At 41.6% G+C, this 72089-nt stretch overlaps 2 protein-coding genes across 4 annotated transcripts; one reads left to right on the top strand and one right to left on the bottom strand.

The window, feature by feature from the left end:
- Positions 1 to 15637: 15637 nt before the first annotated feature.
- LOC147636927 (COP9 signalosome complex subunit 7-like) lies at positions 15638 to 51613 on the top strand. 3 transcript variants are annotated; one of them, XR_015266301.1, is made up of 9 exons: positions 15638 to 15919; positions 16973 to 17048; positions 17178 to 17266; positions 17370 to 17459; positions 40531 to 40575; positions 45923 to 45993; positions 50843 to 50975; positions 51085 to 51204; positions 51295 to 51311. XR_015266301.1 is itself a non-coding variant. In XM_086800511.1 (9 exons), the coding sequence occupies exons 1-9, from the start codon at positions 15761 to 15763 to the stop codon at positions 51342 to 51344; spliced, it is 813 nt and encodes a 270-aa protein (XP_086656637.1). In that variant the 5' UTR covers positions 15638 to 15760; the 3' UTR covers positions 51345 to 51613. The 3 variants fall into 3 exon arrangements, 2 of the variants coding, with proteins under 2 accessions (XP_086656637.1, XP_086656638.1); XM_086800511.1 differs by having other exon boundaries at positions 51110 to 51209; positions 51295 to 51613; XM_086800512.1 differs by having other exon boundaries at positions 51110 to 51204; positions 51295 to 51613.
- LOC147636928 (uncharacterized) lies at positions 22538 to 23802 on the bottom strand. Its single transcript, XM_086799873.1, has one exon. It carries the CDS (start codon positions 23790 to 23792, stop codon positions 22917 to 22919), a length of 876 nt encoding a protein of 291 aa, XP_086655999.1. The 5' UTR covers positions 23793 to 23802; the 3' UTR covers positions 22538 to 22916.
- Positions 51614 to 72089: the final 20476 nt, after the last annotated feature.

The raw sequence follows: 72089 nt of genomic DNA on the forward strand, positions 1-72089 counted from the left end.
CGACTTCACGTGTCTCGAGTCACCAAGAAATTGGAACTCAGAGCAAGCAAGTCGGAAACTTGACTATGGACGAGCTCAGTAACGCTATACTAGAGAAATTGAAGGTAAATGAGGGTAGGTACACATCTGGGCATGGGCATAATCATCTTTACCATGGGCATAAGAAGTAGGGCTCATGTGGGGAAACTGCTGCCCACTACGTGTTCTGCTATCACTCCGCAAGTTGCGTTGCAGTTGGGAATTAATGTGGTGCTCTATGTGCAGATTGAATCACACTACCACTGAATGTCCATAATCAAGAGCAAGGCCATTACTCTATTGTGCCCACTGTGTAAAATTAGGGAATCATAATACTTCAATGTTGTGTAGATATCCAAGATTCCAAAATGTTGCACAGCTACCAGCACTTAGAGCTCCATTGGCTTTACCTGCGCCACCTACTAACCTAGGGGGATGTTCCGAGTACAAGACGCTTCACCTTTGCCACACCACCAGTTCTACTACCACAACCACCACATGCTAAAATCAATCAAGTATTGATTGAAGAGCCATCAGCAGATGTTGATGTGGTACATGAAGTATAACTTAGAGGAGATTACTATGAGAAAATTGCGGAGGTCACCCCTGAATTCTACGTCCTACAAAATAACACGCCAGTACATGTGTTTCAAACCATGGTATAATGGAAGGGCAAGGACATAAACTCATCTTTTGGCTATAGAGGGTCGCATCGAGTTGCCGAGTGCCCAAATAAGAATATGGTTCATACGCACCAACCCCAACAAGTGACTGCTACGCCCAATAACATACCAGTACTCACTTGTACTAAATGTGGGATTGATCATTTGATCAAGGATTGTCCATACCGTGCAATTGGCTTGACTTCTACTACCAATCAACCCACCATTCGAACCATTAGTGTGCAACCTAGAAATATCACACCACTCAATGTCCTGATAAGAGCCTAAGCTCAATTAGGAGACAAGGGAAAGAACTGAGCAGATGTGACTATTTCGAGAACTTGCCCCGCAGGAGAAGAGTGAAAAAAGTGGGTAAGGGTGACACAAGGGTCACAATCCAAGATGGATCCAAAGAAGATACAATCGACACCAGATCCACCCAATCGAGAGAAGAGGGAGATCAAAGGGTCAACCACAAAAAGGGCCAAACCTAGAGGAGCAAAGGGAGCAACCAACAACTCCTAAAGGAGTCAGTGAGTACCGCAATGCTGATGAGGAAATAAGAAAGCTCGAAGACACCAAGGCCTTAGTCGAAGAATGCCAACGGCTTCATGAAGCCAAGGTAAGGGTTAACCGAGTCAGGGATACAATGTATCCACGAAACAAGCCAACCAGGGAAAGGGAATTGGACGTACCTACTCCAATTCTAGAAGAAACAGAAGAGGGATCCCAAGCAAACACAATGTTCAAAATGTTTGAGGAAAATGTGTTGGGTGAGTCCATCCATTCCTTCCCTATGGATGAATGCGAGTCACACACCTGGGGAGAACCCTCAATCTCCAAAGAACGCATAGACATAGGAAGTCTCACGGCTGTACTGTCCATGCCTATACAAAATGCCATTAGGGTAATTGTTACGCAATTCACCAACCCTATGGATAGACATAAAAGAATGGGTAGAAGGTGCCAGCCGATACTATAGATGAGATTCTGTCACCTCTGGCAAAAAGAACCTTAGACACACAAGGAAAACCTGAGTCATTAAGATACCAGTTAATCAACAGGGGTGTTATTACGAAAGCAACGATACAAATGCTACAATCCCAATTCATCATAATGGGTACCAGGCGCACTGGTTATCCTAGATGGTAGGGCAAGGGTTAGCATCATCACAAAATGTTACTGGGAGAACTAGGAAAACCCGATCTAAAAAATGTAGATCTAATCGTTAAAATGGCTGACAGAACATCTTCAAGGCCCATTGGACTTCTAGAGAGAATGTGAAACTCAAACTCTACGTTTCGCTACCATCATACATTTGTGGTCATAGACTTCCTTCGCCAACTTGATTCATATGACATAATATTGGGGAGACCCTTCATGAGGGAATCCAAATTGGTGCATGATTGGGCATTGGATCACATGTATGTACGTAGGGATTCACAAATTTTAAAGGTAGATCTGAGAACTTAGAAAGCACACCCCATGGAAGGGAAAATGTTTGGTAATGATTTGGTCTCACAACGGAACGGAACGGAACGGAACGGACCACATCTGTACAAATATGCCAGCCCTCGGTGGGAAATTCCAAGGAAGAAGAGGAAACAGAAATGCATGTGTCACTTCCTCCTCCGGACTTCAGTGAAAACTGCATGCATGTGTTAACTACCATGGATGTGATACAACCCAAGGAGACCCAGTATGTGGAATCTGGAACTGTCCCTCCACGACCTCTATCTATATGATTAATCGGCAAACCATTAATGAAGCATCAGAAGAGGAGACCTCTAGTATAGAAGGGACCAAAACTCCCATATAGAACTCAAAATGACTCCATCAACAAATACCCAAAAGTGCCCAGGTGTCACCTTGGTTCTCGTGGCAGTAAAACAGGAAGGTATCCAATGGTTACACAATGGGTACAAGGTAGTCAGGGTATCATTCACTCATTATGTGCATGTTTGACTGCTTGAGCATGAAGAAAAAAAAGAGGAGAAGGTATTGATCTTGTGCATTCATGATCCAAAAATGTTCATGCCATGAACCAATTCAAAAATGTTCATGTCGTGAACTGGTTCACAAAGGTTCACGTTATCGTCAACCAATTCAAAAATTTTCACGTCACCGTGAACCAATTCAAAAAGGTTCATGTCGTGAACTGGTTCACAAAGGTTCACGCTACCGTGAACCAATTCAAAAACGTTCACGTCGTGAACTAGTTCACACAAAGGTTCATGCCATGAAACGGTCATTTCTCTCACGGGCCAATCAAACAATGCCACATGGTTTTCTTCATTAAGTCAGACGCCCTATCCAACGGCTACGTTATAAAATTAAATTTCTTTCCTTTTTCGTCATTTTGCATTGTGTGACCTTTGCTTTTCGATTGCGCTTCCATTGTGCTGATTGTTGTACACCTTCCACCTCGGATTTTGGACTATAATCGACTATCTTCTATTGAGGCGGGAGCTTGATCCATTCCCTTTTTATTTTATTTTTCCTTTTTATTTTTTGATCTTCATGATTGATCAATATCTTCTCGGCAATGCTTATGGTACATAAATTACCGAATCATAAATATTCTAAGATTTCCTCACGGTATCCTCACATGCATTAAGCACAATTGGCACCTTAATAACAAAAGAAAAAAAATAGAAAACTAATAACATAACAAACGGCACCTTCACTAAAGTTTCACGATATTATAACCTTGAAGTTTCACGGAACCTTAGGTTCGTAAAACTGTAGTTTCACGGAACCTCACTGGTTCATGAAACCTAACTATTTTACGAAACCTCACTGGTTCACAAAACCTGATTGTTTCACGAAACCTCACTGTTTCACGAAACCTAAATGTTTCACGGAACCTCACTGGTTCACGGAACCTCACTGTTTCACGGAACCTCACCGGTTCACGAAACCTAACTGTTTCATGGAACCTCACCGTTTCACGAAACCTCACTGTTTCACAGAACCTCACTATTTCACAGAACCTCACCGGTTCACGAAACCTAACTTCACGAAACCACTCAAACCCTGCACCTTCACGCCACAACTTTCACCTGTCTATTAACACAGCTTTCACCTATCTATTAACACACCCTGTGATTGCTCCTACACTAATACACTTCTCATTTCAACTAACCAGTTACCCACCATTAACCCACAAAAAAAAAGAGGGAAAAAAAAAAGAAAAAAGAATAAGAAAAAAGAAGAAGAGGAAATGGTATCAACCCCACCAGTCTGATGTCCTGTTCATGTACAGATGTCGACCTCGGAGTCGGAAGCTATCGAGACCCTAGCTGCCACTCAAGCCAGCACCACTAAATCCCCAACAAGTCAGAAAAAGAAGCCAGTGCGGGTCCAGAAGTTAAATTTTTTGGGCCGGGGGGGCTATCATCAGCAAAGAAGCCCTCACGGCCCATGGAAAGGTAGCTCTACAAAAACCCCAAGTTAGCTGACCTACTGGAAATAAGGAGTGTCACCTTCATGATCAGCTATACTGCTTTTGCAAGTGGAGGAAGGCACATCCTATACACACAAGAGGGGGCTATGCCACCATTATCACCGATGAGGTGCAACCCAAATTGGAAGATTTTGGAATACAACCAGCCTGGCAGAAGGAGTACTTGACAATTCCGAAGTACAGCCAGGTCTATATGTGTACGCCACCAACACAGTGGATTAACCCATTATACATGCCAGTTAAGAGAAGATGGACACCGCTGGAGTTTCAAGAAGCCAAAAGGCGCGACTCCCATGTTTGCTACAACTTTCCAATCTTCATTCCAGTGACATTTGTAGACATACGAGAGCAAAGAAAGCAAATGCTTACATGGATACAAGCATGGCGAAGAATTCCAGACCCAGCAATTGTGGCAGCGTCAGATTTTTGAAACTGCTGGTGGTGCTAAATTGATCAACCAAAGGAGCCCTATGATGGCTATGAAGCTAAACAATTGAAGTTTAACATGAATCAAGGGCCATCCCGATAGGGGCATGATGCTCTACTACCACCGTCTAAGATGTCTTCTGGGCTACATGCATGTAACGCTCGAAGACATGGTGGACACAGGATTTTGGCGCTCCCACTCAGCGTTCAGATGCACACTTAGAAAGCTCCAGTCACACGAAGAAATTTCTACCGACATGAGTTCGGTGACCAAGTCTTTAGACCTCGGTAAAACAGGTTCTGCGCGGATAGAACCTACATTAGGAAGACAGGGGGATGTTAATCCCATTTTGGATTAACAAACATGATCCTCCAATTGAGGACATTAATAAGTGTCATTAAACGGCACTATAAAAGTTGTACATTATGAGATATTGGCCACCCAAGGCCTAGTTAAGTAAGTTTTGGGTGCAAGTGTGAATAAGGGCCAAATGTATATAAGGCATTTTCTCATAATAAAAAGATACAATCCCCTTTTGTGCTATAGAGAGCTCTTCCTTATGTCTTCAAAGAGATTGAGAGAGAGAGCATTCTAGCATTGTTCCTCTTCTATGCTTGTATGATTCATGCATGTGTGGGAGAGTGTGAGAGAGAGAGATTGCCTTAGGCAACGGTGCGAGCGACTCTACGGTGACAACATGGAGGTTTGGAGCTTAACAAGTGAGCTTAGAGGCCTCAAGGACTCAAGTTCGAAGCATTGGTAAATGCCCTACGACAGTTGTGATCTATTGCTCATCTTTTAAGTGAATTTATTGAGTTCCCTCTTGGAGGTGTAGTAGCCCATAACATTTTTTATGTTAATCCCGTTTTGGATTAACAAACATAATTCTCCAATTGAGGACATTAATAAGTGTCATAAAACGGTACTATAAAAGTTATACATTATGAGATATTGGCCACCCAAGGCCTAGTTAAGTAAGTTTTGGGCGCCCAAGTGTGAATAAGGGCCAAATGTATATAAGGCATTTTCTCATAATGAAAAGACACAATCCCCTTTTGTGCTATAGAGAGCTCTTCCTTGTGTCTTGAGAGAGATTGAGAGAGAGAGCATTCTAGCATTGTTCCTCTTCTATGCTTGTATGATTCATGCGTGTGTGGGAGAGTGAGAGAGAGAGATTGCCTTATGCGACGGTGCGAGCGACTCTACGGTGACATCGTGGAGGTGGAGCTTGGAGGTTTAGAGCTTAACAAGTGAGCTTGGAGGCCTCGAGAGGGACTCAAGTTTGAAGCATTGGTAAGTGCCCTATGACAATTTTGATCTATTGCTCATCCTTTAGGTGAATTCATTGAGTTCCCTCTTGGAGGTGTGGTAGCCCATAACATTTATGTGTGTACTTCATTATGAGTGTAGTCGTGGTACTTTGGTTGAGTGCGTCTATCCACTCTATTTTGCAAGCATAAAGATCTTCGTCATCTTTTGTGTTTTTAAGCTCCTTGAGCTTGGATTTTGATCTCACTATTGGCTTTTCTTTTTCCTTATTTAACCTTCTTCTCACTAATCTACAGCCATCATGTTCCTAGCCTTTGATGAATGATTGGTATCCTAATCATGTACTAGTCATTCCTATGTTGCATGTAAGGATGGCCAAGGATCACGTTGTAAGATCTTAGTCTTTCAAAGCTCATAACCACAAAGGTGTGGTTAAAGCTTACTCCCACTGTTTTGATCTTGATGTCCATTAAAGTTGCCTTGGAAGTCTTAAGGTATTGCCGTCTATAAATGTTACTAACAAGCTATGTCATCTACAATTCCTAGCAGTTTTCTTAGTGTTGATATGCTAACACCAGTGCCACCATCGAGAATTGTGGTTGCTTGTTTGCCCTTATACACTTTAGTGTTGATACGTTGACACTAGCACCACCATCTACAATTGGTCACTTATTTGCCCTTATACACTATTGCATAATATTGTGTTCATCTCCTCAAAGCAATGCCCTAACTTGTTCATTGGAACCTTAGCAGAACCAAGATTTACCTTTAGCTTAAATGGTGCATTAGATCTTAATATATCACATGGGCCGATTTCAGTACGTGAGATGCAACACATCTTTCATCGTAGATTCACTCATTGAAAGAATCACATGTTTGATAATTAGGGGGTATTTTCGCTTGATTTTTGGCATCTATAAGATTTTAAAAAAAACCCCATTCCACTTTGGCTTATAGTTTTCTCTTCATCCAATATTTTAGGTCTTCTCATTGATGTGTATTACCTTACAATAGAGATCATTCAATGCTGACTTATGAAGATAGGAAAGATGTTAGTCTTACAACACCTTGGGGTGTACGGAATTCTAATAGGCTCTTTATTTGGTGGTAATTTCTTTATGTGCTGATAGGCCTAAAAATTCATTAAAAAATCATCCCCCATATGCAAAAAGACTTTTTTTTTCATTTCATTAACCATAGCCTCTTGAAAAGTGTTGGGAGGCTCCATTGGCATCCCATTTGGTGCACTTGCCACTTCCCTTTCAAAATTTAGAGTCTAATGAACAATCTCTTGCATAAGCTCTAGAGCTTGCATGAGCCAGCTCATATTTGGCCACCTATGCAAGCACTAGTTCCGTATCTTCTTGAACTTGTTTGACTAGTTAATGGGCTTGCCTAATGGGCTCCTTTTTTCATTAAAGGATTTGGGCAATAATTTAATTCTTTAGGAGCTTTATTGCTTCATCATGCATCTTACCTAGAAGCCAAGAGTGCTCTAACCTCTCCTTCATAAGTAATGGATGCCTTATCTAAGTCATCTGAACCACTTTGGATGGTCAGTATGCCTTTTCCCTTTCCACTAGTTTTAGCAACGTGTTGCTTTTCACTTTTAACCAATCTTAGTTTTGGAATTTAAAGAGCAAAATGCTATGTAGAACTTGGAATCAGCATAGCATGGTCTTGATTAGGTGTTATTCAGAATTACTTTACAATAGGATTTTAAGCCCTTATGCACATAGGCTTATGCATAAGCCCTTATGCCTAAGTCTATTGCATAAACTCTAAAACCATAAGGGTTTATGCATAAGGGCTTATCCATAAGCCTATGCATAAGGGCTTATGCATAAGCCCTTGTGCATAAGCCTTATGCATAGGCTTATGGATAAGCCCTTATGCATTAGCCCTTATACATAAACCCTTATGGTTTAGAGTTTATGCAATAGACTTAGGGTTTAGACTATGCAATAGGTTTATGCATAATTCCTTTTGCATAAGCCTTATGCATAGGCTTATGGATAGGCTTATGGATAAGCCCTTATGCATAAGCCCTTGTGCATAGGCTTATGGATAAGCCCTTATGCATAAGCCCTTGTGCATAAGCCTTATGCATAGGCTTATGGATAAGCCCTTATGCATTAGCCCTTATACATAAACCCTTATGGTTTAGAGTTTATGCAATAGACTTAGGGTTTAGACTATGCAATAGGTTTATGCATAATTCCTTTTGCATAGCCTTTATGCAATAGACTTATGGTTTAGAGTTTATGCAATAGGTTTATGCATAATTCCTTTTGCATAGCCTTTATGCACATAGGCTTATGCGTGAGCCCTTATGCAATAGGCTTATACATAAGCCTTATGCATAGGCTTATGAATAAGCCCTTATGGTTTAGGCTTTATGCCAATAGGCTTAGGATTTAGACTTATACAATAGGCTTATGCATAAGCCCTTATGGATTCGGCTTATGCATAGGCTTATGCAATAGAATTATGCATAAGCCCTTATGCAATAGGCTTATGCATAAGCCTTATACATAGGCTTATGGATAAGCCCTTATGCATAGGCTTAGGGTTTAGGGTTTATGCATAAGCCCTTATGCAATAGGCTTATGCATAAGCCTTATACATAGGCTTATGGGGATAAGCCCTTATGCATAGGCTTAGGGTTTAGGGTTTATGCAATAGGCTTATGCAACTAATTGCTTTTTCTCATGTTATGTTTTGTAGGTCTTGCATGGTTGTCCTCTCCTTTGGCTTGACATTGTCGAGGTAAGCTCTCTTATTCATGCAACCTCATGTTTTTTGCAACCTTATGCCGAGTTTAGGGTTTAGGCTTATGCATAGAGATATGGGACATTATTGTAGGCCGTGTAGAATGCTATTTAAGTCAAGTTAGGAGTTGTTATCTCGTGTGAGTAGGTGGTTATAGTGGGGAGGGGGAGTCCTCAATCTTTTCACTATCCTTCTCTTGTAAAATAGAAATTGCCTAGTGGGGAGCGTATGGAAAGTCCTCATAAGCTATTATCCAAAAGGACCACTATCTACTTTGCTTGTCTAAGCAGTATTGTAGAAGGTCTCAATAATGTTCTAATATCACATGTTGCCTTTTTTGTTTAAGCTTTAATGCTTTTGATTCATAGAGCTTCAATAATAGCTAATATTCTTTAATTTGTTTGTGTAGACCATGGACTGTACACCCGACAACACACCTGCATATAGCCCCAATCTCTTTGCCTTGCCTACACCACAAGCAATGTCTCCATAGCAATTTTACCATGTCATGTCGTAGATGAGCCATGAGAAAAGGGCTACGGCGCAAACCTACTTTGGGGGAGGTGCTAGCACTTCTGCACGGCCATCACAGCCCCACCACTACACATGCCACGTGCTCGAACACTCCATGGCACGTCACACAAACCCCACCCGTGGCTTGCACGACGACTTCTAATCATCGTAGGCGAGATCGTGCGATGGGTTTAGCTGGCAGCTAAGGCCTTTTCCACCCATTGCCAGTTCTGAGGGGACACCACACTCGTGCTCATCCCGTCGCTTTGACACAAATCCCTCTACCCCCTATCTTGCTCATTCTTGCTATCAGTAATGGATGGAAATGTGGTCTTAGATGATGCTGGCAATGAGCTGAAGTCTTGAATCCACGAGTTATGCCATGTAGCATTTGCTCACCTGCATTATTACATGGCATAAACTTGATAAGGCCAAGAAGGAACGAGTCGTGAATCAAATCAAAAGTGAGTTTATGCCAACACCAGGTAGTGAAGATCACATGATGAACGTGATGAAGCACTGGCGCAACGACATCACACGTAAGGTAAAGTCAAGGGGATAAAAGCCTTGGAATTGTTGAAATATACAAGTGAATATAGGGTGTGTGCGGGAACAAGCCCTTGGTTAGAGGCTGTAAAAGAGAATCTATAAATGTGAGAGAACCTGTGAAAAGGTGAGAAGAATCTACTGGGAGAGAATAAAGGGTAGCATGAGAAGATTTAGGAAGTGTGGAGATATTCTGGGAAAAGTGAAGAGGTGGAGAGAATCAAGCAAAAGAGGTGGAGTGAATCAAGGAGAAATCAGTGGGATTAGATGCTTGGATGTAAACACTATAAATTGAGGCATTGGCCTAATGAGAATTTGCTGGTTTTTGATTATCCATGCCTACATTAAGCTATTTGTTAATTACTCACTAATCACATCTTATCTTCTAATCCCTTTGTTAATGATGTTGATTCTAGTATTTGATCCACCATAGCTCATCACATTTATGTAATTTCAACATGGTATCAAAGCCAAGCCTAGAATTCATCAAGTATATGAGCCCATTATCTAGTTAATTAGGATTAGTAGATAATTAGAAAATAATCAAAATTTTAGTTATTTTTCAACTAGCCTCTGTACCCCCAGCTAGCGGAGGAGCTCTAGCTCCTTGCACACATCAAATTAGACCCATTGCTTCTAGCCATAGATAGCCAACACCCTTGTGCTCTAGCTAGTCAAATCAGAAGCACAAACCGCCGCCGGACGCAGGAGAAATCGCGATTTTAGCAGGTGCCTTTTTTTGGAGGAAATCTGCATTTTCTACTTCATGAAATCAAATTGCTCTAATTCCTCATAGCTCCATGGGTTTTCAAGCATGCTCTAGAAGCTGGTGAAGTCAGAATTCAATTTGATCAAGTCTACAGTGAGATCCAAGCTCTTCATCAAATCTGCAGGTGACTTTGGTAAAACAGAGATTAAGCATTCAATGTTTGGTCAAATCTTATGTTTCTTGGCTTAATCCTCTACTAGACTCATTGCTATTGATGGCCTTGAAAGCATTTGAGCTCATTTGAAGTCTAAGGCCCCAGATTTGGACTCCCCGCATACTCTGTTTTCAGCACACAAAATAGAGGATTAATTTGCTAATCAATGATTAATCAGTACTAATCACTGTATTTTGATGCAATTGAGGGTTCAAATTAACCATTAGGTATCTGATACAGATCCCTATAACTTCAAATTGCAATTCAGAGTTGGTTTGATACTCTAACCATTCCGTACAAATTGGTTACCCTTGATTTAATGTAATTTCTGGTAAAATTATGCTGATAAATTTGTGATAATCATCATTTTGCATTCAACCCTTGGTTAATGCCTGTAAATCTCACTCAAATTCAAGATTATTCACAGCCAGAGTTGCATTTGGAATGTGCATAAGAATGAATGCTATATGCATTATGTATTGGGCACATTACATTAGTGTAAAAATGGGATCAGACACTGCCCTTGTCCAGAATAAGGCAAGAGGTAAGACCTCCCGCATAAATTTGGGTTTGCATTGCATAATGACACAAGATAAACATCAAAAGCCCAAAAGAACTGTCAACAAAACATTGAAACATGTTGCTCACATGGAGCAAGAAGACCTCACACGGACAAGCTCATGGCCCCAGCCATGAAAGAAGAAGAACATCTCTTTCCAAGAAGAAGATCCACACCAAGAAGATCTAGAGGAAGCATTGAAGGAAGAGATGGACGCCTGAAGAGAAGCTGCCACACGACAAGAAGACTGAAGACAAGAGAAGATGTGAGGCTCCAAAGAGTGAGGAGCCATGTGAAAATCTCTGAGAGAGAGAGAGAGAGAGAGAGAAACCCCACAACCCAATGTAACCTGCTCCAACAAAGTAAAACCATCTCTGAGCCACCGATGATGTAGGCCACGTGGTAGATGTATGTGTGAGCACTTTAGTCAAGGTCACGGGCACTTGTAGTAGCCTTGGACACATAGAGAGAGAGAGTGTCAAGGACTATGAGTTTAGGGACTTGAGGCACTGGTCGCGGGCTATCAAGTAAGAGAGAAACTTGGTATAGGGTCCAGGTGTGCTAGGAGTATTCACTTGAGGGGAGGTGTTGAAATATACAAGTGAATAGGGTGTGTGCGGGAACAAGCCCTTGGTTAGAGGCTGTAAAAGAGAATCTGTAAATGTGAGAGAACCTGTGAAAAGGTGAGAAGAATCTATTGGTAGAGAATAAAGGGTAGCATGAGAAGATTTAGGAAGTGTGGAGATATTTTGGGGAAAGTGGAGAGATGGAGAGAATCAAGCAACAGAGGTGGAGTGAATCATGGAGAAATCAGTGGGATTAGATGCTTGGATGTAAACACTATAAATTGAGGCATTGGCCTAATGAGAATTTGCTGGTTTTTTATTATCCATGCCTACATTAAGCTATTTGTTAATTACTCACTAATCACATCTTAATTATCATCTAATCACTTTGTTAATGATGTTGATTCTAGTATTTGATCCACCATAGCTCATCACATTGCTGTAATTTCAACATGAATTGCTTACAAGAGATTTGGGAAGAGAAGTGTAGAAAGCACCATGCAAATCCCCAAAGGTATAAGCAACAGGAGGAGGCCGCAACGAAGTAAATGGAGAGCATAGGGAGCTCTCATCTTAGAAGCGGTGGCTGGGATGCTTTCCACACCTACTTTGTAAGTGTTAATACATATATCACACTTTTTTGGAATGATGGGCATTTTATTTTTTTAAATAAGTACTCATGCTTCATGCTTCTAGCTGTGCGAATGGTCGGTTGTGCTGCTGCGAGTGATGCGAAGGAAAGGTACACCTTATTGCACGAGACGTATGCTCTCCTCAAGCAACTTGAGCGAGAGGGCCAGAACGTGAATTGGACAGATGTGGTGAATATGGTAAACCTCTACATTTTTCACCCCCATCAATTAGTTTTTTCCTTACTTGTTATTTCTAAGTTTTTGCCCCTTGAATACTCTTTTGCAAGGACCAGTGCCAAACCCAGAGGATAACGCTGATGATTAGGAGCTATGTACAAGAGTCGGGCCTCAGTGGCGTACTTCTTTTTGTCGGCTCTATGCCTCTTTTTGTGTACTTTTTGTCGGCTCCATTATGAGCAATGTAAATTTTGTTACTTAATAGAAATTGCCATTTGATGACTTTTCAGTAGAGAACATGGATGTAATTTGTAAAGAGTGGTATATAGGTACACCCAGCTACTACAAGACTACACCTCGGTGTACCATTATATATATAAAAATTAAACCTGCATTTGTTGATATATCATTAGCCTCAAAACCGGAGTCTAAATAAGCGTCAAAATATTGGTCGAAAAATATGTTTGCTTTCGATGGTTATTTCGACGTTTACATCGACAAACATTTTAACATTTATATCGACGGATTTATCGACGCTTTTGGGGATTTTGTATATGTTCAAAACCATTGGAAAAAACGTTGAAAATCAACCCACCTGTAATAGCGGGTCTTATGGGAGTGAAGCCCTTGTGGTTTTCTTCTTCCAAATGACCAAGTTCACCTAGTTATTACATGCACATTCCCCCACTTAGGAAATAATAGGACTCAATCAGGATTAGCCGAATTGTTAATCACATTCCTTCTTTGTAGGTGGATTAGGCACTCTAATTATTCTTCTCCAATTAGTGGCTTCTTTCAGGATTAGCTGAATTGTTAATCACACTTCTTCTTTGTAGGTGGATTAGGCACTCTAATTATTCTTCTCCAATTAGTGGTTTATTTGATTTCACAATCTAAACCTCCGCCCAATTTCTAACCAAATTGTCCCCTCGCCCAAAATGGTTGATTTACATTAAAAACGAAGTAAAATTTCACATAATCCATCAATTCCTTGTGTAATTTGCAAAAATTGATCATTCTAATGATTAAAATTGGATTACAACAACCTAAATACCCATTAACATCACTCCAATTGATGCACAATGCAAGATTAAGCTTTTTTGTGGGGGAATTTTAAATTCTTGCTTCTTAATAAAAATCTAGTAGTTTAAGACTAATTGGCAAAAATCAAGATATTTTCTCATGTTTTTAGTGATTATTAAATGGGTTAGGGTACCTTAATTACATGCTAAGACTCTAATCTTTGCAATGCATTAAAAAACATAAAAAACTTTTCAACTTTCTTAGCCTATGGAAACCTTCTTTATACAAAAAATAATACAAACTTCTGCCTCAATGCATCAATTTCTTTGTGATTTTCTTCATGCAAATCCTACTCCAATGCACTCTAATTGCTTTAATACTTATAGAATGCAATGAAAGCAATTAAAATCCCAAATCTTCAACAAATTAAATCCTTTTTTCTCTCTTTCCCTCTTTTTCTCCAAGTGGATTAAGCCACTTACATTGATTTTTTGGGCATAATCACCAATGGGGTGTAGAGAGCCACTCCTTGAGCTGCTTCTTCCATTGTGAAGTAGACTTTGGAATGCCCTCCTTACACTCTCTTCTCCTCTCACACTTACTCTCACACAAGATGAATGTATTAGCATGAGGGTTTAGTGAAGCAAGAGATAACACAAGAGCTCAAAGTTCACCAATGGTGGGAACTCTTCATTATTATGAGCCAAAAAATCACTTATATACCATGTTGTGTGACCACACTTCATAAAAGTGTGTCCACTCTAGAGTGCTCTACCTTCTTGAGACAAGCATCATGTGATGCACCACTCTAGGTTATCTTCTACTTGAACATGAAGCACATATATGGGATGCCTTATAGTTTTGACATCGCTTGAATGGATGTAAATTTTACAATGTATGCCATAAGGTGCCTGACCCATAGGTTGAAGAAAATAGGGCTAAAATAGAAGCACAAGTGAGAACCACTGCTATAATAGAATGTAGGGAATGGTTGAGAGTGGATTATGTGGATCATGTTAACCACTTTGGTTAGCATTGTCCAACTAAACCTAGAAGAATAACGTAAAGGGAAGGATCCATTCTCAATTACTTTTTCCTATTTAGAGCCTCTCACTTGATTGAATGTGTGGGACTTCTACCATCTTCAAACACACCTATTATAAAATCAAATTTGAATCTCATACCTTTGTAATATCTTTACCTCCAAGAATGTATTTTTAGTTGAAAAAAGGCATTTCCTCACTAATTGCAGTACTAGTTTCTAGCCTAATCAAATTTTGTTATCTACTTTAATAATTCAATTTTTAATAAAAGGGAGTAGCCTAGTGTCTAGTCTCATTTTTCAAGAAGGCTTCAAGGCGAGAGAGAGAGAGAGAGAGAGAGAGAGAGAGAGAGAGAGAGAGAGAGAGAGAGAGAGAGAGAGAGAGAGAGAGAGAGAGAGAGAGAGAGAGAGAGGGCTTCTTTGCAAAGGGAGGCAAGGGTCACTATCACATTGTGCTGTGTGATTTTGCACATATGATTCTAAATATTCTCTTCCTTTCAGTTGTTTATAGATTTTAGTTTGGCTACCTCTTGAGTAGGGTGAAGGGCTACTTGGATCTTGTGAAATAATTAATCACGTATCCTCATATTTCACATCATGCGGTTGAGGGACTCATGATTAGCGTTGCCTCTATGTGAGGGAGAGCAAGGGTGAGCATGACCTAGGGATATCATTGTTGAAAATGACATCCTCATTTCTCAGATCAGGTGGCTGAGGGACTCGTGGTTAGCCTGGCCTCTATGTGAGTGAGAGCAACGCAAGGGGTGGTTACCAATGTGGTGAGATCAAGGTTGCTTCCATTTACACTTCCGTAGAGAAAAAGGCATCATGTTGTTTCCTCAATGGGAAAAAAAAACTAATCCTCACATGTGGGGAATAATATTAAACATGGTGGTCACAGTTGCACAAGAAGCTAAACCTATAATCAGCATAACAATGGTCACCAAGCTCACGTGCGCTTTACATGACACTCGACAGCCACTCGAGTGACTCCACGGATACCTGGTTTTGAAATTACTGGAAATTAGCGCTAAAACAAACATTAGTTCTTTATATATATGCATCAATGTCAATACATATCGATGTATATATGTGCCTGCAGTAACTAATGCAAACCGTGCGTGCCAAAACCCTAGCGACAGTCAGTGATTAATGTGGCATCGCCATGGAGATCGAGCAGAAACAGTCGGAGCTTGTGGAACAGTTCGTGACGCTCGCCAAGACGGCGCGGGGCCGAGCAGCAGCGGAGCTCATAGTGCACGCCACTTCGCACCGTTCTCTCTTCGCCTTCGCAGAGATCCTCTCCATGCCCCATGTCCTTGAGGTCAGTACAGCGTCCTCCCTCCTTTAACCCTCTTCTTTCAAAAGCTACAGTTTTCATCTTGTGTTTTCTCTGTTTTCTGTGCTTTATTGTCGAAACCAGATAGTTTTGTACATGTGTAGGTTATTTGTGTTTTTTTTTTGAAGGGGGAAGGGTCTGTTCTCCCCTATAAAACACACCTAGGGCAGCATTTTCGCAGGCCATAGAGCAGCCCTATCCGAGGTGTATCTTAAAGCTCATGCCTATCTCACGTACCCTATCTGAGATGTATCTTAAAGCTCATGCCCATCTCACATATTTGGCTTGCCTAAGTGACGAAAATATATCAATGCACCTTCGTCACATGATCTATGTCACATAGGGCAAACAACATTTGGCTTGGTTAAGTGACAGACATATCTACAAATCTATGCAACATTCTGGCAAGCTTATTATAAAGTGCATGGCCATACATGTCACATCAGACAACATTTGGCTTGCATCATAAAGCAAAAGCCCATTCATATTATGCAGGGCAGACAGTATTTGCCTTGCATGAGTGACGAAGACATATCAACGCACCTATGCTGCACTTGGGCCACTTTAGAGCCACATCTGGCTTGTTAGCGATGAAAGAATGCCATTGGAGCTGCCTTAGGGAAACATCTGGCTCCCAACACATATCTTATGTGGGAGATTTAGCTTTTGTGTGATAAGGCGTGTAAGGCATGCCTATGCTGCCAGGAATGTCTGAACTCAATAACAGTGCTCTGTGATGAAGTTTTGGGAACACAATGCCTTCAACAGTCTCTGTTTTCTCACATATTTGCTTTCATGATGCAATTTATAGCTTTACCTTTGTTGCTTGTTACCAAACAGTGAATTCTTTTTTTTGTACATTCATCGGATTTTGGATCAATTTTTACAGTTGTTTTATTCACTTGTTCTTGGCTCTTTGTCGTGCAACATGTGATGATTGCTTGTGTCAATATGTGTGCTAACGGGGGAGGGTGAAGTAGGCTATGGCTGTGTTAAGCAAAGGAGCTTATTTTTTGTTATATTACTTGGCTTGTGCAGCTTCAGGGAACAGAGCACTCCAATTTTCTTGATTTGTTACGGCTGTTTGCTCATGGCACTTGGGCTGATTATAAGAGTGAGATTCCCCCAAAGTGTCATCAATTTGCTTTATGATCATATTATCTTATCAAGTGTTTTTGGTATGTTAAATAAGATCAACAATTCAAGATGGGATTACATTTTTGTCTCCTATTTATTATGCCAGACAATGCTTCTCAGCTTCCCCGTCTAGGAAGCGAGCAAGAGTTGAAACTGAAGCAGCTAACTGTGCTTACTCTGGCAGAAACAACGAAGGTTTTTGTCTTGAATGCTTTACCCATGCACATTCGAAGTTGGTAAAACTTTGATATAGGCTATACTTGGATGCCCTTTGAAGATGGTATTGATGTTGCTACAGGTTTTACCTTACGATCTCTTGATGAAGCAACTCGACATTTCAAACGTTCGTGAACTTGAAGACATGTTAATCAATGATTGCATGTATGCTGTAAGTTATCTACTGTCATACCAACAATGCAATTACATTTAAAATACCTTGTTAACGGGAGGATGGGTTGAATTCTAATTTTAAAATGCGATCTTTACTCTGCATGTTTCTAGAACTTTCAAAGGCTTAAGCGTAGGGGAAAGAGTGTCAATCTTTGTGTAGCCTAAGCATGCTGCACAACATCTGCTGCCTTCTCTTGTTGTGACGCGAATGATTTTTTTCCCATGGCAGATTGGTTTACTGTGCGTAACATTTAAGAATCAAGGAAGGCACCAATTCAGTGATAGCTCAAGTGGTAAAGGTGTTTGACTAACCAGGGGGTCTTGGATTCAAAACCCCACAAGGTGCTTCCTTGATGGCATCACCTACGGGTGGTAAAAAAAAGATGCCTACGGGCAGTGAAAAATGATAACTACCGGAGGATCTTGGCCTAAGGCTAGTTGATTTTTTTTATAAAAAGAAATCAAGGAAGGCCAACCATATGGTGATGTCAATTTGAGTTTCTGCATGTCAAAAGTAACATGTGGAAGCTTAAAGGAATTGTTAATTGTTATTTTGAAGGAGAACCAGGGTGTTAACCTGAGAGTGAGAAAGAAAGTTCTATTAACATCTATAAAGACCAAAGAGTCTATGAGAGCAAACGTGTTACATTGTGTCCATGAAGTGACAAACTCATGGGAAAAAAACATGTTTAGACAACCAGAGCTGAGAGAAGAAAAAAACATGATTAAACAGCTACAACTGAGAGAAGAAACAACCACCTTCTAAGTGCCTGTGGTACAATGGTACAATGGTACAATGGTACAATGGTACAATGTGGGGATCCAAGTGGGTCCTCGATATCTATGATTGTATAGATGCTCTCCAAATTCATTGCATGTGAAGGGGCACTCTTATATCTGTGGAGGAGACGACGTGCTTGAGGTACAGTATCAAAGGCCTTGTGGAAGTCCATGAAGCAGCAATAGATTTCCGTCCCTTCGATCGGGCCTCATCAATGACAACTCTCAATGAAAATATATAATCCAAGGTGGAATAGGTCTTCCAAAAACGTGCTTGTTCCCTAGTGCTATGCGCATGTCCCTCTATAGAGGCACTGGCCTCAGACTTGAACATTGACTTGTAAAGTTTGGCCAATGCGTAGCCAATCATGATGGTGCGGTATTAGGGTAGAGTGTAAAATATACTAAAGATTTTAGATAAGTAGATCTATTTACCCTAACCCTTGGGTTTAGGATTATTGTTGGAAAGTAAAGACTATGGAATTCGTGGTGGATCTCATCCCCGACGGATGGACTGTCGTGTCCAAATCCCAGTGATTTACTTGCCACAATTGTTGATATTTTGCTTGATGCATTTTGTCCGAGCATGAAAGATTGTATTCCACATTGATTGTGATATGGTACCGTGTGGTATAGTGATCTTGTGAAGGCAATTCTTTGGGAAGATCATTTGTAAAGCAATGAGAGAATTGATTAAGAAAGTGTTCCATTTCCTTGGTAAGTTGATTGAAATAAGATTTTTTACCCTAAAAGAGTTATGGCATGAAGACTTGTTGCAAGGAAAATCAATACTCAGAGAGGTAGATGCTTCATGATGCGTGGTATTTCGTCCTATTCATGAAGGTCATTTTACTTTTTAAAGTACGAGATATTGTATTTGAATAATTTGGCTTTTTGTATAAAAAAAGACTCTTATACCTTATACTTGGAAATACTTCTACAATAATGAAATATATCAAGGGGAGGTCGAGTCCATTTTGGCCCCACTGTCATGTGCATCTCGCACTTGGATGCCACGTAGACATATCTGAACAAGAAGGTGCAGGACTTGGAGTGGAAAACTGATCCCATGTGAGCCTAGTCCGGGACGGGTTAGCCAGGGTTCTACTCCATGCGTCCAAGGTCAGGTGTGCATTGTCTTGCACATGAAGCAGTGCCAGTCCGTGCTGTGAGTCTCCCTTTGGAATGATGTCAGTGGTTATGTGTATCTGGTATGATACTGGACGCCAGACCTCTGTGTAGACATGTAGGATTTGCATGTAGAGATGGGGCCAGCCCATAGGGCTACCCCAAGATCATTTGTGGGCATGAAGGGGCCAGGAGGGCCCCGGCTCTGCCCACCAGCCATGTGATGGGTTGGAAGGGTTGTCGGCCAGTCCTAGGGCCTCAGAACAGGTAGCTGACAGGGCATCGAGCCCTTTAAAGCTTGTCGGCCAGGTGTGGGGCAGCCCACACAGGCTGCCCAGCAATCCATAGCCATGCGCATAATGGCCAGCCTTCATAGGTGTGAAAACGATCGGTTTTTTTTAGCATTAAATGCTATTGCTGCTAGTCGTGAGCTTTTTCAGCAAAAAGACTCCTGTAGAACTGGCCGACCAGCAACATGAAGGGGTATATAAAGCCCAGCGATAATTCGGGTCATTCATCTCATATCTCACGAAGTGTTGCACCTACTCAAGGGCCTGGACAGCCAAGGGAAAAGTTAACGCAAGGGTGAAGGTTGAAGGTCAAGGGAAGAGATTCATCTCAGCCAAAATAGGTCAAGTCAGTCTTTTATTTTCAGATTTTGCATCATTCTAATAAAAGCAAATACACCATTCGTGGTGGGGGCCCTACAGAGGGTATTCAGGACCCAAGGACCCAATACTGTGTCCTCTTCTCCATCTCTCTCTCTCTCTATTTTTTTGCACATCTACTCATAGTTTTGTGTGTTATTCTCGTTGTGAACGATTGCTGATTTTTGAGCATTGAAGTTACCGATCTACCCTAAGCTTTCGCATGTCACAGTGGTATCAGAGCCTACTTCAAGTGAAAAGATTCAGCAAGAAATCAATTTTTTTTTTCTTGCTCGTGTGGTTGGTTTTCAAACTCTAGTGGACCACCCCTTTCGGAGTGACTCCTGTCCCTCCAAGGACGGTTGGTTTTAGTCTCCGGAAGCATCAGGAAGTCTCCCACACACATAGTGGATTGCGCTCCGGAAAGGTAGTGCATTTTCTTGCTATGGCGAGCTACGACGACGAGAGAGAAGAAGAACCTTGGGACCGAAGTGCACTTGGCAGTCCATCTAGGGCATCAGGCATGAGTGTACCAGAGATGTTCCAAAAGATGATACGAGCAATAGCAGAATAGAGTACCAAGTTGGAAGAGCAGAAGGCGTAGATATTGTGAGGGTAGAAGGACGAAAGGACCAGATATACGAGAGATTATAGTAAAACCACAAAGCATGAAATATGTGAGTGAATATATATAAAAAGATGATTGTAGATATGTACAAGAGCCCTTATATGAGAGGTGACTCTGAACAAAAAGAAGACCAGTGCTGAAGTAGAGAAGGATGTTGAAACTGAAGCACGGTCGATGACGAAGGCTCACGTCGATGTGAGGCAAAGCACTCCGAGGTGATAGTGGCAGTGGAAAACGATGACGATGATGGTGGTGCAGTCTTCGATGACACGGGTGCTTTGTACTTGGAGTAGAGAGGGTTGCGGTCCCGAGTGGTGTAAGCGCTGGTGACACGGGTGTTGCGTACGTGAAGCATAGATGGCTGCTGTCCTGATGTGTAGCAGAGAGGGTTGCTGTCCCGATGTGTAGCAGAGAGGGTTGTTGTCCCGATGTAGCAGAGAGGGCTGTGCCAAAATGCACAAGATATGCCGGATGTGAGCCCTGATGTATGCGTCCAAGAAGGCTAAGATAAACGTTGATATAAACTTTGACGTAAGCCTGATGTAAGCGCAGAGGTGGGCTGATGTATAGCGCAGCAAAACGCAGGTATCTGCTGAAGCAAAAACGTTGATGCAAGTTGATGTATAAACGTTTATGTATGCTCTGATGTAGGCGTTGACAAGTGCTGAAGTAAAACGCAGATGTGGAGCAGAAGATGCCTGATGTAAGTGCCAAGAAATAGCCGGATGTTGGCTTATGTGAGCCTTGAAGTAGGCGGCTTGGACCAACAGAGGAAAACGTAGATATGAGCCTTTGCTTGTAGGGGGCCAGATGGTACTTGATATGGCGATGAAGTACATGAAAAATGAGTTAGAGGCCAACACTATATATAGTGAAGGGGGGGTGTTGGTCGGTCACCATAAAGGTGTAGGCCAACAGCCAAGACAAAAAACCCCAAAAATATAAAATATAAAATATCTAGAAAGTCTCTTTTTAAGGTTGGAAAAAGTGCTGTTTCTTCACCGATACTAGCTTTGGAAGAGCGCACCCGTTCTCCAGCTCCGCGTTTTCCGTCTCCTTATCCATCTCCTTCTGTTTCCCAGATTCCAAATCCTCTACAAAGGGACTCCTTCGAAGGGTCACGATTGTAGCCGAGTTCGATGCTTGAGTTGCAGATGCGTGCAATGGAGATTTGACAACGTGAAGACGACTTCATGCGACGCGTGGAACATGAACAATACCTTGCGGCTTTGGACGCAAGATTGACACTAGCGGCTTCCTCAAGTCATTTTCTCGAGAAAATGAACTTCAGTAAGTATAATGGTAAACTCGACCCCACAACTCTTCATTCATGGTTGCATCAATTTGAAGCTTACTTTGCGGCAGTTTGAAAAAGTGATACTGACAGGGTGATCTTAGCTAGTTGGTACTTGGAAGGTAAGGCCATTCCTTGGTGGTTCCCATGTCCACACCAGATTAGGTATGGCAGCTTATGTTTGGGACGAGTTTGTCCTCGACCTTAAGCAGCGGTTTCTACCGCTCCATTACCTTGAGCGACTCGAAGACGAGTTTAGGGGAGCGCGGCTAATCTAAAAAGTGTGCTTGTTCCACTTGACATCAAGAAGGAACTTGTGAAACCACTGAATGCCCAAGATTATGTCTGCTTCTACAAGAGAGGCAACCATAAAATCACGCACAAACTCTATGTTTTGAATAACTAATTTAGCACCTAGAGCTTCAAACTTGACGCTTGTCGCCATGCCTATGCTAAAAACCTCAACTTACTTGTCCACTAAAGTCAGGACGAAACGGGCACACCGAGCAGCCTATTCTGTGACCACATCCTCTGTGATGCCGCTATCAAATAAGACGACTCTCTGGCCCAGAGTCACATGGGGACGGGGACGGGGACGGGGACGGGGACGGGGACGGGGAAGTGCCGTCCCGGGGACGGGGTCGGGAACGGCAAAAAAAAACCTCTTTTTTAAAAGCAATTTAGGAGTTGTATGCATGACATACATATAGAGACACACTTTCAACAAAATTTTACACCGAATAGACAAAAAAACAAGAGTCATTTTGAGCAAAATGCGCTAATAAAACATCGATGGCACACTGATTATGTGATTGATAGTCTGATAGATACAAAGAGATAAGTACATGCCTCATGGGCAGTGAGGGTTACAAAAAAGAGTGGGTACAAAATAGGGATACTAGATAGATCACAATAGATCATGGCCATTGGCAGTGGGCACAAAAAAGGTGAGATGGCTCAAGGCTCAAGAGTCAAGCCTCAAGCTCCTGAAGTGCTAGCCTGGCGGGAGGCTTGGAAGTCGAAGTCGTCGATGCCATTTGAAGCCTCCTCCTCCCCCTCAGGTTGTAGCTCCTCCTCTACCTCCTCAAGATGCTCCTGAGCTGCAGGATCCTGCTGTGCCATCTCCCATTCGGTGAAGGGATCCGCCTTCCCTGTTGCTGTCGCACATAGCATGCGCAAGTTAGCGCTCACAAAAACCAAATCACTTGCCCTTTGCACTTCAAGGCGGTTCCTCTTCTTAGAGGCAATGTGACTGTAAACGCTCCAAAGTTGCTCCAAGCAACTAGAGCTCACAGCCTGGCTAAGGATGCGAATAGCCAAGCGCTGCAACTCCGGCCCATCTGATCCGTAATCCTCCCACCAAAGAGGAGACCCAATCTTGAGGCGGTCAAGCTGTGCATCTAAACATCCAAAAGATCCCTGCCGCGTCCTGTACTGAGATAGCTGGTCTCTGATCTTCCGCCTGATGGTAGGGTCGGGCTCTAAGCGCTCCAAAATGATCCGCCATCCCCTGCTTACTTCCTTGTTGGCCTCTTGCTTTCTGCCCTGGAACTCTGGATCAACCACAAAGGAAGCCGCATGAAGAGGGGAGTAGTAGGAGTTCCACCTGGACTCACATAATGAGTGGATCTCCTCAAACTCGGCCCTGTCTGGCACAAGCTGCTGGAGTGACTCGATCATGCGATCCATGGCCTCATAGACCTTGCCGATACATGGTTCACGGCCGTCAATGACTCGTAGAAGGTGAACAATAGGCTTGACCAAGGCATCGAGTGTCTTCACCTTCTCCCACCAAGCGGCATCGTCGGCGCGATCTCGGCACGTTCTCCCTGTTGCCGATTTTGACTGCGGCATGGCAGAAAATTCATCACTTTCTTAGGGCTCCGCCATATGTAGACAAGCGGCCTAGCATGAGGAAGTTGTATGCAAACCTTGTCTCAGAATACTTGAGGAGGGAAAGAGTGCTCCTTTTAGAGAACTCATGTCGCAGCCTTTGGTGGTTGAGGACAAAGGATACAAGCTGGTTAGCCTCCTCAATGGTGGGTGCAATCCATGGCAAGGCACCTATGTCTTTGAGGAGGTTGTTGAGACAATGGGCCATGCAAAAAGAAACTGTGATGGATGGATACATTGACTCAATAATGCTCCCGGCTGCCCTATTTGACGCCTCTCCATCCGCCACCATGCCGACCACAAGCTCCGGCCCAATGACCTCGATCGTGGATGCCCATTCCGCGGCAAGCACATCCACGGCCTTCCCAGTGCCACTCGCATCATGTGACTCCATGAAGTACACTTTGCCCCTTGAGTAGGCCACCACTCCATGGATGGAACGCTTGCGCGTGTCACTCCATCCGTCTACAATGAGAGAGACTCCGTTAGTCTCCCATGTTGCCTTTGTATCCGCCGCCGCCTGCTCAACGGCCAACTTCTCCCTATCAAGCAAAGTGGTGCGAATCTTTTCCGATGAAGGTGGCACATAAGAGGGGCCATATTCCCCGATCTTTGTGGCCATCTCACGGAAGTAAGGAGACCTATTTCAAGTAAGGAAAACCATGTAGCATGTTAGCTTTTTTTGGCAATATGACAAATGCTTTGAAGCATGAGACATTAAAAAAAAAAAGAGTGAAGAGAATTGAGTCTCGACTCTCACCGTGCCGCTTGAAACGCAATGTGGTCGTGGTAGAAGAACCTAGCCACCGACCTATCCACCTCATCCTTCAATTTTGGGTTCCAATTCTCGTTAAGAGTGGATTGACGGCGGATGGGAATGGAGGCACCCGATGTGGATGGAGTGGACTTGAATGGTTGAGAGCTTGAAGCAAGATTTGGGTTCCTCTCCACCTCCATTCGCGTCGGTTGCTCTCGTGCTCTCACCACATCATGAGGATCAACGGCAACATGTCGCCCTCTCTTTGCCGCCTCGGCCGCCTCATAAACCTTGAGCTTCTCAAGAAGCTCCGCTCGCTTCTCAGGAGTAACGCGTGCGCAAAATTGCACTTGATGACCGGCCTCGTGTAAAAAGTGAGCTCGCACTTTGTTGGCGCCGCCACTTCTCTTGTAGGAACAAAGCTTGCAATTCCATGCCCTTGAACCACCGCCCACTCCACGACTAGCGTAGTGGACCTCATCCCACCATGACCATGTGCACCGCCGGCCTCCTTCGTGAAGAGCCCGCAACGGGTGGCGGCGGCGCCTTCACCTTGAGATGCCATGAATGATGATAGTGTGAGAGAGAGGGAAGAAGGGTGCAATAGAGAGTTGCAAGTATTGCTCGACTCTTGAGGCTTGCAAGTCTCAAGAGGGATGGATCATGGAACTTGGAGAGAGAGAGAGAGAGAGAGAGAGAGAGAGAGAGAGAGAGAGAGATGGCTTGGAGAGAGAGAGAGAGAGAGAGAGAGAGAGAGAGAGAGAGAGAGAGAGAGATGGCTTGGAAGTTGGCACAACTTGGAACTTTGAAGTTTGGATTTGGAAGCTTGAGGCTTGAGAAATGATTGTGGGTGCAATAGAGAGAGTGCCTTTTTTTATAGCTGGAAATCTGCCCGTTTCTGGTCGTTTTTTGCCCGTTTTTGGCCGTTGGAGACGTCCCCTCACCACGTCCCCTGCCCGTCCCGCGTTTCGGGAACGCGTCCCCGTGACGCCCTCATGCGTCCCCGTGTTGCACGGCGTCCCCTGCGCGTCCCGGCCGTCCCCGTCTCCCCGTCCCCGCGTCCCGCGTCCTTACGGTCCGTCCCCGCGTCCCCGTGTGACTCTGCTCTGGCCACCTATGTAGCCAAAGGTCTTGAGCAATTCATTGCGCTCATACTCCTGGTCATGGGCGTCCTGCTGCTTATCTTCGAGCTCCCAACAAATGATTGCTCCAACCGAAGCATTGAGATTCGAAGAATTAGGGCCAGCCACTAAAGTCTGTGTAGAAGCTAGGCTCACCACTTAAGCCCTAGAGGCTAGGGTGGTGGTCTTTGGAGTGTTAGTCTTCTTAGGACACTCCCGAGAAGTGTGTCCTTTTGTATGACAAAAGAAACACCTACCCTCCTTGTACTAAGCGATCTCCTCAGCACTCAACTTGCCACCGGTCTTGTCTGCCTCAGTTTTCTAGTCTAGAGTAAGCTTTGGCGCATTGGTTGAGTTCTTGGAGTCAGAGGCTTTCGTACTATGTCCTAGGGAAGACCCCGTCTGGTTCTATCCTTTTCCTCCCGAGGTGTTAGCCTTGGGAGTAGCCGATTGTGACCACATCCTCCGTGATGCCGCTATCAAATAAGACGACTCTCTGGCCACCTATGTAGCCAAAGGTCTTGAGCAATTCATTGCGCTCATACTCCTGGTCATGGGCGTCCTGCCGCTTATCTTCAAGCTCCCAACAAATGATTGCTCCAACCGAAGCATTGAGATTCGAAGAATTAGGGCCAGCCACTAAAGTCTGTGTAGAAGCTAGGCTCACCACTTAAGTCCTAGAGGCTAGGGTGGTGGTCTTTGGAGTGGTAGTCTTCTTAGGACACTCCCGAGAAGTGTGTCCTTTTGTATGACAAAAGAAACACCTACCCTCCTTGTACTAAGCGATCTCCTCAGCACTCAACTTGCCACCGGTCTTGTCTGCCTCAGTTTTCTAGTCTAGAGTAAGCTTGGGCGCATTGGTTGAGTTCTTGGAGTCAGAGGCTTTCGTGCTATGTCCTAGGGAAGACCCCGTCTGGTTCTATTCTTTTCCTCCCGAGGTGTTAGCCTTGGGAGTAGCCGACTGGGAAGTCTTGGGCTTTCCACCATTGTGCTTCATTTCAGCACTTTGCGCAAGCGAGAGTGCGTCTTCGAAGGTGGCTGGTCTAAACATACGCACCTCCCACTGGATTTACGTGTCAAGGCCATAAAGGAATTGCCCTTTCTTGTCCGTATCAGATAAGCCCAATTGCAAAAATAAGTTTGCAATTTTATTGACAAACTTAAGGACTGGTTACGCGTTAATGTGTCCAGTGTCCTAGTGACCATTAAGTGTGAGCCAGGAATCCCGAACTTTTCACTCATAAGTCACTTGCAAGCTAAACGAGCAATCAGGAAAGGTGCACATTGTGCGATAATTTACATCCAGACTGCCCAGACGGTGGCCAGTGCTTCCGAGAAGTATTTGGCTCTCTATGAAAAGTTTTAGAAGATTTTTCTTCGGGACAATCTTCCTTTCCAGCTTCCCCCGTCCAGACTGGAGGACCACAAGATTGACCTCCTCCCAAACTCGGAATCCCTGAGCAAGTTTTCATATTGCCTTTCCAAGGCAATGGAATCGGAGTTGGAACGCCAACTCCAAGAATTATTGCAATGTGGCTTCATCCATCCCAGTGTCGCCATTTGTAGCACCGATCCTCTTTGTCAGGAAGAAAGATGGGTCTTCTCGATTGTGTGTCGATTATTGTGCACTCAATAAGCTGACTATCAAGAGTAGATTCTCGATGCCTCAAATAGATTATATTCTCGAGAGACTGAATGGGGCTAAGGTGTTCTCGAAACTCGATTTGAGGAGTGGATACCACTAGGTGAGGATTGTTGAGGGGGACTTTCCCAAGACAGCCTTCCGTACGGAACGGGCCCACTATGAATTTGTGGTCATGCCTTTTGGCTTGACAAATGCCCCAGCCACATTCAACCGCATGATGATGTGGGTGTTCCGGGAATTGATTGGAAAGTGTGTGTTTGTATTTCTGGACGACATACTAGTATTTTCAGCTAAGGTAGAGCAGCATGACATTGATGTGGAGAAAGTCCTTAAGTTGCTGGAAAGCAACGAGCTCTACGTCAATGAGAAGAAGTCGGAATTTTATTTGTTCGAGGTTCATTACCTTGGATATATAATTAGTGCAGAAGGCATTTGACTTGATCCAGCCAAGGTGGCCTAGATTGTCAATTGGGAAGTACCACAGACTGCTTATGACATCAGATCCTTTGTGGGTATATGCCAGGCATACTCCACCCACATAGACAAGTTTTTTGACTTCTCGGCGGACCTCACCGATCTGCTAAAGGGTGTCAAGACTAAAAGGCAGCGGATTTGAACGACTCCATGAGCGTTGGAGGCATTCAAGAACCTCAAGGTGGCTTTGTCAGAAGCACCTTGTCTAGTGCTTGTCTCGTGGGACGAGCTGTTCCAAGTGATCACCGATGCGAGTAACATTGTAATTGGAGGTATATAACAACAGAATGGCCATCCGGTAGCTTACGTGTCTCGTAAGTTACTGCTTGCGGAAAAGAATTACTTGGTCTATGATCGGGAACTCCTCGTAGTTATTCAGGCCTTGAAAGATTGGAAACATTTCCTTTATGGCTCCGTGACTTTGAGGTTCGCACTGACCGTTAGGCATTACGTTGGATTCAGACAATGCCAAGTGCATAGTGGAGTGACCAACAACACCGTTGGAGCTAGATATTCTAGCAATTTGGTGGTATGATTGAGTACCTTTCAGTAAAAGCCAATCCAGTGGTGGCTGATGCTTTGAGCCGGAAGGGACAAGTAACTTTGATTTAGACCACTAGACTCAACCTTGTTGGTACAGGACTAGACGACATGAAGCACACGTACGCGGATTCCGAGGAATTCGGTACACAGTGGGAACAGCAATGGATGCCACAGGACCATGCCACTTTTTGATACGCGATGGTTGACTTTCCTACTAAGGCGATTGTGTGTCATGAAGTCGCCCATGACGCCATTACTGGTGGTCATCGGGACATGAATTTGACTTTGGAGATGTTAGAACGGTAATATTATTGGCCAAAGATGAGGTGAGATGTGTTTGCATATATGTAACAATGCGATAGTTGTCAAAAGGTGAAAGCTCCTCGTGGGAAGAAGATAGGGTTGTTACAACCTTTATCAATTCCTGAGGGATCTTTCCAAGAAATATCGATGGATTTTGTCACGAATCTACCTCCCAGTCCAAGTAAGCATAATACTCAATGTTTGACTATAATTGATAGATTTAGCAAATTTATTATGCTTATTTCATGTTCGGCCAATGTGACCGTCGAAGATGTTGCCCATTTGTTCATTTGGCATTGGTACCCGATTGGCGAGATCCCTAGGACCATAGTGTCAGACCGAGATGCCAAGTTTACCAGTCATTTTTGGAGGGCATTGTTTGATAACTTTGGTACTAAATTGAATTTTTCCAGTGCATTTCACCCACAGACGGATGGCCAGACAGAAATCTACAACCAGTTGGCCTTTGATGTGCTGAAGTGTTATGTCCATGATCAGCAAAGGTAAGTGGGAATCGTATTTGCCTTTAGTTCAAGCTATTTTGAATGATTCCTTTTCTTCAGCTATTGGCAGGACTTCATATGAAGCAACGTTTGGAAGACCATTCCAATCGCTATTGACTAGAACCTCGTCTTCAGTACTTGAAGCGAACAGATTGACGGAGTCTTAGTAGGAGATTTTGGAGTTAGTAAAAGACAGGTTGGCTAAAGCACATGAGGCCTACACTCGACAGGCCCACAAAGACTGAAGGGATATGAAGTTTTCGAAAGGTGATAGGGTTTATCTTCGCATCATGAAGCAAAGGTTGAAACAGGTGGGCAAGCAATGCCCAAAGTTGTTCTTCAGGAGCTTCGGATCTTTTTCCATCCAAAGAAAGATTAACGAGGTTTCAATGAAGTTGAAGCTACCTCCGAGTTGGACTATGCACGATGTGTTCCATGTCAGTTGGTTAAAACTATATGCATGTCCGATCCCTTCAGAAGTGAAAGACCAAGCAGAATCAGATATCATTGATGAAGCTGAAGTGATGGTTCTAGAACAGATCCTTTTGCACCACTTTAAGCATGGCTTAGGCCGAAGACAAAGACAAATCCTCACAAAGTTTCAAGAACGAGGGACTCACGAAGCGGTATGGCTTGACAAAGAGTTCTTTGACGACTATTTGGCTTTATTGACGGACTATTTGGAGGCTATGCAGCTTCAGTCAAGTTAAGCAGAAGGGGATGTCACGTGCATCCCGCACTTGGATGCCATGTAGACATATCTGAACAAGAATGTGTAGGACCTGGAGTGAAAAACTGGTCCCATGTGAGCCCAGCCCAGGATGAGTTAGCCAGGGTTCTACTCCATGCGTCCGAGGTCGGGTGTTCATTGTCCTGCACAATGAAGCAGTGCCAGTCCGTGCTGTGAGCCTCGCTCTGGAATGATGTCAGTGGTTCTGTGTATCTGGTATGATACTGGATGCCAGACCTGTGTGTAGACATGTAGGATTTGCATGTAGAGATGAGGCTAGCCCATAGGGCTACCCCAGGATCATTTATGTGGGCATGAAGGGGCCAGGAGGGCCCCGGCTCTGCCCACCAACGATGTGATGGGCTGGAAGGGCTGTCGACCAGCCCTAGGGCCTCAGGACAGGCAGCAAGCCCTTTAAAGCTTGTCGGTGTCACTAGCCTGGACATTTCCCAGTATGAAAGGGGTCTGGTGGACTCCAGGATGTCTAAATATTTGGAAAGTACAAGGTTTGGGAATGGGGGATTATCCTAGAATACAAAGGATCATACTCCTAAAATTTAGGAGAGTTGCTATTTTTTGGCCCAATTCCGATGGAAATTCTGTTCGTGTCATTACATCTGGAATTGAGCAAATACCAAGAGTTGGCAAAGTGCCTATGACAGAATGTCTACTAGTTGGGATATTTTTAGAGATAAAGATTATGGGAGAACCCATCCCTTAGATTGGGACGTGTGGCAAGAAAGTGGATCAAAGTGAGACAAGTGGCCTCACACTTGTCACTCCAGTTATTGTGTGGCTCTCCACTTGTCATTATAGCCTTCTCTTTCCATTTTCACTCATGGGAGCACCAAATCTATAAATTGGAGCCCTCTCTGCTGCACACTAGCCTCTTACCACCGTTACAGGCTGCCCTAATGATGGCTACTCTCTTTCTTGTTGGGGTAAAGGTGTTATGCCCACCCTTATAGTGTGTACAAGCCCATAAGTTATAGTACATAGTACACTTAGTACTTTTAATGTACCAAGTGCACTATGTGTACTAGTGCAATATACATGTGTGATAGGGGAGTCACACACTCTCATTCTGATGAGTTGACTTATCCCCACAACTCTCTCTCTCTCTCTCTCTCTCTCCTTGTTTCTCTGTGTATGTCTCCCACATGAATCTCTAACCCTAATTCTTCTCTCTCATCATTCAACTGGTATCAGAGCTAGTTATTTTTCTAGGGTTTCGTCGCTGCAGAGAACCTGCGTGTGCTGTATGGATCTGCGTGTTACATCATAGCAGGGGTTGGTCGCCTGTGAGTGCTGGTTCTCGTGTGTTGGACGCAGCCTGTGTGTGAAGAGGCCAGAAGCGAACCAGAACCAGGCGTAACTGGCTGCGAACCAGAACCAGCGTGGGCTGCCCAGCAGCCACGAGGTCTGCCCAACATCGCCTTGCACACAGCCAGGCGTCTACACGTTTAGTGTAAAGGGGAGGCAGGCGAACGTGGGCAAGCGTGTCAGCGCATCGTAGCGCTACACGGCGAAGGCAGCAAGGCGAAGTCGTCGACTAGCTTTCAGGCGAAGGCGGCGGCAACTGGGCGTGCATCCATTGGTGCGAAGTCGTCGGCTGGCTACAAGGCGTAAGATACTAGTCGAAGGCGTAAAACCACGTCTACAAGCGCTGCCCAACCGAGCCGTCGAAGCCCAGGCGTGTTATCGCTGGGCGATTTCACCTCGGCTCCTCCAACCGGCGCCAGGAGATCCAGAAGGTGATGGCGGGCTCAAGAGCAGTGGAGAGCGCCGTATTGTGAAGGATACGTGGAAGTGGGCATCTGAGGTTATCAGAGTGAGCCTGCTGGCTCCCAATGCTGCAGTTGCCATTGCCATTCTAATCACTTCCCAGCATGCGGTGGAGCTGCCTCAAGAAGCTCACCCTTTTGCAGCAGCAACAGAATCAGCATCAACATCAGCAAGTTTTGCCCCCCCCTTTCTGCATCAGATTTCTGCAACAGCATCAACAAAAATTCAGCCTGCAAATCTCAGAGAAATTCAAAAATTAAGAGGTATTTGCCTTCAATTTTGGGAATTTCTTATCAATTCAATCAATTGAGCAGCTACAGGTGCCGAATTGCTCAATTTCTAAGCAAAATTGGCAAAATTGGGTGACATTGGTCACAATCAGGATCAATTTGCAGGAAATTGGATGTCGAAATTTGGGGCTTTTGATGTAATTGTGCAATTAAGCACTCATACATGCTGTATGATGTGAGAAATCGCACATTTGGGCAAATTTGCAGCAAATTGCAGTGCAAATCAAGGGGCTTTTGTGCCGATTGGATTGATTTGCATGCAGGCAATCGCATTTGATGCTGTGGATAATGTGTTGATGCCTGTCAAGCACTCAATGTGCCTGTAAATCAAGGGGCTTTCATGTATTGGATGTATATGTGGCCAGGGGGAAGCATCGCGAAGACTTTGGATGCCTTCATGTGCGTCAATGTACCATGTATGATCAGCAATTGATCTTAAATCAAGGGGCTTTTCAAGATTTTATGCTTGTTAAGCTTGGCAAAGCAGCAGGCAAGACTTTTATGCCTTGAATCCTCAGAAATCAGCTTGCAGTCAAGGGGCTTTTGCCCAATTTCTGTTCGGAACTGTTGTATGCAGTGTTCGGGACTGTAAAAGTCTGATTTTCACTCATTTGGACAGCTAGGAGAGCATTTATTGCTATTGTACCTGCTGGTACAGATTTGGCACAGCTTTGTGCAAGTTTTGGCATGGCTGTACATTGATTTGAGTGAGGAAAAGGTTCAATTTCAGCTGCTGTACTTGCCGGTACAGGTTTGGTACATCATTGGTGAGCACTTAGTACTGCTGTACAGTACTTTGGAAGGGCAACAGAGCACATTTAAGGTGCTGTCCTAAATCTGCAGCAACCAGATTTTGGTGTTTTCATCACATACAGTGGGAGTAGAGTTGCATTTGTGCTTCCGCAGTGGGAGATAAAGCTTGGGAGAACAACTGTGAGCACCTTCTGGTGCATTGTTTGCACATTTTGCAGGGAGTCAGGCATTGACAGGTTGCATATTGCTATGGCAACCACAGGTGAGAGCTCTTCATTGCTTCACATCAAGAAGCTTGAAGGCTCACATAACTATGATATTTGGCAAACCCAGTGCTATAATGTGTTGCTCGAGAAAAAGCAGCACAAGCCTATCAAAGAAAGGGGTGTAAAGCCCGCTTCTCTTACTGCTGAAGAGTGGGAAGATATGGATGAGCTGGCAAGATCTACTATCATGTTGTCTGTGTCAGACTCTTTACTTTTCAGCATTCGTGAAGAGAAGACAGCTTGGGGAATGTGGCAGAGATTGCAGGACTTGTATGCCCAACAAAGTGCCTCAAGCAAAGTGTATTGGTTGAAGAAACTCATAGGTCTTCAGATGAAGGAAGGGGTGTGTATGGCAGCCCACCTCAATGAGTTTAATGGTATTGTCAGCCAAGTTATAAATCAAAAGTTGGCAATGGACGATGAGTTCAAAGCGACTTTTCTCTTATGCACTTTGCCAGAGAGTTGGGACACATTGAGGACAGCCACTAGCAATTCGAATGCTATGCTGTCATATGCAGATGTTGAGGGTGCTCTCCTTCAAGAGGAGATGAACAGGAAAAACAACTCTGTTGGAAAGTCCAATGCAATGAATGCACGTGGGAGATCCCAGCAAAGGGGAAAAAGCCAAGAACGGGGAAGGAGCAAGTCTCGCTCCAAAAAGGACTTGGAATGCCATTATTGTGGCAAGAAGGGACACATTAAAAAGCAATGCTACAAATGGAAAAATGATCAAAAGGAAAAGGGAAAAGGCAAAGACAAAGAGAAAGATGAAGCCAAAGATGTAAAGCCAAAGGGCAAAAGTGGAGTCAAGATTGAAGAAATCAATGTGTCACATGCAGGTGACAGTGAGGATGAGGTCCTATTTACGTCTTCACTTGATGCCCATTCACTTCTTACAGGTGGTCATGGTATGCACTCATGGATCATTGATTCAGGTGCCTCCTTTCATGTCACAGGTCGCAGAGACTTGTTTGTCAGGTATACTGCTGGCAATAAAGGAGTGGTTTATTTGGGTGATAACCATGCATGCAAGATTCTTGGCAGAGGTGATGTGAGGCTTGTGTTTTCAGATGGCTCACAGCTTATGCTCAATGATGTCAGGCATGTGCGTGAGATCAAGAAGAATCTGCTTTCTACTGGACAGCTTGATGATGCTGATTATGTTACCACATTTGGTAGTGGAAAGTGGAAAATTAGTAAGGGCTCACTGGTTGTTGCCAGAGGCTCTAAGGTGGACACTCTTTACTTCATGCATGCAGGTGTTTGTCACCATGCTAATGTAAATGCAACGGAGCTGTCGGAAATCTCTATGTGGCATAGCCGGTTGGGACACATGAGTGTCAAAGGAATGGAGCAATTGTCTCGTTTGGGTTACTTGCCTTCTCTAAAGTTTTCAAGTTTTCAGTTTTGTGAGCATTGTATATATGGCAAGCAACTGCAGTGCCCCCACAAGAAAGCTCTTGGACAGAAAGATGGTCAGTTAGAGCTTGTGCATACAGATGTATGTGAGATGCCTGAGCTTTCTTTGGGAGGGGCAAAATATTTTGTGTCTTTTATAGATGATGCCACACGCAAGGTGTGGGTCTATCCTCTTCGTTTGAAGAGTGATACATTCTCAGTGTTTGAGAAGTTTGTAGCTCTTGTTGAGAACCAAACAGGCAAAACACTGAAGGCTTTGCGTTTCGACAATGGTGGAGAGTATATGTCCAAACAGTTTCAGGACTTTTGTGATGCTAAAGGCATCAAGAGGGAGCTCTCTACTCCTTATGATCCTCCACAAAACGGGACAGCAGAGAGGATGAACAGGGCCATTCAGGAGAAGGTCCGTTCTATGTTGTCACATGCTGCGTTACCTCATGGTTTTTGGGCTGAAGCTGTTATGACAGCCGTTCATCTTATAAACAGGTCACCTAACACGAGGCTTGGTGGGAAAGTGCCAGAGGAAGTATGGACAAGGATGCCTCCGTCCTACAAGCACTTGAGAGTGTTTGGTTGCGTTGCGTATGTGCACATACGCAGGGAAATGCGCACCAAACTTGATCCTAAGTCTCACAAATGCATATTCCTAGGATATGGTGACAGAGGTGAAATGGGGTATAGACTTTGGGATCCAGTGAATAGAAAGATTATACGCAGCAATGATGTCTTTTTTGATGAAACATGCATGTATAAGGAGCCTGCAAGGCAACACGAGCCTGGCAGAGTCATCTTTGATGATGATGGACATCATGGACAACAACAAAGGGCTGTAAATCAGCCATTACAGCAGCAAAACCAGCCCTTAAATGGTGCTGAAAATGGTCCAAATGGATAGCCAGAGATGGCAGATGATATCCCTATGGATATCCCACAGTTAGAAGAGATACCGGGCATGATTTTTCAACCTTATGGCATGGAACAGGAGCCACCAATAGGTGATATGCAGGCTGGACAGCAACCTGCAAATGATGGTCATTGGGTACGGAGGTCCACAAGACCCTCCAGAGCCCCTGACAGGTTTGTTCCAGGGGTTGACTACTTGATGCTTACTGACTGTGGGGAGCCCTCATGTTATAAGGAGGCTTTACAGAGGGCAGACAAGGCTCTATGGGAGCATGCTATGAAGTCAGAGATGGATTCTCTGCACACAAATGGAACATGGAAGTTGGTGCATTTGCCTACAGGCAAGAAGGTTTTGCCATGCAAGTGGGTTTACAGGCTCAAAGTTGCACCTGATGCAAAGCCAAGATACAAAGCGAGGTTAGTGGCTAAGGGCTTCAAGCAGAAATATGGTGTGGACTTTGATGAGATCTTCTCTCCAGTGGTCAAAATGACCACACTTAGAGCTGTATTAGCTTTGGTTGCTCATGATGATCTGGATTTGATTCAGATGGATGTGAAGACTGCTTTTCTTCACGGTGATCTCCATGAGGAGATATATATGCAACAGCCAGAGGGTTATGCAGTGAATGGAAAGGAGAAGCTTGTATGCAAGCTGAAAAAGAGTCTTTATGGGCTCAAACAGGCACCAAGGGAACGGTATCATAAATTTGATACATTCATGAAATCCCAGGATTTCAGGAGAAGTGACATAGATCACTGCTTATACACCAAGAAAGCTTTGGATGGCAGTCTATTGATCCTCATCTTGTATGTTGATGATATGTTGATTGCCGGGAAATCTCGTAAAGAGATGGATGCCTTGAAGAAGAGGCTGCAGCAAACCTTTGATATGAAGGATTTGGGTGATGCAAATCACATTTTGGGTATGCGGATACTTCGGGACAGAAATCAACATGTGTTGTATTTGTCTCAGAAGGAATACATTGGCAAAGTTTTGCAGAGGTTCAATATGGATGGGGGGAAGAAGACTAGTACTCCTTTGCCTCCATATGTGAAACTCAGTGCTATGGACAGCCCACAGTCGGATAGTGACAGGGCTGATATGGCCAAGATTCCGTATGCTTCAGCTTGTGGCAGTCTCATGTATGCCATGGTTGCTACTAGGCCGGACATTGCATTTGCAGTGGGAGTGGTTTCTAGATACATGGCCAAACCTGGCAAGAAGCATTGGGAAGCAATGAAAGGTGTCATGAGATACCTGAAGGGCACACAGGATATGTGCATTTGCTTTGGCAAACAGGATGCATTAGTGCATGGTTACACGGATTCGGATTATGCCGGTCATCTAGATAACCGGAAGTCTACTACCGGTTATGTGTTTACATTCACAGGAGGTGCTCTGTCATGGATATCTAGGATGCAGAAGTGCACTGCCTTATCTACTACAGAGGCCGAGTATATTGCAGCCACATAGGCTTGCAAAGAGGCATTATGGCTATCTCGGTTAGTGGTTAATTTGGGTTATATAGGGGATATTCCATTGTTGCATTGTGACAGTCAGAGTGCCATCCAGTTGGCAAAGAACCCTGTCTTTCATGCAAAGACGAAGCATGTGGATGTGAAATATCACTTCATCAGAGAGGTGATAGAGAACAAGCAAATTCAGCTTGTTAAGATTCATACGGATGACAACCCGGCTGATCTGTTGACAAAGAGTTTGGCTCCGGAGCGGTTTGCTCATTGCAGACACTTGATGGGCATTGGATGAGGCCAGTTTCAGCCTTGATATGGCCTTGTATATTATCATGTACATGTTGTTTTTTTTTCTCTTTTCCTTTACTTAAGGGCACTTTGCCTGTAAGTGGGAGGTTGTTGGGGTAAAGGCATTATGCCCACCCTTATAGTGTGTACTAGTGCAAATATACATGTGTGATAGGGGAGTCACACACTCATTCTATTGAGTTGACTTATCCCCACAACTTTCTCTCTCCTTCTCTCTGTGTATGTCTCCCACATGAAACCCTAACTCTTATTCTCCCCATTCAAGTTTCTCCCGCCAAGAAACTAAGGGGTGCCTGATTCTCAGGATCCTTTGCAATTAGACGTGAGAAATTACCCCTATTATCTCTATACTCCAAGAGGTCTTCCTCAAGCTGATTGTGAACTCTCCCATCATTATGGTAAAGCCTCTCCACATAGTCATTCCAATTGGAAAGTAGCACACGATTTGACCTATGTGCATCACTTCTCCACAAAGGGTGGAGGAGATGAGCCACACAATGAATTGGTCGTCGAAACCAAGACCACCTTCTACTGTCAAAGATCTCTAACATAGAAGCCACCCTACATAGGCAAAATAACATCATAAACTTAGTGAATTAAGAATTTAGGATCCAAAAACTTAGCTAAAAATATATACCTCTTGGTGCTAAGTACTCTGCAATCACATATAGCACACCTGAGTCTCTCCATGAACTCATAAAGTAGCCCCATAGTAGATCCCTTGCTGTCACATAAGCGCAATAGAGAGACAATAGGAATAAGTGCAGCTTGATGGCATCTGCATTTGCCCAAAAACTCATTGTTGTAAATGATGTTTTGGATTTGACCAGTAGAGAGCGAGCTACACTTAGCCTAAGCAAGCCGCTCTTGGCCAACACCATACGTCGTAAATCATCCTTGCCTTTGACTAGGTTGCAAACCCGTCAAAGGTTGCAAACCCAACGTACAAGTTTCGATTCTCAAATGGAAATACATGTCTCCATTAGAATTCAGTGGTCGACTGGTAGTACTAAATAGAGACATAGTGATTTTAAATTTTCAGTTGTTACTTTCAAATGGTTTTGTTGGGTATTTGGGAGTCTCGTGTCCTGTATGTCCACCACGTATACTTGTGGGTACGTGTGTAACCATTTGTATGTGTATGTATAGGTGTGAACACCTTATGTATGTGTAAGTGTGCTTATATGTGTGAAAACACCCTCTTATCTGAATAAGATAAGTGTGTGCCATGTGTCATGTCCCCATATGTAAGTGTGATTTGTGTTAGTGAAACGATAAGGTTTGCAACCTATAAAAGCATGTACTTGCAACCTACAACTAATCAAGCTATCATTAAGTCGTGCATTACTCGTTTACTCTCTCTCTCTCTCTCTCTCTCTCTCTCTCTCTCTCTCTCGCTCGCTATACAATTAGCTTTCTTTTCTCACTCGACCATGGACTTCTATTCATTGTGGACTTGTCATTGGGGGGGCTGGGGGGGGTTGTGATTGGAGGATCTTTTCAATGTTATTACTCTAACGCCCTTGGCCATCAGAAGACAGAATGTTGTCCATGGGTCTACTTCTGCTCAGGCCACCTTGGTGATAAATATGGTGCATATTGATGCCTTTATAAGTGGAGGTTAGTCCACCGCAGGGGCTATTTTGGTGGTCAACAGTCTAAAGGGCCATGTGGCCGATAATGAAAGTGCCAAGGAAAAAGGAAAAGCCCGTAGATTGGGTGAAACAGCGGCATGTCCTGACAAGGTTACGAAGTTAGTGCAAGAAGCACAAGGGGCGGTCTGGAATGACCAACAAGTTCCTTATCAAGGTGGTAGGAAATAATTTGAACCATCTGACTCCACAAATGCAAGATGTACATAATATGATAAGTAATTATGTGGTTATTACGAGTTACAAATAGCCAGGAAGGTAGGTTGGTGCACCGTAGCTCCAAAATGTGCCAGAAGCACCCAAAATAAGCGAAGGAGACAGCAAGGTCGTAGAAGTGTGAAGGAAGTTCAGCTTGATGGCGTACACTAAAAGGAGGCTCAACAGAAAGAGGAAATAGGAAGCTTAAGTCAAGTGGGGGTAGATACCTGGGACCAAAAACCTAGGGAAGAATGTAAAGTCCAGAAGTTGCATATAATACAATCTGCTGGAGGACTTGAAGGAGATGAAGTTGAACATCGCGTTCCTTTCTCTTGTCCCTAATTACCCTGGCAGTAGCTTACTCGGATCATACCTTCAAAATAATTGGTGGAAGTTCAGCCTAGCAAGATGGCAGTCAAGGACGGCAGACTATGGATCAGTAGAAACAAAAGTATTAATGAACGTCCAGGGCCAAACACGAATTGCCTAGTGTCTTAGTGGACGGAGGGTCTCGAGCTAATCATTTTGGTCTAGACTTTGGGAATCTCTCTCTCTCTCTCTCTCTCTCTCTCTCTCTCTCACACACACACACACACACACACACACACACACACACACACACAATCCATAGTCACATGAAAACGCGTTTCTGGAGTGAGAAACCCCGAAACGCAAGAAACGTTTCGAAACGTTTCAGAAACTCTTGATTTTTTTGGTTTCTAAAAAAAAAAAATTGTTTCTCAAGTTTAAAAGTTCCTTATTTTTGGAACTTTAGCAATGCAAAATTATATAGAGAAAAATCCAAAACCTTAGCGTTTCTTACGAAGGCCGAAACGTTTTGCCCCGAAACCTCAAAAACCCCGAAACGTCAAAAACCGCGAAATGTTTCTGGTGACTATGACACAGTCACATGCGGACGCTCTAGGAGTCTCCTTTCAGCCCTAAACACCATCTTGGAACATGCTTTATGCAAAACACATACATAAGATAGAAGAAGAGAGAGAGAGATATATAGCTGAGTATTCAGTATATTCTATAGTACAAAAAGGTACATCTTGGCTAGCCAACTGGCTGCCCCACGAAAAGGTGAAGACACCTAGTCTATAGTCTAACCAATGACTCAGGCTTCAGCCCCCTAGTGGACTAAATGAATCACAAGAACTCAGCCTAGACAGCCTCCTGTCCTCTCCCCTGCCCAAACTGGTAGCACAAGCTCCAAAATCTGGTCTTCAATCTTGTTCTTTATCTTAATGCCCTTTAAGAAAACAGCTCTGGGATTAGCCTGCACATGTCTTGCACATGACACACACACATACATATATATCTCAATCTGTAATGACTACATAGCTTACTGTACATGTCTTGCACATGACACACACAGATATATATCTCAATTTGTAATGACTACATAGCTTACCTATCTTTTACGTTCTTTTCATCAAAACATCCCAGATGTTTGGACGTTTTCAGAATGTGATAGCATGTGAAACCCTGTTGTTTCTAAGTGTAATGATGGTTTTTCCATGTGAATGATTAAGGACCTTTTCAGAAAGACTGACCGTAATTCTGTTGTAGGGTATCGTCAAAGGCAAGCTGGATCAGTGTCGCCGTTGTTTTGAGGTAATCCAAAGCTTTCTTTTCTATTTGAACCTTGTTTATATTCTTGCTGTATATGTAAATGAAGCACGATTCATGGAGCATGTGCATAGTGGTAGATAATAGAAAGGCTTTTAAATGAATGTGATTAAATGGTGCAAGTCTATATATTGAGTGCTAAGTGGTGTATAACTTACGCTAAACAAGGGATGAAAGGTAGAACAATGACAATTCTTTTTAAGACAAGTGTTGGAAGTAAAAAATATCTTAGGACACATTGCTATAATGCTCGAGAGGGAGAAGGACAATGTCTAGAGAGTTGAGGGAGGGAGAGAAATAAGTTTTGTTTTGTAGAATGACATAGCTACATGTGTGCATGCATGACGAAAAGATCAGAGGTCTAGATTGACAACTTTGTGAGTTCGTGACAATGAAAAAAAATCAATGAGCTTACAATTTGTAATGGGAGATACCAAAAATGTTCTTCAAATGCTCGTCACAAAGAAGTGAAAAACTAAAGGAGGAAGTAAATGTAACACAATGGCTTTTCTCTCCAATGTTTGGAATCTATTCCAGACTCTAGAGATTGGGGGAATCACAAAAAACGTCGGTACACTGTGATCTCGATAGCTCCAATTGCTTGTGGTACACATAAAAATTTTCGAGATTACTCGACGTACACTGTGATTTTGATGGCTCCAATTGCTTGTGGTATACAGAAAACTTTTCGAGATTGCTCGACGATGTAATTCGTTCTTTGGGAAACTGTTATGAGACTGACAGGAAACACTATAAGGTAAGACTAGAAAAGATTATTTATATGTGAAAGGTTTGCATATAAATAAGGTTCAGGGGATTTCAAATTGAAAATACCTAAAGCAATGGTTAATAGGCATTAAAGTTAAAGTAAAAGGGATGTAGATGGTGCATAAGGGAAGCCCAAAAGCCACAGAAGTAGGCGTTTTCTTCTAGGGGGAGTTGAGGAGGCATTGGATAGTGAAAGGGTCATGCCTAGCCAATGAAAGGTCAAGGGACTGAAGTTGGAAGGTCATGCATCACTTAGGTCTATATAGTCATGTGTTTAGGATTCATTTGAGATATGGTTAGGTGGAGAATCAAGGTTTTGTCTTACAAGTCTTCAAACTTATGATGCAAGGAGCATTACACTGGTATCAAAGCTAGTTCTATCTCTTTCATGTTTCCATTGAGCTACTCATTGCTAACTCTAATCTCTACTCCTTGATCTCTTCTCTATTCATTTTCATAAGCTAATCCTTAATCTCTTCTCTATTCATTTTCATAATTTTCATATTTCTCGAATCTTCTCTATACAAATATTTATTGCTTAATAGATTGGGCATATCTTTAGCCTAATTGATGGAGCATACCTCTTGCATAATAAATTGGGCATACTTTGGAGATTCTACATGAAGCAAGTGGAGTTGATGATAATCTTGAAGAATCATTGAAGCAAATATCAACAAGGAGGAATCAAGGGAATTGTTCTTCACATTATTTGAGACAATTCATAATTATCCAACCAAGTAAGATCGTTGTGTTGCATCTTTTTTGCTTTGTAAGAAACTTTCTATTTTGTTTATTGTTAGAGAAAATGTCTTCTCAAGGTGAGAAGGATGAAAATGAGAGAAGGGAGAAAACCCAATGTCCTCTTTCCATATAGAAGAGGATATTGCAAAAACATATGAAATAGATATGCAAGATTTAGATCTTAATGAGTATGAGGATATAAAAATGAAGGAAATGAAAGAAAAATCTCTAATATAGAGAAAAAATATGAGAAAATGATGGGTCTTCTTAGCTTCTTGATGGGAGAGGAAGGATTGGGAGTAAAAGAAATATCTAAAAATAACATTGATGATGGAAGGGAAAAAACCCTAAGAAAAGGATTGAATGAAACCATAGTTGAAGAGGGTTTTAAAACTAGAGACCAAGGTATGGTATTCAAAGATTTAACGACACCCACTTTTAATGGAGAAGAGAAGAAGAGAAATAACGATGCGGTCCATATTTTTCTACAAAAATGGTAAGATTTGTATCTTTTAAGAGATGTGTCTGTTCATCGATTCTTGGGATTCATTCAAGAAATTGTTCTTAAAAGAATATTTTCTTGAAAATGAAGAAGATTGGAATTTGGGAGGAGTGAAATAATTGTTCTATGGAATAAAAGAATTTAAATCTCACTCAATATATAGCTTGCTATAGAGAAATTTTCTTAAAATATAAGAGCATAGATAATTTTCAAAAAGTAAGAGGTTTCATTCAGGGCCTAAAAAGGAAGTACAAGAAGGAAGTTCGTTCGGATCGAAAAACTTAGATGAGGCTATAAGATTTGCAAAAAATTTGACGATACCATGGTAATGGTATCGTGGTAATCATAAAGAAAAAGATAAGAATTTTTCATATAAGTCTCGTGGAGAAAATTTTGGCTCTTAAAAAATAAAGGGTTAAAAAAAAAGATGAACCTTTAAAAAAGCAAAAATTCAATTCTAGTAAGTTTCTAAAAAAGCAAGATTTTGAAAGAGCGGTTAAAGAAAAAACTTTGTTTCTTTTGTCTTGAGCTGGGACATGATAAAAAGCATTGTCCTAAGTCCCAAGGACAAGAACTTACTTGGAATGGTAATGATAAACCAAAGGAAAATCAGTGCACACTATTCAAGTGTTAACACTTGAGGATTCTCCTAAATATAAATCGATAGAGGTTTGTTATTCTGATGAAAATCATTGTTATATGGTGGTAAAATCTATGTGAGAATCATCATTTGGACCACATGATTTGGTTCGAGTGCATGGAAATATTAAGGATAAAAAAGTTAGAATTCTCATAGATGATACGACCACACATAACTTTTTAAATTACAACTTGGTTAAGAAACTTAAGTTGCCTTGTGAGGTTATAAATTGCACTTTCTTATAAGGTGATTTGAGCATGTTCTTGGATTCATCTAGGTATATATATATAGTATCATTAGCCAATAGCTATGATAAAGATGAGTGGGTACTGTGGTAAACCAAGTTGGGATAAAGATTCAAGAGTATGAAGCACTTTTGGATTTTCAAGTGATGCGTCTGTCGACCACAGATGTAATTCTTGGGAGAGAATGGTTATTTTCATTGGGGGAAACACTTTCGAGAAGCTATTTGTATAATACACTAACATTTGAGCATAAAAGAAAATTTATTATATTGCAAGGAGAATATAATGTATCATCTTCTTCTTCGATATGTAATATTGAGCTCCAAAAGCTTCATCAAGAGAATGGAATAGAACAAATATTTTTCTGTTATGCAATGCCTCAGTTTAAAAACCATTGTGAAAAGTTTGATTCAAGTATTTGTGAAGTAGTTAATTCTTCTTTGAACAATTTATTAGAAGAATTCAAAGATGTGTTTCTGGAAACATTACCAAAAGGTTTACCTCCGGATAGAGAGATTCCATAGAAGTTTTAAAGGATTCAAAGCTAATTAGTAAGCCACCTTATAGATTAAGTTTAAGACAAGAAGTTGAAAAGCAGTTGGCTGAATATTTAAAACAAGGCTTTATTAGGCCAAGTAAGTCTCCTTGGGCTTCACTAATATTATTGGTGAAGAAAAAAGATAGATCTATGTGCTTCTTCATAGATTATTGTTATTGGCATATATGCTATGCGTTATGTCACATATGCTATGAGTAGTGCCACATGTGAACATGGGCTAACCAAGGGTACTTTTCTCAAATCATTGGTGCTTCTACAGCCGTGTATAGTTCAGCCCGACTCTTGGTCCTCAGAGATCTTGTGTTTTGCTTATCGTCAGTCCAATCTCTTCAAAGTAATAAAGCAAATACTATTCCGGTAACGGAATAGGGGGCCCTTCAGTGGGTAATTCGGGACCCCATACGGTGTACAGTTTCTCTCTCTCTCTCTCTCTCAAATCTCTTAAAGTTTGAAGTCTTAAAGTGGATTGCTAAACTCGCAAAACTCATGATACAGAAGATGTTGTGAGCATTTGTGCGACGGGATCCTCAAATTACGAATACTTCTGTTGCATGTTATATATATAGTCTTGTGGATTGACTACCATGAGTATATAACATGCACGTTCCTAAAAGGTGAATTTGGGCACGTTCCTGGGTTCATCTAGGTATATATATAACGAGCGAGAGTTGAGCGGTCTACTGGATGAGGATGAACCCGCATTGGTGGATGACGGAGGATTATGGGAAGTTTTAGTACCGGAGTAGTTTGTTTTGCACCGGTACAAGTGGGGTTCTTGTCGAAAGTAGCTTGAATATCTCCTCAAGTTCAAGGGCTATCCAATCAATCGGGCAGTCTGGTTTGATGAGGATCAGTTCAGGGGGGACGAGTCTTGCCCATTGTGAGGGCTTGTCAAGAGGACAAAAATAGAGAGCTCCTCTCTAAGGACACTATGCCTCTGAAAGCACTGTGCCCCCCCAAACCTTGAATGTTCCATGAGACAATCTGCATAACTAAGAGTGGTGGGAAGTGGAACTGTCAGAACTTTCCTCCACTCGAAGGGTCTTGGGCATGGGTTTGGCTGGGGTGAAAGTTTATCGTGCAAATTGGAAAATATCATGATGATTTCCTTGTTATAGCTTCCTGAATCATACACTTAAGATTTGAAGTTGATGAACACAACAATACAGTCGAGTCGATTCAATGGTTATGGAAATCCAAGGTGTAAAAACTCACCTGCTGAATCAACTAATAAATGGATGGTGCTGACCTAGCGTCAGGGTGAGTGTGAGGCTTTGACGAGTAGGAGTGCATAGGGTGGTGGCACAACCCCCCTAAATCCTGTTTGGTGAACATTTCACGCCCATATGATGGCCAGCAATCAGCCTGGGGCAGGCTGTGTGGATGGGCCCCCTGAATGGGCAGGGCTTGTTGGGTAACCAGCATTAGTGAAGTTTAGGGAGAAAGGGGCTCATGGTGAACCTTTCAACTCCATATTACAAGTTTAGTTTAAGTTTACAGTCTGGGCTAACTGTCCATCCTGCTGATGGGAGGGTTTGGACAGGCCCCCGCGGGTATGGAGGCGTGGTTGTGTAAGCAACCTTAGTCAAGATCGAGAAATAATGTGAACTTTCAATCTGTGTATCTTTTTGCCATTACAAACTTCATTTGTTTGAGTTACTGCCAGCTGGTTTCTGCAAATTCGTTTGCTCAAACAACTATGCTTTTGTGTGTTGATTTGTGTGGGTGTGCATGTGTAGTTTTATAATGACCATTTATGAAGTCGTGCTGTTGTGATTTTATGTGATAGTTTATGTTATTTTTGGCCATTATGTATGGTTCAAGTTATAGTGCGGCTCGGTGATCTTTGCAAACTTTTGCCTTTGGATCTCATCCAGGTTCACTTTGCAGCTGGAAGAGACTTGAGACCTGGACAGCTTGAAGGCATGATACAAACACTGGCCAACTGGTAAGTCTGAAATATACGCAGGTTTTCTCGGTATACATTTCAAGAATTTTTTGAAGCTGCATCAGGTTTTGAAAAGCAAGTCCTATCATGTATGAGACTTGACTGCCTTGCTTTTGGATGTTAATTTTGAGAAATTAGTACTTTTTGCTAGTTTGCAGATAGAATACTTAATCACTTTCATGCAAGGAAAAGGGGAGAGAGATAGAGATACTGCATGGTACACCAAATTGAATCGCAATAACCCCGTGAAGGCCCCCCTCCACTGATGGTGTATTAGCTTGTATTGCTGTAGATTGCAATGAGTTAAAGAACGGGCTGACCCTGCTCGGAAAGATTTTTTTCATGAGCACAAATTTGTGGTCACACAGTTCATTATTTGCTTTGTTGGCTTCAAACACGATGCCGAGTGCCCAATGAAGCCATCACCAACATCACTGGAGTCAAAATTTTCAGCATTTAGCCAAAATGATAAAAGCATATTTCTGTAAAGTCCAATTTAGTAGATGCGCTTAGCAAGAAAGGAGCGCATAGTTACACACCTTGAGGAGCGTGGTTTAGACAAGATGAGACACAAGTACGCTGTCTCCGAGGAGTTCGGTACACAAAGGGCTTATGCATTAAAAGCCATTGGACCAAGTCAATTGATGTGGGGCGGTTGCCCCTTTTATGAGAACCGACTATGTTACTTGAAGACTTTTCGAGCACAGCTTCTTCATGACATAATGCATAGGAAACTTGCTATTTATCATCAATTTATTTAGAGCTTTGTAATCAACACATAAATGTGTCGAGCCGTCCTTTTACAAAAAGAATTGGGATCACAAAGGATGATACATTTGGGTGAATGAAGCTTGACCTAAGCAACTCTAGTTGGCGGTCTAGCCTTGCCTCCATAATTTCTCTGAGGTAGTACAGGAACTTGCTCTGAGGTTTCGAACTTGGTTTAAGGTCAATCCTATAATCTTTTGAACAATAGGGCAGGGGGAAGGTTATCCCGAAGGAACAACTTGTGAAATCGGATGAACAAGGCCTTGTATCTCTTGGAGGTACTGGCCGTTGTGTGAGCTGACTCGACATAAATGATTGTGTGCATTGAGCACCTTTCCGGTTCCCGGTCACTCTTTTGGTGAGAGCAAACATCATTTTGGGCATGGAGTTTATTTCACGAGTTCCACCCATAATTGATTCGGCATCATACAGTTTTTATCACAAAGAATGTCAATCACAATCAAAGGTGAACCACGCATTTTAGTCTTTCCAGTGATTTCTCATCTATACGCAAAGCCATAAAAGCAGGCATGAACTCCGTCTGCTGGATGACCAACTTGTCTCCCCTAGCTTTGTACTTGATACTTGTGCTCATGGCGGCACCAAAACCCTCTACCTGTCTCTCAACGGATTTGAACTTGAAGCGGGCTTGTCGAGTAGTGTGCTCCGTGATGATGCCCTTTGTGTTGCCAACGTGAAACTGTACGACAATGCGCTAACCATCTATGTACGTGTAGCACATGAATAGTTTATTGTGCTCATACTCATGGTCACATCTCCCTTCTACTTACTAGCTCTTTGCGAACTAGAAGGATGTGGAGGTGGATTGAACTGTGGCTAATTAACCACAATAGCTGCAGAGGTTGGGGACAGAGGTCGGCATACATAGTAGTTAGGGGGTTGTTTGAAACGGGTTTCCTAAAAGTTTCAAACACGTTTCAAACGGGTTTCGTAAAATCAGCCCAAAGTTTCTTATCTACAGGTTTTTGCATGTACAAAATTTCAAATATATATTGTATAAAATATGTAAAAATAACACTAAATGCATTGAATACATGGAAACATCAATTTGAAGCCTACAGTCTTTGAATCACAAATAACAAAAACCATATAATCATCCATCATCAATGTCAAATGATCATGATTCAAAGACCATGGTCCACTATCCATGATCCATGATCCAATCATCCATCATTCCATGCCACAAAAAAAAAAACCCATACATGACACTACATAGGTTAAAACTTATAAGTTTGAAGTATTTATGTCACATGAATCATGATGAATCCACTGTCATGGCCCAATGCCCATAAACAATACAAAATAAATCAGCCTTGATGAGGGAAAGTGGCACATGAAAACCAGAAAAAACTTTATCAAAAGAGTCGCACAGATTTCAACGTTAGATTTGGGGCAAAAAAAAAAGTCAAAAAATTTACTTGAAAAAAACGCGTTTCCTACAAGGAAACGTTTCAGAAACATTTCCACGTTTCCTTCCCTGTAGGAAACGCGTTTCCTAACTACTATGCCGGCATAGTTCCGCTTGGTTTCCCAAGGCCCACCATGTGACACAAGAAACAATGGTTGTCACGTTAATGTTGGGTCCGTTGAGCTAAGCACAACTTTCTTCTTTTTGATTAGTCGTAAGCTTGGTTGTGGACTTTGCGTAACCTCCTGAAGCGTGCGTTGGGGTAGAGTCTTGGGATTGAAATTATTGCTGGAGTGTTGTGGCTAATGGCATTTGAGGTACAGAGGATAGGGTGAAGCTATGGTGGATTGAAGGTTTCCATGGTGTGCATGTCTAGAGAGAGAGAGAGAGAGAGAGAGAGAGAGAGAGAGAGAGAGAGAGAGAGAATTGCACGACTCAATGATGGTTGATTGATTGATGTTGAACCCCCTCACAAGTACATGCTTTTGTAGGCTAGTAGCCTTATCTTTTCACCCCTAGTAATCACACACTCACTATTCTGATGACACATGGCATACTTATCCTATCCTCTCATAAGAGGGTGTTCACAGTGCACACACATTGAGCCCTGAATTCTAACAATGGCATAGGCCTGGTAGACTGGGATTGTGCAATCCTTGGTTTCTCATGGTTTTGCTTCAGCGTTGTATTGTTGTATCACAGCTTCAAAAATTACCGGTTGGAAAACATCCCATTGAATGTGTGTTCCATCGAAAAAGGAAGGCACCACACTTGTTTGCATCGGATTCATGCTAGTGCTAGGCCAGCTGGGTGACCTTGTTGGCATATTGGAGCACAGGCTGGAAATTGTGTTGCAGACCGTGGAGCTGGTCTTCTAGACGCACTTAATAGTTAATGCTATGGTGGTAGGATTGATGTTTTAGATGTGCAATGAATCGGTCCTCTGGTGAAGACCTACAACATCGTCTTGGTCGGTTATTGGTCCTTGACTAGTCTTGCTACCATATGCAAGCGTTACCAATAAGGTGACAATGGCTAGTAGCACTTATTTACTGTCCAAATTAGACTTGACAGAAAAATAGGGCATCAAATTGATGCAACCAAGAATGAACAGAAGTGGGATTAAGCTTACCATTATACTCATTAAAGGTCACCTTCTCATGGAACGGGTTGACTGAACGAGTGGCATGCATTGCAGTCGAACTGCATCGGAGAGCGTGGAGAAACGTTGTATGTTCCTCCTTACGGCGCTCATTGTATGCGTGTTGCTTGTCCTCCAAAATCTTCGATTGAGCCTCCTTTACTAGGCGGGGGATTTTTCGGCCTCAAATGCCCATCAGTGATGCGGCTTGCTGGTCTCACATTGATGTTGTGACTTCTTAGCGTGAGAAGATTTCTGTGACCTTAGCTTCAATACTGTTTGGGCAAGTTGCTGTATTAGTGCCCACTAATTGGGCTTGTATTAGTGCCTACTAATTGGGCGGTCGTGAGTGACAAATTCACAGCAATCATGCAATCCACAAATCTAAAGGGGCACCACCTTAAGGATATTAGAGGAATTGACTCTAGCACACAATTGAGACAGAGGAATAGAACTTGAGAAGGTAAGAGCAGCACACAAGGCAAGAAAATGCGCAGTAAGGTAAGAGCAGCATGTGTGGCCTTAGGTTTAGCTTTAAACAAGTAGTTTTTTATAAAGAATAGCCAATCTCTCCTAGTTAGCCTTGGAATTTCACATCAAAGTCTTCTAATGTAGCATCACATGCAAAGTTGGACACCTAAAACTAAAATCCGATCAAATATCCAATAATTGCAAAGTCCTTTTTGTTTGGGTACAAAATCTGTGTGCTCGCATTGTCCCAGGTTTGGACAGGTAGACTAAATGAGAGTAAATTGCCTATAAGTTTTACGTCATTACTCATATTATGTTACCACTTTACATATCACAAATTCACATAACATAGAGCTTAACTTGATTTATTGAGTATTTTTTGATCTGTTTTTAATTTTATTTTCTATATTATTTAAAAGGCTTTAGAATTGTTAAAAAATGCACTATTTTGTCTTTCCACCACATCTACATTTTAAAATGCTTGATTTGTATGGATCTAGTGATCATTGGATTGGGGAAGATTACTAGAATGTGGATCTAAGGTAAAATTACAAATTTAATGGTTGGATTATTGTAGATGTAATTTATAAAATTTGTTTTGATTGTCAGAGGCCCAATAAATTAATTGTAATTTAACTCTAGAAAATCAAATATTGAATCTTTTGATCTAAAAACTCTAGGGATTACTTCAGGCAAGAAAATGGACAGTATATGGAGGATAGACCCTCATTAGAGGATTTAAGAAGCTAGAGGCAAGTGACCCACATCACTCAAATGATGTGGATGTACTTGGTTCCAATGAGCTTGTTGTCCCATATGCTTCTCATTTCGTTTTGTTTCTTGATGATGTATGATGAGGCCTTAATGGTCTTTGCTTTGTATTGGACCCGTAAGTCAATTTTTACATTAAGATCATTCTGTCTGCAAGCAAAGGAAGGATAATAGAGCGTTATCTTGTTTGTTGATGTTTTGAACATCTTCACGTCAGTTAAAAACTTAGATGTGCTGTAAACTGACATGGGAACAATTTATGTGGACAGTTTGAGTACTTCGGATAACCTTTTGTTAACCATTCAAGAAAAGATAAAGTGGGCTGACAGCATGAATGAGTTCAACTCCAAACATAAGAAAGAGATCGAAGATACGGCAGAAGAGATCCGCAAAACCATCAAGGTAAAGTGTTATTTTGAAATTTTCTTTTGCATACTTGGTAATGTAGAACTCTCGAGTAGAAGTTTTTTATGTGGATAGTGGTCCATAGTTTCTGTCTATTTGATGGCAGAAGCCTTCACACATCTTGTAAGCAGGCCGAGATGGACCTACGGGGGCAACAAGACATGGGTTTTACCGATGAAGGAGCACTGGTCATGGACTATGAAGAGGACAGGATTCGTCCCAAGAGGTGTGGTAGGGTGACATGTTCAGTTTGGGAATTTTAGGGTAATGCATGTGGATTTATTACATTTTAACTTTGCTGTACTTCTATCAACAGAAGGCGCTAGTGGAAAGTACGGTATATTTACTTATGCTTCAGTGGCTTGAATTCTGGTTGCTATCCACGGTGCAGATACAATGGCAGGCAAACCAAATTTTTTGTGGGGAAATCATAGTGGCCTTAATTGAAGAAATACGTAAACTGGTCATGATGGCCATTTATGTCCATGCACCAGCACACGTCTCAATAATAGCAGCTACAACATGATAAGTTCATGCTTTGTGGAAGTGAACTGCAGCACTGTCACAATATATGTTAATTCTGAATTATTATGGGTAATCAGGAAGGCCACCTAAGATGTAGAAGTTTGTGTTTAGTTCAGCTGTCCTTGCAATTGGTGTATTTTTGAGGAAGGTGAACAATTTTGGAACTTGAATGGGTTTGGTTTGAGTCCAAGGGTGAGGTTTAAGCTTGTGGAGGAGCTGGAAATGGGTTGTATGGAGTATTTCTTTTGTGGTGCTTTTGTTTTTGGCCACTCAAGCTTCCTGGACACCACTATGGGTTTTATGAGCATTTCGAAGTGGACCGTAGGTTTTACACAGCTGACTTAAAAAAGCATGATCGTACGCGCTGGAGCCTAGATTCAGCATCTTGAATGTTTTTATGGTAGGCTGTTTTGTTGTGGCTTCATGTGATCTGGTTTCTTGAAAATTTTAGAATGAAGTGGAGTGTGCGTTGCTAGCTGCAACTGTGTTCTGAAATAGAGCATGAGTCTGATTTCTGGAAGTGGGCCAAAGTATGTCATGTGAATAACTAGCCATTTATTCTAAGTCAATCCAAAGTTTTCGCACTTTCTTGAAGATTGAATTCTGTCTTCTTATAGTTCCCGACTGTCAAGTCCAATAACCATTCTGCATCTGATCTTTTGAATCTGAATTATGTTTATATGCCATCAACTTATGTTGATGTGAGCTATTAACTTTAACAAAGAGAATGAAAGATTTTTAAACAAACACAGAAGGTCAAATTTACCCGAGACAAAAAGTAATGTATACAGTTCTGCTAGATCTAAAACAGCTCTTACATGCTATTGCAACAAAGGAATCTGACACATGCAAGAACAGCTCTGTGAATTACACTTTTCGGTTTTAACCATGCGGTTTGCCAGTGCTAAAGAATCTCATCTTTTAGGGCCTTGGACGTACGTGTCTTTGAAGCACGCCGATAATTGTTAGCTGCCTTGGTTGGATGTATTGTTGGCGCTTTTGGACTTTTGTTTTGGGTCGCTCTTTTTATTGGATGTGATCTCGTGTGTGTGTGTGTGTGTGAGAGAGAGAGAGAGAGAGAGAGAGAGGTTCAATTAATGTATTTGAGAGACTCAGAAGGGTCTCCAAGATTGGAAGGATGTCACATGTGATCCACGAGAAGCTTAATATGAAAAGGAAAAAACTAGTTCTCCAAAGAAATTATAGGGCCATCTTATTAACGTGGGGGGTGTACAATATTGTAAGCAACCAAATTAGCCTTGTATGTCTAAACTCATGATTTGTCCTCGTGGATTGAGTAAATAGCCTCAATATCCACTACCTATGATGGTGTCTCTGTTGTTGAAGCTAAGCTCGGGAGTTGGTGGGTGGGGATTGCATGTGTTTAGCTCTCTAGAGGACTTGTGCTCTCTCTTGGGGGCTTGACGTGCTACCTTGATGGGGATGTTTTTGTCTTGGCCCATGTGGCTTGGTAGATCTTGTATGGATTGAGTGTTGATGGGGGTCGTGGTGAGGGCTTAAGAAGGCGGTTGATAGAGGATATGTTATCTCTTGCTTCTCAAGTTACTACCTCATAGGTTTCTCCATGATGCCTTAGTTGCACTTGTGAGATCTTTGTAATGAACCATCCATGACAAAGAATTGAACCCATCTTTGAAGAGACAGTGATAGCGTTTGTGTACTTTGTAGTAAACTGGCCATCTAAGTATGCAATGCTCCTTTGACTCTGTCTCCCTAGTGCTACATAGCTTGCATAATTGTTTGTCCCATGGGATAGCTTCTTGTATCCTTGTCTCAATGTAAAGGCGATGTGACAACACCCTTAATGATTGTCCAATGGCGATTATCATGGTGTGGGATATGCATATGTGGGATAACTAGACCTCTTAGGGAATCCATTCCTAATGATTCTCAAGAAATGTTTTGTAGGTTGTGTTGAGGAAAGCTCGGCTAAGGATATCCATGGTTGGTACAAGTGAAGCCATGTTAAATTGAGATGGATAATGTGGTTGATCTACTACCATGAGACCAATAAAGGGAAAGCCTAAAGTGTATTGAAAGGGGGGAGGATGTTGATCTAAGATATTTGTGACACAAGCTAGTTGGTGGTGTGTGCATACCAAGAATTGACATGACCATTTTTCTTGTGTCTCCAACTGTCAAGTGTCTAGAGGGCTTCAAAGCCAATAGTGTAGTGTGTAGACATGCTCTTGTATTTATGCGAGGGCTTGGGATATGGCGTTTATGAAGCCGATGATTCTAAACTCGGACAATACTATGGCATGTGACATTGATGATTGTGGATCCATCTGGTAAGTGCTCCTTGTGGTCTTTGGCATGTAGCTTTAATAGTTCTTTGATGAATTAGGTTGTGATGAATAGGCTAGTGGAGGGAGGGCGGATGATGTTGGATAAGTTAGGGAAGACTAGTTTGGGAAGTCATAAATGACACGTTTAGGTCTTTGTACAGGTCTCCCATATGAGAGGGTATGTGATGGGTGTGGGTGTCTTCCTTTTCTCCAAAGCGTGCTATGTATTTGAGGCCTTTGCAAAGGCAGGAGTCTCTTGTGGGAAAGAACACACTATAATGTGTAATATGTGGAAGGCTAACCAAGCTGAACACACCATATGAAACATGCCTCATCATCCCATTGGTTGAGTGTGAGTACTATACACATGTGGTAAATGAACATGCATGTTACTCGAACCCACAAAAGGCACAATTGTGTGCTTTACATGCTAACCACCAAGGCACCTCATGTAGCCCTTTTTTAGGACTACGATGTGTCTTTGTGTAGAAGGTGATGTCCCTTGTTGCGTATGCCTCTTTAAAACCTCCTAGATCAAAGATCCCATTGCGATTTCATATGTTAAGGTGAAGTGCAGCTGTGGTCTCATAGACCTCGCATTGGTATGTGGGGTGCCACTAGGTGATGATGGCTCTCAATAAATGACCCATTCCAATATTATGTTGCTCTACTAGCAAAGGGGTGAGATCTATTGCTTAGATTATCTATCTTTTTGGAGTAAAGTATTATTGGTATGTTCTCTAGGAATGTCGAGCATGTGTCCATGTCCTTGCATTTGAGAAGCAAAGGCCTCTTCCAAGGGTGGTTCTTCTCCACCCTCTAAGTATTCATGATGCTTGGAGGGTCCCTATGATGCTCATTTATCAGCATAAAAACTTCTTGTCTACCAATCTTTAGAGGAGTTTACCATTGAGAGATCGATATAGAGAATGCCTCCACTTATCCTCCTCCTAAGGTAGCCATTATGATTGTGTGTTTTGGGATGATTTTTGCTTTTTTGAGATCACCATTCATTTGGAAGTCTTGTCTAGGTTCTTTTTGGTCTCTTCCACCTACTTGGAGATGGTGTTGAACTCCTTTTTTAAGCCCACATTCTCCACTTGGATTTTGGACTTGCTGAGACTGGCTTTAACTTTGAGATGTAACTCTACCATGATTTCATGTTTTGCCTCTTGTAACTCTTGATGAAGTTTGATATTCTCCCTCTTGAGTTGATTTGCTTTGTCCATGTAGCTTTATGAGATTCCTTTGCCACCTTGACTATGGGGTCCTTTGTGCGGAGAGCCACCTTGAGGTCCATGATGTATTTGTTGTAGTATGGCTTGATTCCCCTTGTTTCTTTGTAATCGTGTTCTTGCATTCCATCTCTTTCCCTCTCATGTTGTTGTTTTTGGAGTCAGAGAGAGTGGCTTTTGAGAGAAAAAAGCTTGATGATGTGTAGATGAGGTATCATACACAAGAGAAAGAGCTTTATGTGGTTATACATGCATTGGAATTCGGAGACCTTATTTATATGGTTCAAAGATTATTATCTTGACCAATCATGAATTGATCAAGTATATTTGAAATAGACACAAGTTGAGGGGAAGGAGGGCACAATGGGTAGAGTTGATGTGATTTGCACATGCTTTTAGTAGGATTGGGGAGGTGAGTCTTTTGAGATTCATCAAGATTAGAACTCACTTATATACTTCCCTAAGAGGGCTATGTGACACCGATGAGCATTTTGATTCATATTGACAAACAGGTCAAGGTTGTGAGCTTTGTGGATATGGACCATGACTCAAGGATTGACTTATATGATTTCGTGAGAGGGATATGTGAGATCGAAAAGAATTTTTGTTGGTATTGGCAGGAGCAAGAGGTTGGGAGCTTTGTCGATGTACACCGAGTTAAGGAATATACCTCCTGTTATGGTGGTAGTAGTGAGCTACTTATTAAGAATGGGTTGCTATTCCAAAACGAGAGTTTGTGTAATGGAGAGTGCTGAGATTAGGAGACAAATTTTGTTAGAATGTCATGATGCTCGTACGACAGTCTTTTCATAAAACGTATGTTTTATGAAATGGGTTGCTATTCCAAAATGAGAGTTTGTGTAATGGAGAGTGCTGAGATTAGGAGACATATTTTGTTAGAATGTCACGATGCTTGTACAACGGTCTTTTCATAAAACGTAGATGAAGGCATATGTCCAAGACTATGTGGTAAAATATCCACATTGTCATGTAAATAAGGTTGAATGCCTTATTTACATGACAATATCCTCATTGCCATGTAAATAAGGCTGAATCCTCTAGCTCTAAGGCTGAATGCCTTAGAGCTAGAGGAGTGTTGTAATCTTTGGAAATCCCATATAACAAGTGGATGAGTGTTTCCATGGACTTTATATTGGGATTACTCCAAGTCAACAAAGGACATGATTCCATTTGGGCAGTTGTTGTGATCGACTAACCAAGATGGCTAGATTTTTACCAACTAGGTTGACCGTGCATCTGAATTGGTGCACCAATTTATTTACAAGATTTTTAGGTTGTATCGTTTACCTTCAGATATAGTTAGTCATAGGTAGTAGTAAGTTTTTCAAAAATTAGAAAGTACACCGAGTATGAGTTTCTCGGATCCTAATGGGAAAATAGAGGGGATGAATTAGATATTGGAGGAGGGCATGCTTCGTGCCTACTCGAGCCGACCATGATTGGGAGAGGTACATCCCTATGGTTGTGAGTTTTCCTATAACACTTCGAATCCTTTGGCTTGCTCGTTACAATTCAATTATTCTTATGTATGGGTATCAACCTAGATCTCTAGTGACCTTAAGAGTTAAGCGTATTAAGATTGAGATTGACGTGACTATATATGTCTTGGCTCACATGTAGGAAATGTGAGTTTGTGCTAGAGAAGCTATCAAGAATGCTCACATGCACGGTTTTATCGGGAATGCTCACTATAGGGCACAATTTTATTCTGAAAGTAAGCATTCACACTAAGGGAGTTTTTTGAAGGAATGCTTGTGTATTTGAGAGTACAGAAGTGAATGTATTAAGGGAGTTATCCAAGGGAATGCTTGTGTATTTGAGAGTACCTATAAGAGTTCTGAGACTTTGCGGATGGGGAAGGTTACAAAATTATTCCCTAGCTACTCTAGACCTTACAAGATTCTAAATAAGATTGGTGAGATTGCTTGTAAACGAGACTTTATTTCAAATGTACAAGTTCATTCGGTTTTCCATGTGAGTAGACTCAAGGAGAATTTGGGCGGCCATGATAACATTTTGTCACCTTATGAACTTGTTGAAGTTGTAGAATTTTCCTTTGTTCTAGATGTGAGGAAGCTCATTGTTGACTTTAGAGAGAGGAAGCTTAGAAATAAGTTGATCCTTGACTATAAGATTAACTGGAAAGGTAGAGCTGAGGTGGACTCAACTGGGGAGTAAGTAGCTACTTTGAATCATAGATTCGCCATATTATTTACTAGGATATAAGTGTATGGGGAGGGGAAGTATGTTACATAATTGATACTAACTTTGGGTTTGTGGGTTTAATCTAGGGGGTTAGGGGCCCTGAGATTAGGGATGCACGTTGATTCTAGAGGCTAAGGTTCATATATTGATAACCTCATAGTTACACAAGCTCATGCTAGAGGTTAAGGCCCTAAGATTAGGGATGATATTAGCAATGCATGATAATTAGGAAAGGGATTAAGAATGTAGGCTGAGGTCAAGGCTCATATATTGATAACCCCATAGTTATGGCTATTTAAGCCATAAGATACACTTACATAAATGTGGGCGCAACAACGTGTAGAGGAGGGCATGCAGGCAACATTGAGGATTTATGGGCAACGTCGTGAAAGGGTGTTGGCTAGCACATATGATGAGTAAGAGTTGAAAATAGTTGGCTATGTGGTGGGTGGCAGGGCCTCATTATGATGAGATGAAGGTTACAAACGAGCTATGGCTAGAAGAAAGGAGTGTACAAGTCACGGCCATGACTGATGGGGTCCAAGGTATATATATATATATCTTATCAACGTCTATGAAGGACCAACAAGTTTTTATAAAAAATATATATCCAGGATTGCTATTGAAATTATATGCCATCACTTCCCTATAGGGAGTGGGTTGATTTAAATCAACACCTAGAGAGTGTTGCCACTAGGTTATAGCTAAGGAGGTTGTGATCCATGAGTAAACTTGATGTCAAGGCAACATGGAGTTTAAGAAAAAACCAGCTACTAAAAGAAAATATAGGAAATGACCAATGTACTACTATGCATGCCTTGTGTGTTCAATATAGTAGCGCTAAGAGAACTTGATGTGTTTGGACTCACAATGTGTTATCTTTATCATATCTTTATCATGGACTCATTACATGTCCTTGATGTGGTGGTGCCTCTTTGTGTCGCTATAAAGCAAGTCTAGGGTCTAGAGCTGGTGGGTGGAGGGTCAAAACTAGGGACATCTAGGGTCTCCTCTCTTTTTCAACGGACTCCTTGTGCATGGTCTTAGCATGTGCCATTGGGCTTGCGTGTGCTCACTCGGTGGAGTCGCTTCACTCTATCATAATCTATATATCCTAGTGGATCTTGTGTGGGATGAGTGTTAGCTAGGGCTCTTTTGTGAGGGCTAAATAAGTTAGTGATAATAAACATCCATGTTCCAACCCACCACTACCTTAGAAGTCTATCTTTGTGGTGCCTCATCTCTAGTAGGTATAGCATTAAATGTCTTTGACCTCTAAAGTGGCCCAAATGCCTCCTTGAAGAGGTAGTGACCCTCGAGAAGTACTTCAGCTTTGAGGAAAGCTGGGCAGGGAATACCCCAAGTCCAATTTGTATGGACTAAGTCAAATCCTAAAATCAAATTGATCTCATGTCATGAGAGTTCAAGAAAGGGGAAGTGCATACTATACTATACTACCCATCTTCGAGGGAAAGCTGAGTAGGGAATACCCCAAGTCCAATTTGTATGGACTAAGTCAAATCTTAATCAAATTGATCTCATGTTGTGAGAGTTCAAGAAAGGGGAAGTGCATACTTAAAGGGAGGAATGAGGTCCATATGGAGGCCATGTGACTCGAACAAACTAGTGGTGCATGATTACCAACAAATGTTATGACCCTCTTGTGTCAACTGTTTAGAGGAATTGAGAGCTAACCATGGGAAGGTGGCATGGAACATGTTGCTTATGATGTGATAGGTTGATTTGCACTCAGCCAATACTATGACATGTGGCACTTATAACTTACTCCTGATCATCGTGCATGAAGCATCATAACCTGTAATTTCTCCACTCTTTGCTAGTAAAGAGTAGAATTTTTGAAAAGCATCATAACCTGTAATTTCTCCACTCTTTGCTAGTAAACATGTGCATTTTAGGAAAAAAATACCTTAGTACAAGTGCTCGCATCTAAATTGGAGTTTCAGTTGTAAGATGTCTTTACAATTTGTGCAAATATAAAGCTTGGTGTGGAGTTTTAATGGATTCTCTACAGGGTATGGATATTACTCTATGGATAATCCAAGGTGTAACATGGGGGTTAGTAGTGGTAGTAGTCATAGTCCTAGTGGTCATCATAGGAGTGGTCCCATCATAGTAGTGGTAGTGGTTGTTGTAGTTGTAGGAGTGGTCACCGTAGTGGTAGTGGTCATAGTCATGGTCGTGGTCGTATAATAGCAACAATAGGTAGATGATTGTGTTGTGACTCCCTTGGTGTTATTTTTACCACCTTGCGAGCAAGAGGTTCATGTCCACTCTCCTTTTTGAGAGATAAGTTCTTGTGTGTGTGTTGCAGAGCTTTTGTAACTTATGGTGTTGGCTCAAAATGTGGGTTTATGCACATTATTCCTTATACAAATCCATTGTGGTTGGATGCGATATGTGAGAATGTTAAAATTTGGAATTACAACTCATTAAGGTTTATGTACATTATTCCTCTCACAAATCCATCGTGGATGTGATATGCAAGAATGTTAAAGCTTGGAGTTATAACTCATCAAGTGTTAAGGTAGTAGGCACGTGTTGAGGCAGTAGGAAAGGTTACCCTGTTACTTGTTGCTCTTGTTGATTGGAGTGTAAGCATGCTCTTGTGGTTTCTCCATTTTGGGGAGCTTGCTGGTGCTTTGGCTTCCACATCATTTGAGATTTTGGTACACTTTGTCTGAGGTTGGTGGTGCTAGGGATTGTCTCTCTTTGATTTCTTTAGGCACCCATATGATGGAATAGCCATCATGATACCCTTGATGATACTCAATTCTCATGATGGAATAGCCATTATGAGCATTGAGTAGACGTGTAGGCACCCATCTTCTATGAACTTTCTGGATTGGTTATTGAGGTCTCTTCCTTTGTGCATGCTTAGGAGATATTGTGGGTTTCTTTAGAATCCACATTTAGCATTAAATTCATAATATCCTTGTGATTTGGAACCCACAACTTTTGTGTTGATAGAGGTTTTATGGGGCTTCTATGGGTTTTTGTGGAAGAGGTAGTAGGATACCCTTGTTTCTAGGCTTCGAAGGTTTGCGTTTAGGCATGGCCTGAATTGGCAAGGTAGCCAAATTGCTACTCTCTGGGCTTCCTCTCTTGAGCTACAAATAACTATATTTCCCCCCATCTTTTGATAGATAGCCTTGTTTCTAGGCTTCGAAGGTTTGCGTTTAGGCATGGCCTGAATTGGCAAGGTAGCCAAATTGCTACTCTCTGGGCTTCCTCTCTTGAGCTACAAATAACTATATTTCCCCCCATCTGTTGATAGATTGATGATGAATTGGAAATGGCCTATGTTATACCCTCTTTGGTGGGGCTAAAGATTTGGCACCCTTTTTGGCATCATCTTGTGAGACAACATCACTCGGTTTTGTTGGTATGGGTAACACTAATGATGATTCTTGGATTTTCAACACACGAGCTATCGATGTTGAGGCCACATTAATGGATTTAGCTTCATCAAATGTAGAGATGACCTTTCGTCTCAATGACTTAAGGATATTTTCAAGTGGGATGATGAAGTTTTGGTGATAGAAAATTTTTATCCTTTAGTGAGGTTAGTCAAAGAGTGGCTCTTGGAGTAGAGGCTTTATCATGGGAAACTTTACTAAAGTAATGTTGGACATTTGTTGTTGGTGTCAATAGAGAGGAGGGAAAAATTTAGGAGTGGCTTTCTTGAGAGGTTATGTATTTAGTAAAGGAAGGTTTTGCAAGACTAGGTGATTTTGATGAGGAACCTAGTAGTCTTTTACGGTGAGCATAAAATAGAGATCATTCAGTGTAGGATCATCTTTGTTGCAAATGGGACACCACCTGTGTGCTGTGAACTCACAAAGCAGTAGTTGTATTGTTGGTGAAACATGGTTTGGTGGGGCAATAATCCACTCATATTCCAAAATTAAATGTTCTTCCATACTCAAAGCAGTAGTTGTATTGTTGGTGAAACATGGTTTGGTGGGGCAATAATCCACTCATATTCCAAAATTAAATGTTCTTCCATACTCAAGCATTAAAAACTATTATTTAAGAGGTTAGTTTGCATATATATTGCTTGCTTGTAAAGCCCCAATTTAACATGGTGGCATGTCCATATCCTTTATTAGTGAATGTAATGTACTCAAGATCAGCTTGCACAGTGCAGGTTAGCCTACCAACCCCACACTTCAAATATCATGATATTATTCTCTCACCATGGATAGATTTAAGCTTGTATTGTTATAGCCATGTATAGATTTAAGCTTGTATTGTCCATCACACCACCTTAAATACAACTTTGATTCTTGAGAGATTTTGGTTAGAGTCAAGTGCTTAGGGTTTCAATCTGTTCAAGGGCTTCTCTTTGCACAAGAGCATTGGGATTGTTTTGTTTTTCTAAGGTGATAGCTTACATGGATTGATAAATTGAATACCACGTATTACCCATCTGGAAGCCACCAAACATGATTTACTTAGGTGTTTCTAAGGTGATAATTTGAATGGATTATTTAATTGAATACCATGAATTACCTTTCCAGACACCACAAGGATGATTTTCCGTATCAAAGATTATAATAGAACTCACATTCCAAAGTTTCACCTATTGTGAGAGGTTTGCTTCTTGAAATTACCCAAGACTTCAATAGGCTCCCCATTAGCATTAACACAAATATGTTTATAGGTGTGATTATTGGTTTGGCCTAAGGGTATCCAATTTTGGGATAGCTTTACTACCCCACACTAAAGTGGTCATAAGATTTGACTTGCTTAGCCATTTTTTAAAACTTTTCATATGGGCACAAATCTCTCTTTGACCTCTATGCACCTATGTAATTCAATTATTATGTAGCCATTCCAATAAAAGTTAGTAATCCTTTGATTATCTATATTTTTTAATAAAGAAATCAATGCTTCTCTTAAAAATATTTTTTATTTGCCTTGTTACAAGTCCGATGCATCTCATTTATTCTTTAATCACATCAACTATTCCAATAAAAGATAGTAATCCTTTATATATCTCTATTTTTAAGTAGAACAGTTAGTGCTTCTCTAAAACATGTTTTTTTAATAATTTTCTTTGTCTTATTGTATGTCCCACATGCATATCCTTTATTCTTTAGTCCCTCTAGCTTTAATTACTCTAAAGTGTTTCCCTAAAACTGCCCAATCCACATCCATGAACCCTATCAACACTCATCTTTTGTTTTCGTTCACAGAGTCGAGCCAAAAAAATTTCTTGCAATAGAGAACTTCCCTCTTGTTTGGATCAGAGAGATTAGCTAAAATCCTTACTTCTCTTGACCCTTTTATCTTTCCTTCTTATGAACTATAATCTCACATTATATGTCTATATCTTCATGTTGATTTAGAGAGAGAGAGAGAGAGAGAGAGAGAGAGAGAGAGAGAGAGAGAGAGAGAGAGAGAGAGAGAGAGAGAGAGAGAGAGAGAGAGAGAGAGAGAGAGAGAGAGAGAGGTGGAAATGTGGTGTAGTTTCATGAGGGTGTGCTTGTAAGTTCAAGTAGTGAACAAAATGAAACCCCCTACTTTTTACCAAGTGCATTGGGTTCTAGTGCCTAGATCGATTTTCAAGGGCACTATGGTGTTGGGCATTATTCCATCATTTGATCCTCCTTGGATCACTAGTCTCCCATTGTTCTTGTCAAAATTAAGCTCACTAAGAAATGTTGTGAAATGCTAACTAGCAATGTGGACTACTAATTAGTAAAGATATAAATTGTTGGAAATTAAAGAGTGGATTCAAGGTGGGTAAATGGATTAAGTATTAAGCTAACACCAAAATAAACACTACGTCTGGATAAGCACTAAGCATAATAAGATTAACCTTAATTAATGAGAACTAACATAATGATTAGGCATTAAGCATAATAAGATTAACCATAATGAATGAGAACTAGCATAATAAGTGTGGATAAACACTAAGAATAATAAGAATAACCCCATAATGAATGAGAAATAACATAATGATTAACTCGTCACACATAATTATATTAACAAAAGGAGGTTTACCACATAGTACTCTCTACACGCTCTCTCTAGTGAGTGAGAGATTACTAAATTTATTGACCTCAACGAGCTAGGCGCCTAGATCCAATTTCCTCTCCATCTTTCTTTGACCTTTTTCATTTTCCCTATAAAATAGGGAGGTTCCTTGATCAGTGGAGATTCATGCCACCTAGGACAAATGTTCACAAAAATTAATTTTAGATCCAGATATTACCAAATCGGGATTAAGGTACAAGACACACCGAAGATGGCTTTCAACACAAGGTACACACATTTTGAGTTTACAGTAATTCCCTTTGGTCTCACAAATGCTCCTAGCGAAACGACCTTTAAAAAGCTGATTATTTTTAAAGAGAGTACCTTGATTGTTTTATCCTAGTATCCTTTGACAACATTCTAGTCTATTCTAAAAATGTTGTCGATTATGAGAGACATGTGCAAAATTTTTTTGAGATCCTAAGGAAACATAAGCTCTTTGCAAAGAAGAGAAAATACACATTCTTTACTGACCAGATTGAATACTTAGGATTCATTATCTCCAAGGAAAGAGCTTAGAGGATTTCTAGGTCTGACAGGATGGTACGAGATCTTTATCCAAAGTTTGCCTCACCTTTAACATCTCTTCTTAAGAAATATGTGCATTCAAGTGGAACCCAATGTGCCAAAGTGCTTTGATAACCTTGTATTTACCCTAGTATCTAACCCAATGTTGAAATTGCTAGAATTTGGTAATATTTTGAAGTAATTATTGATGCAAGTGGGTTCTCTATTAGCGAAATCCTTATGTAAGGATGGCTGACTAGTGGCTTATGAATCTCAAAAGGTAAGACCTTAAGAGCGTAATTATGTAGTGCATGATTTGGAACTCTTGGCAGTTGTTCACGCTTTGAAGATATGGAGACATTATCTTCTCGGACAAAGATTTACTCTAGTGACTACCCACAAGTTTAAAATTGCTATTCACTCAGAATGACCTTAATATACATCAGACAAGGTGGATACAAACTTTGTAGAAGTTAAATTTTGAAATCAAATATAGGCTTGGGAAAGAAAATTTGGTTGCTTCTGTCGCTTTGCTAATGCACTCATGGTAGTTAAGAAAAGTTTCTTTTGGCCAGGTCTGAAGAGGGATGTACTTAATCATATACGTCCATGCCTTACTTATCAAAGAATCCAGGCTAAAAGAGTGAATTTTCTAGGGAAGTTGCATCCTCTAAACATTCCAGAGATGAAATGTGAGTGTATTAGCATGGATTTGATCGTAGGATTACCCTCAGTGAATGCAGGATGTGACTCTATATTTGTGGTAGTCAATAGATTAACCAAAGTTACTCACTTAATCCTAGTAATTAAAAATTACACAACCTTAGATATTTCTAAATTATTTCTACTACAAGAAATTTTCAAACTCCATGGATTACCTCGTAGGATCATAAGTGATAGAGATGCAAAATTTGCCTCTCGTTTTTAGAGAGCTTTCCTGAAGTAGTAGGAACCTCTCTTGATCTTAGTAGAACTAGATACTGATCGGGCTAGATAGAGTGAACCAAGTGATTAAAGATATTCTTTGAGCCTTCTATGGCCGTGAGCCTAGAAGATGGCTAACTATTTCCAATTGGTTAAAATTTGCATCTAATGCTTCTCATCATTGAAGCATTGGAATGAATTCCTTTAAGGCCTTATATGGGGACAAGAGAGTCTTACACCACTAAATTAATTTGATCCGTTGATATGAGTGGAAGTTTCAAAATAAATGCTTGATGAAATGGATAATCAAATGCAATCCATAAAAGAAGGATATAAAAGCTTCTCAATAATACAAACAAAAATAGTACACTAATCCAAAGCGATCCAGTCAGGAATTTGAGGAAGGTCATATGGTTTTCCTTCGAGTACGACCCGTAAAAGAAGTTCCATTTCATTGGGCAAGTACAAGAAGTTGTCATCAAGATATTTTGGACCATACGTGATTACTCGAAAGTTTGGGAAACAAGCTTATGAGCTTCTTCTACCTCCATATCTTCAAATTCAGAATGTCTTTCTTGTCAGCTTATTGAGGAAATATGTTCCAAGCCTCAAACATATTCTTGAAGATGATTAGGTTACAATGCTAGCCTAAGGACAAGTAGAACTAGAACTCGAGAAAGTTCTTGATATTCAAGAGAAACCAATAATAAGGAATAGGATATTAAGAGAATATCTGAGCAAGTGGAGTATATTCCTAGTCGAGGATGCAACATGGGAAAAAGAGGAAGACTTGGTGAGATACTATCCCCAATTACAAGATGACATCTCAATTCTTAAGTGGGGGAGAATGTAAGATTCCTCTTACCCCCCTTGCCCAAAGAGATTAATAAATATATTTTTTTCTCCCTTGATTAATGAAATTGTGCACAATTAGAAAATAGAAAATGTATAAAATTTGTGTGTGCACTTGTGAATTGAAAAGATGCAGGGGAGAAGAGAGCTTGAGCTCTTGCAAGCACACACACACTCACAAAACCCTAAAAGAGAACACACAAAGGTGAGAGGCTGAAAATCTTCTTCTTCTTACGCAACACTCAACACACCATATACAAAGATAAGAGTACACACAATATGAAAGGTACTCAACCAAATACATACTAGGGTTCTCTATAGTGTGAACCCAACTAAATGAGTTGGTGCTATAACTATGCCAGTCTCTAGAATGGCTGTCACACAGCCTGTCATCTCACTGGCCGCATATCACCCATGATCTCACCAACCATGCCAGTGGTGTAAGTGTGGGGTCTATCCCCCAGGCGGGTCATCAGTGTCCACCGCCTCACTAGATGAGCTCGATATCTCAACACTCCCCCTCGAGCTCAACTCCATCTCATGTACACCAAGCGAAGCCTTGAATGTACGGAGCTTCTCTGTACCCAATGCTTTGGTGAAGATGTCAGCGACCTGATCCTATGTGCTGACATAAACAAGGTTAACGTCTCTTGCCAAAACCGTCTCTCGACAAAATGGTAGTGGACCTCTATATGCTTCGTGCGAGCATGAAAAGCTGGGATCCTGGCCAACTGTATACTGCTAATGTTGTCACAGAAAATAACAACTTGTCTATCCACTGATAGACCCAAATCTGCAAGTAGCTTTCTCAACCAAGCTACCTCACATGCTGCCATAGTAGCACCTCTGTACTCGGCCTCTGTACTTGATAGAGCAACTGTAGGCTGCTTCTTGCTGCTCCAAGTCACAGTAGCACTCCCCAAAGAAAACATGAAGCCACTAGTAGATCTTCTATCTGAGATACTACCAGCCCAATCACTATCTGTGTACCCATGTACACATATCTCTGTCCGAGTTTCATAAAATAGTCCACAATGCAAAGTAGACCTCACATATCTCAGTATGCGTCTCAATGCATCCAAATGCGGCTTCCGTGGAACCTGCATAAACTGACTCACCAACCCAACAACATAGCTCAAATCTGGCATGGTGATCGTCATGTAGATCAAGCTTCCTACTATGCACCTATACGTAGTAGGATCCTCCAAAATCTCTCCTGAATGTGCACTCAACTTGCCATTCTGATCCAATGGCACCGAGATAGGCTTACAGCTTGTCATACCATACTTGGACAACATGTCCAAGCCATACTGTCTCTGCAATAATCCAATACCATGTGGTGACCTAATCACCTCAATGCCCAAGAAATATCTGAGCTCCCCCAGATCCTTCATCTCAAACTTCTGTCTAAGCAAGATCTTTACATCAAAGATCTCTGCATCATGGTCCCCCGTAATGATCAGGTCATCTACATAGATGACAACAAGCACAACCCCTCTATCACTGTGTCTCACATACAACGAGAAATCTGCATTGGCTACATGAAAGCCAATAGTGACAAGATATTCAAAAATCTTGTCAGACCATGCTCTTGGTGCTTGTTTTAAGCCATACAAGGCTTTCTTCAACCTGTAAACATGCTCGGGGTGACTCACATCCTCATAACCAGGTGGCTGCAACATATACACCTCTTCCTGCAAATCCCCATGCAAGAATGCATTCTTTACATCCATCTGATGTAAAGACCATTGCTTTGACACAGCCACTGCTATCACAATTCTCACTGTTACCATCTTGGCAACTGGGTTGAAAGTTTTCTCATAATCAATGCCATATGTCTGCGCATATCCTTTGGCTACCAATCTAGCCTTGTACCTGCTTATGCTTCCATCACTGTTATGTTTTACTTTGTACACCCTCTTGCATCCAATGGCTTTCTTGCCTTCAGGCGTAATTGCACTAAATCCCAAGTCTCATTTCCATATAGTGCATTTATCTCCTCATCTCCATAGCTTTCTCCCCCAACACACATTTCCAACAGCCTCATCAATGCATGTGGGCTCTACAACCTGTACAACTTTTGCCATGTATGCATAGTGATGTGCCACATAACCATGATAGGTAAACCTCTGCACAGGGTTCTTCACTCTCCCAGATCTTCGTAGCTTTGCATTCATGGCTTCCTTAGCCTTCTTTACACCAGGTGTTCTCATAGCTGGTATCCCAAGATCCTCATCAAGGCTCATCTCTCTGAGCCACTAGACTCTCCATCAACATGAGAATGCCTTGCAAAAATGTCAGGCATACTAAGGGGCTCAACCACTTTCTCTTTGCCTTTATGTGGTACTAATCACATTTGCAGGACTCGTATTATGACTCAGCGTGCCACTCCATGGTCTATCAACCGAACCACTAGATGAGGACTCTCCTGGTCCACTCAAAGACTGTGATTGCTGACTTGCATTTCGTGCAACCACATTTCCACTCACATCAGCCCCAACAGCTTCTTTATGAGCAGCATACCAGCTGCTCATCTCATTAAAAACAACATCCCTGCTTACCCTCAACTCCGTGTAGTAGGGTTATAACACCTGTATCCCTTTTGCTCAAGGGAATACCCAATAAACACACATTTTTCAGCTTTTGGATCCAGCTTAGTTCTCAGCTCATCTGGCACATGCACATATGCAATGCATCCAAAGACTTTCAGAGATGAGACAAATCAGGTTTTCTGCCAGTAAACCTCTCCTTTAGAGTTACATCATGTATTGGCTACAGTTGGAGTCCTGTTCATGATGTAAACTGCTGTAGAAACAGCCTCAGCCCAATAGCTATGCGGCATATTCTTCTCTCCCATCAATGCTCGCGCAATCTCAGCAATGTGCCTGTTTTTCCACTCAACAACTCCATTTTGTTGCTGAGTGTATCTGCATGTAAACTGTCTCCGAATAACATTCTTCTTCAAAAATTCAGAGAACTCATTGGAGAAGTACTCTCCCCCTCCATCTGACCTTAGTCACTTTACATTTTTTCCTGTTTGCTTTTCAACCATAACTCTAAAATTCTGAAAATGAGTGAACACCTCACCCTTCTCCTTCATGAAGTATACCCACACTTTCCTTGTGTGGTTTCATCAATAAATGTCACATAATACCTGCAGCCTCCCATAGACATGGTCTTCGTAGGACCCCATACATCTGAATGCACAACATCTAGTGCATTTCTGCTCACATTTCTGTTATGTGGAAATACATGCTTTGTTTGCTTTCCAAATTGGCATGCTTCACATATTTTCTTCATACCTTCATTTTTAAACTTTGGCAGCCCTGTCACAATTCCTTTAGTCTGCATAGACTTCATTCTCTGCACATTCACATGTCCAATTCTTTTATGCCAAATGTCTGTGTCTGCAACAATTCATGAACCATTTGCAAACATCGCAACACTCACTTCAGGCATGTTTACATTCAATGTAAACATTTTGCCCACTCTGTTGCCTTTTGCAACCAACCTACACTTGTCTTTAAAGTCTTCAACATAACAACCATCAGGGTTAAACCGAACCTGCAAACCTTGCTCAATCATCTGGCCAACTGAAACCAGATTCTTTGTTATGTTCGGAACATGAAGTACATCTGCAAGGTACTTCACTTTGCCATCCTGCATAGACAATGGCACATCTCCAACATGGGCAATTGGATGAGCAGTGTCATCCCCTGTTTCCACAAAACCTGGTCTTTCAAGGTTTTTCATCTCCTTGAACCACTCCCCATGACTTGTCATCATGTGGTTTGAAGCACCTGAATCAAGGTACCATACATCATCTTTATGTGCTGCTTCAACATTTTTAGACATGGCATTAACAACATGCTGCATAACAAACAACCTTTCATTATCCTCATTGTTTCTGTTCGAGGATGCATAGTTGTTTTGCTGCAATTTTCCATTTTGCATGTCAGCCTGCTTCTTAACAATTTGCCTGCACATGTCCAGGCTTACCACAATAAAAGCATCCACGTGTATCATTATACTGCCTTTGCCAATTTCCACGACCTCTTTGACTCCCCCTGTCTCTGAATTGGCCTCTTCCACTTGCGTGTTATTGTTGTTGTGAATTCTGGGACTGTTGTCGTTGCGCTGCTGGCCATAATTCTGATTACCTGTTCGGCCAACTCCTTGGCCATGTCCACGGCCTCCTCTACCTCGTCCTCTTCCTGAACTTGTGTAGAAGGCCTGTTGCTTTGAACTATTTTTGTTTTGTGAAGACTGTTGATCTTCACCCAAGCTCTTCTCTTCTATAATCAACATAGACATCAAATCTGTGAAATTGGGAATGTTTTCCCGAGTCTAAATAGACGTCTTGGACGCCTTGTATTGTGGCCCAAGACCACGTAGACAGACTTCCACCTTATCATCATCATCTACTGAAACGCCAATAGATGCAAGGGATTCCACAATACCCTTGATCTTTTTTCTTGCTTGCAGCTCAGCCCTTAGCATGAACCTGGCTCTGCTGATACCATGAAAAGATGTAGGGGAGAAGAGAGCTTGGGCTCTTGCAAGCACACACACACTCACAAAACTCTAAAAGAGAACACACAAGGGGAGAGGCTGAAAATCTTCTTCTTCTTCACACAACACTCAACACACCATATACAAAGATAAGAGTACACACAATATGAAAGGTACTCAACCAAATACATACTAGGGTTCTCTATAGTGTGAACCCAACTAAATGAGCTGGCGCTATAACTATGCCAGTCTCTAGAATGGCTGTCCCACAGCCTGTCATCTCACTGGCTGCATATCACCCATGATCTCACCAACCATGCCAGTGGTGTAAGTGTGGGGCCTATCCCCCAGGGGGTCATCCCAGGGGGTCATCAGTGTCCATCGCCTCACTAGATGAGCTTGATATCTCAACATGAATTACTCACAAACCTTGTACAAACCCTAAAAATGAATTTTAATTAAGTTAGACATAATTTTTAGCTAAGTTAGTAAGAGTCTCATGCTTATAAAAAATAAAATTTGGCCTAGCAATGCTTGTATGCACATGTGTGTGTGTGCACATGCTTAGAAAAATTAAAATTGGCCTAGTGATACTTGTATGCACATGTGTGTGTATGCACATGCTTAGAAAAATTAAAATTTAGCCTAGGGATGCCTGTATGCACATGTGTGTGTACATATTAACCCTTGGCTAAATGTGAAAATAAATATTAAGAGAATTAAATTATTAAATGATAAAAAGAATTCAATGTAGTGCAAAATCCTCTATTAAATTGGTTGGGTCAAAATCCCTAAGGTTTACTTAGCTAAAAATTAAAATAAAACTAAATGGGTGTAGGGGCACGTTAATTAGTTAAATGCAACAATGGGTACTATTCCTAAGGTTGGAAAAACCATAGTTTAGTGGAAAAACATGTGAAATTGGGTAGGTAGGTGGCTGGAATCAAATCCATGGGTCATATGGAGGTAGGTGGTTTTTGTATGCATGCATGGGTTGGTGTCGTACATAATTCTAATAGTAAACTAGAAGTAATTGGATTCCTATAAAGTTTAGCCACTAAAATCAAAGGTTATCATGGAGTGCATGGTGCATGAGATCTCCTACTAGCTCAAGTACTTTCATACATGCTATATAAAACTCTCCCCTCTCATACATACATATGTGGGCTTCAATCGCTATATAAACCTCTCCCCTCTCATACATGCATATGTGGGCTTCAATCGCTATATAAACCTCTCCCCTCTAGCTAGCAATCCATGAAAGTGTATTGTGAGCATTGAAGCTTGGTGTTGCACATAAAGCATAAATATTACTTCTCTACACATTGGAATAGTCTAGTACATTTTTTGTTTATGGTTTGGAGGCTATAGTAAGTTAAGGAGTACACTTCTATAACTCATGGAGTTTTTGGAGCCTTGTTCGGTCATTTTCATCTCCTTAAGGTCTTACACAAGTACTTGGAGTCATATAGCAAGGTACCTTACACTTACAGTACTTGAAATTACTATTTTCCTTCATTAATTCTGCATTTTCTCTTGTATCCTATTGGCTAAAAATTCAATCTTGTATTTTGTAAAATGTTTGCAAGATACGAGAAATTTAATAATGATAAATTATTATTACACCTTAGGTTGTGACTTATCCTATATGTAGTATTTACATAAATTAATAGTTTTGTAAAAAATGCATGATTTTATATTCCAAGGTCTAGGATGAATAGTAATTCATAAACAATAGTAATTCGTAAACTTGACCATACTCTATTTTAAGTAATTTATCAAGTTAATTAAAAATTAACTTTTACTTGTGTAACAAATTTAGAGAAGAGGTTTGTTGAGAAAAATACCCTTGAATAGGGAAATCATAATTCAAAAATTTAGAGAGACCATTGATTCAATTTAATCTCAAATTAGACTAATCCAATTTGGTTTAATTTTACCTTGGAACCTTAAGGTAA

Source organism: Cibotium barometz, chromosome 7, assembly GCF_041138505.1.
Source record: "Cibotium barometz isolate CiBa-2024 chromosome 7, ASM4113850v1, whole genome shotgun sequence".
NCBI classification, from domain to species: domain Eukaryota; kingdom Viridiplantae; phylum Streptophyta; class Polypodiopsida; order Cyatheales; family Cibotiaceae; genus Cibotium; species Cibotium barometz.

Coding starts and splice junctions, on each gene's coding strand:
- LOC147636928 (XM_086799873.1), bottom strand. CDS start 23,792: ATGCCGCAGTCAAAATCGGCAACAGGGAGAACGTGCCGAGATCGCGCC.
- LOC147636927 (XM_086800511.1), top strand. CDS start 15,761: ATGGAGATCGAGCAGAAACAGTCGGAGCTTGTGGAACAGTTCGTGACG. Junction 17,049..17,177: donor CACTTGGGCTGATTATAAGA/GTGAGATTCCCC, acceptor TTATTATGCCAG/ACAATGCTTCTCAGCTTCCC. Junction 50,976..51,109: donor AGATCCGCAAAACCATCAAG/GTAAAGTGTTAT, acceptor TCTTGTAAGCAG/GCCGAGATGGACCTACGGGG.